Genomic DNA, 72,089 nt, shown 5'->3' with positions numbered 1-72,089 from the left:
AGAAAACAAAAAAACTCGAAGCAAACAAAAAGCAGAAAGAAAGAAAGAGAAAGATGAAAGAAAGAAAGAAAGAAAGAAAGAGAAAAAGAGAAAACAAAACAACCAAATACAAACTACTTAGTAAGAAATAGCATCTGAAAAAATTAAAATGACAAAGCAGAGATGGCAGTAGCCACATGGTTGTTGGAAGAGAAGCTGGAGTTCAGCCCCAGCCACATGGGTGGCTTTGCTAAGTACCTAAGACTTTCAGGACCACAAAGTCTATGCTCTAATAATAAGGCTAAACCCTGGGAATAAGAACAAAAGTAAAATATCTAGCCCAAACAAAGCCTGAAAGCCTTAATAGCACCAAAGTCATACACTGGTTTGACTTTGAAAAGTCAATCTGTTTTCCACAAGAAAATTTAGCCCACCCAGAGGAAGATGACATCATTTAGAATTTCTGTGATTTTTCATCCAATCCAAACATATGAAGCATACAAAAAGAAAGGAAAAAAATGTGACCAAAACTCAAGAGATAAAATAAATAATATAGAGAAATCTACGAGTTAATTTAATATTTTAAGTACCAGTTAGTTATCAGTCAGGTTGGCAAAAACTAAAGATAAAGAGAAAATTGTAAGAACAGCCAAAGAAAATGATAGTTTGTGTCCAAATAGACAATGTTTCCATAGACAGGGGACTGTTGGGGGCAAGATGGTTTTGGGATGAAATTTCCACCTCAGATCATCAGGCATTAGATTCTCACAAGGAGCCACATGAGCAGTTGGGTGTCTCGCATGAGTAGTTCACAACAGGGTTCATGCTCCTATGAGAACTAATGCCACTGCTTATCTCATAAAAGCAGAGCTCAGGAGGTAATGCTCGCTGGCCCACTGCTCACCTCCCGCTGTGCAGCCCTTTTTCTAACAGGCCACAGACGAGTACTGGTCTCATACTTTATACTTATTCTAAAAAGCTTATTGTCATAGAGAGTCGATGCACCTTAGATTACGTTGTCTATATATCTAATGAAAAAGATGCTGTCTGTGGGATAGGAAATAATTAAATAAGAAAACGGAGTCTAAAGTGATATTTCAAGATTTCAAACCCTGACTCCAATATTTATTTTCTGGGTGGATTTGAGGAAGTTACTTAACTCCTCTTACCATCTATAAAATGAACATGATAGGAACAATACTCTTTGCATTGAGTTGTAGTGTGGGTTGTGTGAATTTGTGTACGAACTGCCTAGGACAGTGTCTGGCACACATTAAGAACAATATGAAAACAGCTATAATTAGTATTACTTATAATCACATTTGATACACTTCAGAGTATTTCACACAGACACAGTTGTCTGTCAGCCTTTTAGTATCTTAGTGACAATGTATATGTTAGTTAAGATGATTTTTACTTTTTAGAAAATAACTTCTGATGAAACAAGCAAATGTTTCTAAATTGATACATTAAGCTATCTGATTAAGTATTTCTTATCAATGAGGTGCACACCATTATATTTAGACTGCTTATACTCTAATCACTGATTTTTGATAGTTTTTGAAGTTTGTGAAGATGTATTAAAATCATTGAGGTATCAGGACTCTAACATTTGGTTTTAGGTCTTATTCTTGGTTTTCTCTCAAGAACATATAAAAATATGATTGGAAGTCTAAATACATTACTTTTATTAGTCACAGCTCCATGTAATTTTGGCAAAAACAGGGCATCTTCAACTTTTTTGATTCTGCAAACCAAGGGAATGAAAGATAGATTAGATGAACACTAAAAGATTTTTTTCACACACTTTCAATCTGTGAAAAATGTAAATTTATACACTTATTGAAACTCACACACAACATATACAGAGATTGTCCAGCTATAGTTCTCAAAATATCTGAAGATTTTAGTTTTGTATTGTCAATTAAAACCATATCAAAGTTATGAGATGATTTCTAGCACATCTGTTCTGGATAATACTATCATAATTTTTCCTTCTATTAAACATTATTTCCACAGTGCCAGAGCAATAAGCCAACTAGGAACAAAAATCCTATTATTAAGCAGCTATAACAGCCTTTAATTCTCTTCTTCCTCTGATATATGATAATTGAAGTCAGTTATTTTAAGACTTCTGGTAGATGTCTTTAAGTTTAAAACAAAGCTTGTTTGTATTTAACAGCTATAAATAAACACCTCTTAGTTAAATGCAAATTCATAATTTTGCTTACTTTGATTATTGCATGTACACTTGCAATAGTTTCCATATCCATTAACTAGTGAAAAACTACCTTTACACCAGTACAGTCCATTCAATTCTACATAATAACTTTTCAGGCAATTCTTCAATTTCCAAAACTGTTAAATGTGTATGTATATATATTTTATATGCTGTTAAAATGGGGATGTTATGAGAGCTTCCAAATTGGGTGTTTATCAGATGCTTTATATGCAGAATTTACAAAACATGTATCTGTGAACAATTTACATGACACTTACGATGTAGATACAGATATAAGATCAAGTCAGAGTAAGAAAGTGTCAGAAGATTTAGTGAAGAGATGCCATTAGAGAGAGTGTGGTCATACTGTGAGTTCCCGCCACTTTGCGGTGGTAAGTGAAGAGGTAAAGCCCCAAATTCCCAGAATGTGTCAGTGTAAGGGATGTGTGGCCTTGCAGGAAATATCTAAATTCTTTCCCCCTTAGATATAAAATTATCTCAAGGGCTGGGAGAGTACTTGTAGAAAGATTCCTGATTCTGAGATGAAAAACGGGTCCTCATCTTATTCTATTTACTAGAATAAATATGTACATATTTATACACATTTATAAAAGAGACCCCAAGGAATGAAAAACTATAGAGTACACAAAAAAGAATGACCCCAATGGAGTTGGAAACAACTGCTCTAAAGTAGGATAAGAAGTAAGTTGAAAGACCAGAAGATGACCACAGTTGTAAAGTTGGGTAGCCACCAACTATTGGTGTTTGCACATGAGAGAGAAAGGAAAAGTCTTACCTTTGGATGAACATTGACTAACATTTAGGTAATTTCTAAATACCTTCTATTGTTTTAAAATTAAGTCCTTACTTACAACATAAAATAAGCATTGACTATTTCTGAAGACTGAGCAGAAAAATCATGAACTCTTCCCAAGTGTCTATCCACAGGCAGGGGAAATTACCCCACTGAACTCATTTTAAAGAAATGGTCATAGAACAAAAGTTAAGTTTCAATTATATAGCATCTTGTTCTGGTTTAACATGGTTAGGAATTTTCTTGCATCAATATATCATATGCAATTTTAATTACTGATAGCAGCCTGAATCAATATCTCCATCTCAAACCTTCCTATAGCTTCTTACATAAGTAGATGTACTGTACATGGAGTAAGTCAGTTTTACATGGAAAAGGGAAATGCCATGGATGGCCCAGCTACTTCTGTGCTGACTACTGCTCCTAAAATACTTAGCCATTCTGATATCTACAACTGGAGGCAGACACCAGTAGCATCATGTGTTCAAACTGCTTATAAACCTATTTACTAAATCTTAACTTCAATTATTACATTGTTGCAGAGAATAGCCACCTGATTACCTTTTATCGATTCTAGTTCTCTGGTGAGATTGTCCATCTTGTCATCTATTTTTTTTTTAGCTTGTTAATCACAGTTCATCTAAGTCTATGGCTAATTATTCTATTAACTGAGTCATCTATGTATCTGGTTGTGTTTCTGTCTATTTTTATTCTATTTCTTTTCTTTTTTTAAAAAAAATTTATTTATTTTTGAGATGGAGTCTCACTCTGTCACCCAGGCTGGAGTGCAGTGGCGCGATCTCAGCAAGCTCCGCCTCCCGGGTTCACGCCATTCTCCTGCCTCAGCCTTCTGAGTAGCTGGAACTACAGGTGCCCGCCACCACACCCAGCTAATTTTTTTTGGTTTCACTGTGTTAGCCAGGATGGTCTCGATCTCCTGACCATGTGATCTGCCTACGTCAGCCTCCCAAAGTGCTGTGATTACAGGTGTGAGTCACTGCGCCTGGCCCTATTTCTTTTCGTGGCTTGGCATTTATTTTTTTGTTAAGTACTGGGTATTTTGCATTAAAATGATAAAAGTTGTTGATGTTGTTACTTCCTTTCAGAAATGATTCACCATATCCTCTGGCAATGAGCAGAAAGGCAGATTGTTTCAAACCAGTCAGGGACTGTCTCCATCAGCCTCACACCACCTCTGGTTTTATCTCCACTCCTAAGATGGAGCATTTTTGGCATCTCAAATTTTCCTAGGGCCCTCATTACTGGCAAGTCTTGACTCCCATTGTCTACCACTGTGATATTGCCAAAAGTTTTTTTTTTTTTTTTTTTTTTTTTTTTTCTAGTTATTCCATGTTTGGTTTTTTAGCATCTTGTCTTTCAGAGTATAATCAGCAAATTCTCTGACCTCAAGGGGAACATTATTCAGGGCTTAGTACTACTTTGTGCCTTTCTTCTTTGCCAGACATGACCCCTTAGATTTTGGCTGCTTTTGCATCCGTAAATCTGAAATTTTCTCTTCAATGAGTAAAAAAACGCATTGTTAGTTTATGTCTCTCAACAATCATTCTCTGCCTAGCTGTCCAGCTTTGTATTCAACAGGAAAGTTGGGACTTGTCCTGTGGGAAAGAGGAATATGTGTAAAGATGGTCTTACTTCAGTAATCTTTCTTTTCCCATTAAGTCTGGTCTTTTGTATCTTAGCTGCCTTAGCAATTCTAATCTGTCTTCAAACAGATTGGTTGTGAAAAATGTAATCTGACTATTCTAATTCTTCGTAAGCATTGTTTCACTATTATAGTCAGAAGTGGAAGTTCTACAGTGAGTCTTGAAGGACAAATTGGGGTTGGCAAGTTGTAAAAAGCATGTAGTATTACAGGCAAGAAACTACTATTATAAAAGTATGAAGTGAATAGCAACTATACTGTGTCTTCTGGACATGGAATTCTAAGAGCAGATGTAGCACAAGATTGAAGAGGGATGAATTAAGAGAGATATTCTGGGTCCAGCTAAGCAAATACTTTATCTTTCCAAGTAACTTAGATTTTTATCCTACAGATACTGGGGTACCATTAATGAATTTTGGCATATAAATTATATAAGATATATATTGTAAAAAATAACTCCTATGATATTGTAAAGAATGAATTTGAAAGTGGCAAGACTAGCAAGAAGATCATTTAGGTTGGTGTTGCTATAATTCAAGCAAGAAAGCCTGAGGATTTAAAGTAAGATAAAAGCAGTGATAACAGAGAGGAGCATAACGTAGAGTCAATGTAATTTTCTGGTGGATGAAACATAATAAAGGAAAAGACTGATTCAGAAATAGCTCAAGTTTTTGGCTGAAGGAAAGTGTTACCATTCAGCTGTATATGGAATACAAACAACACAGATTTGTTAGGGAAGAGAAGAATATATTTGATTTGTTGACTTTAAGATGGCTTAACTATGTGAAGATATACAGTAGTTGGTTATACTTATATGCCTGGATATTATTGCAGAGATCTTGGCCAGAAACAGATTAGGATATCATTGTGGGTTAGGTAATAGTCATGAGAGTGGATAAGATCTCCTAGGAAAAACTTGGTCCATAGATTATAGATTAGCTAAAAGTATTCCTTACAGGAAACAAAGGGATGGGCCAAAGCAAAGGGATGGGCTCTGGCTAGTTATCTGCAGCAGGAACATGTCCTTAAGGTTCAGATTGCTCATGCTATTGTTTGTGGTTTAGGAACACCTTCATTCCAGTAAACCCACAACCTTCAGCGCAGGCATCATGGCCATCATGAACATGTCACAGTGCTGCAGAGATTTTGTTTATGACCAGTTTTGGGGCCAGTTTATGGCCAGATTTGGGGGCCTATCTCCAGCATGTCCCCCTTCTTGTTTTTGCAGGGCAATAAAAGCAAAGGCAGCTTTATCACAGTGAGCTACTTCTCACAGAAGTCGGGATCTGCATCTGCAAACTCTACAGACACAAACAACATGGATTAATGACACAATCATCATTGAAATCACAGAGCCTCCAAGTGTTTTTATCTATTTTAATGGGTTACTAGCTGCTAATCCATCTGAAGCTCCTTCAAGCACTCCAGTTCCTGGCATTAAGGTCAGGTGTGCCTGGGATGCTTTAAATATTTGTTCTTTTAATTTTTCAACATCCAAAGACAAGTTTGTAGAGTGTCCTTCTAGATGCTTATGTATTCTTTCCCAAATTTTGATCTTATTAAGAGCCATTAATAGTTTCCACAAATTCTTATGTTTAGCTCCTAGAGCAGGCCATATAATTTGAGGTCGAGGTGCCACTATACGCCATGTTTCCAGATAATAGGAACTCTTGCCATATTTCTTACTATTTCTACCATGTGACTATTTTGTTTAGACCAGCTGAACATAGTGTGGCCATGGCATGCCGATTGAGAGTTGCGATTCAAGCTAAACATCCCCTTACGGGACCAATCAATAATGATTCCATAAGAATTGTTGCATAGCACCTCTGCCTGTTCTGCAGTGTAATCTTCCCAAATCAGTACGTTCATTATTTCTGGCCAGGTCCAATTCTATTTACAAATAGATTTTTCAGGGTAGTATGTCTCAATTAAAGGAGCAGATTTATTATGGTAAATACTGAGATCAGAAAGCTTGTGTAACTGTGTCATAGAGTGATTACAACCAGGCATTATTGCCAGCCAAGATTGATAAATATGCCCAAATGAGTATAGTTGTTCTCTGTGTCAACCCTTGTTGAAAGAATACTCATGACAATGGTGATCACTGCTATCATAGGTATCACTAAATTACTCATTGTGACTCATTGTCCTGTTTTCCTCAGGTTTTCTTCTTCCATCTGTGACAGCTTCTTAATCTGTCCCCAGGTAGGTGGCTATGTTCGATGGCTGTTGCTCATGACAGTTGGGGTCCTCCTCAGCATCAGTCTCGACATGGCTGCAACCATGGGTCCTTGGGATCCTCCTGGAATCTCTTCCTCGGCATCGGGCTCATGACAAGGTTCCAGGTGTCTTGATAGTACCCAAATCAGCTGATGATTCTGGCCTGGAGAAACACAAGCATAACCTCACCCCAAGTTATTATTTTACCTATTTCCCAACTATTTGTTATCAGATCTCTCCAGCAAACCAGTTGTTCCGCTTCTGTCTTTGCAGCTGGTTTCTGTAGATGCTGTTCAGCTGCTGATAGCATCTGACCTTTAGGCAGGCTCAAAAAATTTAAAGTGGATAATGCTAGATTCAATTGCATATGGGGTGTTCTGTAGTCCCTGTTTCCCCCTTTCTGCTTTTGCAATTGTCATTTTAGAGAGAGATTCATTCATTCTACAATGGCTTGTCCTTAAGAATTATATGGAATGTCAGCAATATGTTTAATATTCCATACAGAGAAAAATGTAGCTAGAGCTTGGCTACTATAGCCTGGGGCATTGTCTGTTTTAATAGAAGCTGGAATGCCCATCACCACAAAACACTGCAAAAGGTGATGTTTAACACAGGCAGAAGACTCTCTTGATTGGCATGTAGCCCAGAAAAAGTGAGAAAAGGTGTCCACACATACATGTACATAAGTTGGTCTCCCAAATGAGGAAACATATGTGGCATCTATTTGCCAAAGAGAATTAGGTTCTAATCCTCGAGGATTAACTTGTAAAAGATGAGGAATGTACCATTTGGCAAGTTGGTCATCACTGGATAACAGCTTTAGCTTCTTTCCAGGTAATGCTGTATCTGCATTTGAGACCAGAGGCATTAACATGGGTTAAATTGTGAAAGTGTCTAGCATTAGATATTGCAGTAGCAACTAGGCTATCAGCCATTTGATTCCCTTCAGTTAAAGGTTCTGAAGAGGTATATGAGTCCTAATATGAGTGATGTAAAAAGGGTACATTCTACTCCTTACTGCTCTTTGCAATTGTGTAAATAAAGTCATCAGTTGTTCATCTGTGTGAAATCATAACTGAGCAGTTTTAACTAACTGTGTGGAAGGAACCACATACGAAGAATCAGAAATCACATTAATAGGCATATTAAAAGCAGTCAATACCTCAACTACAGCTACAAGCTCCACTTTCTGAGCTGAAATATAGGGCGTCTGAAAAACTTTACTTTTGAAGCCAGAATAAGAAGCTTTACCATTACTAGACTCATTTGTAAACACATTCTCAGCGTCTTCAACTGGTTTAAATTTAGAGATTTTAGGGAGAATTCAATTAGTTAATTTCAAAAATTGAAACAGTTCCATTTTAGGAAAATGATTATTGAGAATACCCACAAAGTCAGCTAAATGGGTCTGCAAAGTAAGACTATTTATAAAAGCTTGCTGTATTCATGCCTTCATGATAGGGTCAATACTTTTTCCAGGATCATATCCATGTAATTTAACAATCCGAGTTCTCCCATTACCTATCATAGTAGAGATTGGATCCAAATAAGGAGTCAAAGTCTGTGAATTAGTATGCGGAAGAAAAAGCCGCTCTACAAGATCTTGCTCTTGAACAATAACACCAGTAGGTGAATGCTGAGTTGGAAAAATTAGAAAATCCAAAGCTTTTTTTGGATTTATTCTACTTATTTGAGCTTTATAGACTTGTTTCTCAATTAGCTGTAGCTCTACCTTAGCCTCCTTTGTTAATTGAAGAGGGCTAGTGACACTAGGATTTCCTCTAAGGATAGAAAATAGATTACTCATGGCATAGGTAGGAATGCCTAGAGCAGGACATGTCCAATTAATGTCCTGTAGTAATTTTTGAAAGTCATTTAATGTTTTCAATTGATCCCTACATGTGGCTACTTTCTGTGGCACAATGGTAGTGTCATTTACTAAGGTTCCCAAGTAGCAGTAAGGAGTAGTAGTCTGAATTTTGTCAGGAGCTATAATTAAACCAGTGCAAGAAATCAAATTTTGCAAGTGATCATAACATTGGAGTAATATTTCTCGAGTGGGAGCAGCACAAACTATATAATCCATATAATGAATGATATAACACTGAAAATTTTTTACGAGTAGGTTCAATTGCTTGCCCTACATAAGTCTGGCAAATTGTTGGACTGTTTAACATGCCTTGTGGCAACACTTTCCAGTGAAAATGCTTAGCAGATTGTACATTGTTTACTGCAGGAATTGTAAATGCAAACCATTCAGCCTTGCTCAGCTAAGGGGATAGTAAAAAAAACAGTATTTTAAATCTATGACTATTAAAGGCCAGTTTTTTGGAATAATAGCAGGAGAAGGCAGTCCTGGCTGCAATGTCCCCATAAGTTGTATAACTGAATTAATGGCTCTTGAGTCAGTTAACATTCTCCATTTACTTGATTTTTTCTTATTTATGAAAACTAGAGAATTCCGATGGAAAAATGTTGGAACTATGTGTCCTTTTTCTAATTGTTCAGTAAGGAAGTCCTCAGAGCCTCCAGTTTCTCTTTACTCAGTGGTCATTGTTCTATCCAAATTGTCTTATCTGTTAACCATTTTAAAGATATATGTTCTGGAGGCTTAACAATGGTCGCCATCAAAAATGATATCCTAAACCTTGGTGGGAACTTTGTCTTTCCACTTGAAGTGGTTCCTTCTAACCTTGAAAATTTTTTTCTAGTCCCATACCAGGACATACCCCATTTCATGCATCCTATGTTGACTTTGAGGGTTATATAATTGCTCTGGAACTAGAACTTGTGCTCCCCATTATTGTAATAAATCTCTCCCCCATAAATTTATAGTACAGAAGTTACAATTGGTTGAATAGTCCAAGGTTGTCCATTGGGCCCTTCACAATTGAAAACATAACTCTTTGACATACTTCAGGGGCTTTACCAACTCCAACTATGTTAAATTGAGCAGGTTGAATTGGCCACGTGTTCAGCCAGTGCTGTAGAGAAATGATTGAAATGTTTGCTCCTGTATCTTGCAAATCTTTAAATTTATATCCCTGAATAGTTATTCCACAGATAAGATGTTTATCAGTAATTTGATTCACTCAATAAGCTGCTTTGCCTTGTTTATTTGTGCTTCCAAATCCTCCTGTTGGTTTAATTTCACTTTTCTCCATTTCCACATATGGCACAATCAGGAGCTGTGCTATTCACTCTCCTGGCTCTGCTTTCCAGGGAACAGAAGTAGACATAACAATTTGAATTTCCCCATTGTAATCTAAATCAGTGACTCTTATTTGTACTTGCACTCCTTTTAAATTTAAACTAGATCTACCTAGAAGTAATCCCATCATCCCTGCTGGCAACATCTGACTGGAGATAGCAACATTCTTTAACAGTTCCATTACAAAAGGAGAACCTGGTCCATATTGATTAATAGCTTGTTTCAATTCTTTGAGTAATTTAAAAGGAAAAGGCTCAAATATAGCTATAATATTTCCCTGTTGATCTGGGAGTTGTATTCTAACAGGGACCTGCCAAGCCTCTATATCACCCTCATGTCTAGCTTGCTGGATTCCTGCCTGAATAGAACTGAGAGCTGTCACTCAAACAGTCTTGAACAGTCACTGGGGCCACTACTTTTCACCCAGTGTCCTCCAGAAAAGAAAGATCTGGAGGGTCAGGCCACTCTTTTTCTTCAAAATAAGGAGGGGGTGCAGAAGGGTAGGGATGAACCTCTTCCTCCTTTGCCGCTTTAGCTTTAGCTGGCAAACAAACTGGCCCTGTTACCTCTTCTGTTACTTCATTATGCTTTCCTTTTTCCTTATAATCTGTGTGAAAAGGTTCCAAGGTGGAATGAACCAGAGCCCACACTTGTCGCATTGTTACCCTGATGCTTCTGAGCTCCCCTTCTTACTCACCATGGGGATTGCTTAAGAGTACTCAGGTGTCCTCTAGCTTAGTTCCACATCCTCCAACTGTCGCTCCGGCGACCTTTCAACCTGGGTTCGATCCCCACATATGGGCACCACTTGCTGAGATCTGTTCAGTCCGGGAGACCCTAACCCAGCTGCACTATAGGAATTAAATACACACACAGAGAAATATAGCATATGAAGTTGGAAATCAGGGGACTCACAGCCTTCAGAGCTGAGCGCCCCAAACAGAGATTTACCCACATATTTATTGAGAGCAAGCCAATGATAAACATTGTTTCTACAGATTATAGATTAGCTAAAAGTATTCCTTATGGGAAACAAAGGGATGGGCTGAAACAAAGGGTTGGGCTCTGGCTAGTTATCTGCAGCAGGAACATGTCCTCAGGGTACAGATCTGTCGTGCTATTGCTTGTGGTTCAGGAATGCCTTTAGTGGTTTTTTGCCCTGGGTGGGCCAGGCGTTCCTTGACCTCATTCTGGTAAACCCACAACCTTCGGCATGGGCATCATGGCCATCACAAACATGTCACAATGCTGTGGAGATTTTGTTTACAGCCAGTTTTGGGGCCAGTTTATGGCCAGATTTGGGGGCCTCTCCCCTGCAGTTCTTCATGGTCTTGATTGTATAGTTGTTTTATGAGGTCTTTGGGCTATGTATTTAAGTGGTTTTTTTCATGTGTTATCAGGTTTTATTCTTTCATTTCCATGTTTAGAACTCCCTTAAGGATCCATTGTAAGGCTGGTCTAGTGGTAACAAATTCCCTTAGCAGTTGCTTCTCTGGAAAAGATTTTATTTCTCCTTTCTTTATGAAACTTAGTTTGGCTGCATCCGAAATTCTTGGTTGGCATTTTTTTTCTTTAAACAAACAAAATAGGTCCCCAGTTTCTTCTGACTTGAGAAGTTCACCATTGGGGTTTCTTTCATGAGTGATCTGACCTTTTTCCCTAGCTACCTTTCAGATTTTTTTCTTAGTGTTGACCTTGGACAGTCTGGTGACTATATGCCTTGGTAATAATGTTCTTCATATGAACTATCCAATTTGGTCTATGCTTCCAGTGCAGAGATAATTGTGAAATTTTGCAGAAGTGTTATTATTCTGTAGATATAATATTATTACTAGAGGCTTATAGAAAATAATTAGGCAGGATTCTAGATAATATTTGCTGTGGATTCTTTTTCCTATTCATTTGGGAAGTCATTCTTGCAAAATAAAGCTTTTCATTAACAGTAGAGAACTCTATTATTTGAAGATATTTTCCAGATTATAAGAAAAAAAATCCTCCTGGCAAAAATAACTCATCTGGGACATATTAAACTGTCCTATTATAATCTTAGGTATTAGATCATATGTTTACTCATTCTGATACCATTTGCATGGAAAAAAATAAAAAATCTAAAACTGGGTAAATTTATACAAGATTAAAAGGGTACATTATCAACATTACTTGGAGAATACATTAATATATCTATAGTATCAAATATTCAAGATGGTGTTATAAGGAAATAATACTGTAAATGCCAAAAACATATTAAAGAAATCAGCTCAACTTCTAAGCTCTTAAAATAACCCTATCTAATATATTTTAGCTTTTTTTAGTTTTGCCCTTTTCATTTTTTCCATTTCAGGATTATAATATTTCAAAGCATTTGTGGTTCACAGCTTATGCCTTTAGCTTATTTTTAAGGCAACATTTTTTATTGTTTAGAGATCAAATTATCATGTTGAGCATATGTTTTCTGTTCTTCCAAGCTCCATTAGGCCTTCAGCATGCATTCCTGCTTTTCTTATCAAAATATTGGATCTAATAAGCTTGTGCTTTCTGTGAGAATCCACTAACATTTGATCAGAATTAATAATCCACATATTTGAAATCATACCCAAACTCCCAAACTTCTTGCAAATCATACTATTTTTCAAAGAAAATCTGTATACTATTATTTAATTTTTTAAGCTAATCAAATTAAAAAATGAGAGTTTCTCTTAGATTATCCTTCTTTTTATTAAAAAAATTGAAGATTTCTCTTTCTTACTATAGTGAAATAACAAGGATCAAACTTCTCTTCCCAACATACATATATATGAAGGAGGAAAAAATATATGATACAACTATTTTCAGATATTGGTCACTAGGCAACACTTGTAGTGCCTAAGAGAAAGGAGACAAGCAAAGTGATCCCCATGATCACCTATCTGTGGGTCTTGAGAATCATTCCACCTGTAGTCCAGAGAGGAAGTTCCCAAGCAGAGCATCATTGTGTGAGTTGAGCAAAGAATTAAGTTCAAGAAAGCTGAGACAATCAGAAATTGCAATGCAGAGTTTTGGAAAAGAGGAAACTATTCAGAGAAAGAAGTCCAAACATTTGCATGAGGTCACCTTAAGTTTTTGCTGAATACTAGGCCACTCAAGCATAATGTAATACTCCAAATGACTGACAAACAGCAATCAGAGAAGAATAAACAGAACCGTTTTTAGAGCTCACCCCAGACTAGAAGACAACTTAGCTCTGATCAACAAGAGTGGAGATTCCTGGCTCATCACCTGGAACAGTTAATAGAGATCTTTTTTTTTTTTTTTTTTTGAGACGGAGTCTCGCTCTGTCGCCCAGGCTGGAGTGCAGTGGTGCGATCTCGGCTCACTGCAAGCTCCGCCTCCCGGGCTTACGCCATTCTCCTGCCTCAGCCTCCCGAGTAGCTGGGACCACAGGCGCCCGCCACCTCGCCCGGCTAGTTTTTTGTATTTTTTAGTAGAGACGGGGTTTCACCGTGTTCACCAGGATGGTCTCGATCTCCTGACCTCGTGATCCACCCGTCTCGGCCTCCCAAAGTGCTGGGATTACAGGCTTGAGCCACCGCGCCCGGCCTAGAGATCTTAATATGAGAGTAAACTATCTCTAGATTGTGACAAAGTGACAGTCCTAAAAGCTGCCAAAGTAAAAAGAACCATTTCTAGAGACAAATACATACAAGAATGACTATAGATATCTCTTCAGAAATTACATAAGCCAGAAGACAATGAAATAACATCTTTAAAGTGCTAAAAGTATACAACTATCAACCTAGAACCCTAAATCCAGTGAAAATATTTCCCAAAAGTGAAAGCAAAATAAAAACCTTTGAAGAATACCTGTAATAATAAGTTTGTGTGTAAATATATTTTATCATTTAAAATTTCACATACACTTGACTGTTTCAAGAAACATAATAATAAATTATGATATTTATAATAATGCAAAAGCAAAATTATGACACAAGTAGCCCAAAGAATGAAAAGGGGTAAATGGAAGCATTTTGTTGTAAGGCTTTTATGTTATATGCAAATAGAACAATATGTTTTGCAGAATAACTGCGATTATTTAAACATGCATATGATAAGCCTTAGAGAAACTATCAGAAACATTTGAATCAGAGAGACTCCATCTTGTATGGGAGCTAGGTAAAATAATGCTGAGACCTACTGAGCTCCATTCCCAGGAGGTTAGGCTTTCTTAGTCACAGGCTGAGGTAGGAGGTCAGCACAATATACAGGTCACAAAGACCCTGCTGATAAAGCAGGATGCAGTAAAGAAGACCACCAAAACTCACCAAAACCAAGATGGCAATGAAATGACCTCTGATTGTCTTCACTGCTCATTATACATTAATTATAATGCATTAGCCTCCTAAAAGACACTCCCACCAGCACCATGACAGTTTACAAATGTAATGGCAATGTCCAGAAGTTACCGTATATGGTCTTAAATGGGGAGAAACCCTCAGTTTCAGAAAATTGTTGCCCCTTTCTCAGAAAACTCATTAATAATACATGCCTTGTTTAGCATTTAATCAAGGAATAACTCTAAGTATACTAAATTGAGTAGCCTATGCCACTGCTCTGCCTACAGAGTAGCCATTCTTTTATTCCTTTACTTTTTTAATAACCTTGCTTTCACTTAACTCTATGGACTTCCCCTGAATTCTTTCTTGCATGAGGTCCAAGAACCCTCTCATGGTGTCTGGATCCGGGCCCCTTTCAAGTAACAAAATCACTAAAAAATTAAAACAAATAGACTTGCCAATAAGCAAAAAGCAGAGATAAAACGGAATATTTAAAAAATTTCAATTAATCCAAAAAATACAGGAAAGAGTTAAAGCAGGTAAAAAGCAAATACTAAGCTGAGAGATTTAAGCCTTATCATTTCAATATTATATTTAGTGTAAATGACATAAATATTTAATTTAACAGGATAAATTATCAGACGGGAAAAAAAAAGGCCCAACTCTGCTACCTACAAGAAGACTATGTTAAATATAAAGCAATGATAAGATTAAAAGTAAGTCTTTAGCAACGAGATCCCACTGCACACCTGTTAGAATGGCTAATAGTACATTCTAGCAAGGATGCGGAAGAACCTTCAGACATTGCTGGGAGGAATGCAAAATATGGTACAACCACATTTTTTTGGAATATTGGTGATTTTTAAAGTTAGCCATACAATGTCCCTTATAAGGGAATCCTTACAAAGCTTTATTTGTGATCACCAAAATCTAAAATTAATCGAAATGCTTTTCAACTGGTAAATGAATGATGTATTATGGTACATCCACATTATGGAATACCACTCAGAAGAAGAATGCAATGTACCACTGACACACAACAGCATGGATGCATCTCTAATCGTTTGTGCTGAGTGAAAGAAGCCAGACTCAAAATATTACACTGATGTTATTTTTTACGAAATTCTGAAAGAGGTAAAACTATCTGACCAAATAGAACGTGGATTACAGGGACTGAGAATAGGGGATGACATTGAAGACAAAGGGGCACCAAAGAATTTGTGGATTGATTGTGTTGCTTGCTAGATGACTGTATGCACGTGCCAATAATCTGAGAATAACACTACAAATTATGTAATGTATACACTAAAATGCATAAAAACTGGATCTCAAAAAAAAGTAAGTGAATGGATGGAAATTATTCAGTCACTACATGTGAATCCTGGAGTGGCAATATTAATATCAAATAGTCTTCACAGCAAAATTATTACCAAATATTTTTATACAAATTACATGTTAATAATATTTTGGATATGTTAGATCAAATAAAATGTATTATTCACAAGAATTTTTTTTCCTTTTACTAATGTAGATATTAGACAATTTAAGATCACATGTGTGGCTCATATTAAATTTCTATTAGATGGTGCTGGAATAGTGTGTCTGAAGATAGATCCATATACTAGTGATCAATTGATTTATTTAACAGACAGTAATAGTAATTCAATAGGATAGCATCATCTTTTCAACAAATGGTACTTGAAAAATTGAATATCCATATGGAAAAAAATAAACCTCCACCTTTACGTCACACTATGCACAAAAGTTAGCACAAATGGATCATAGACTTAATAAAACTCTTAGAGAAAACCATATTTAAAAATTCTTGCAACTTGGTGATAGCAAAGACTTCTTAGATATGACACAAAAAGCGTAAATCCCAAAACAAAACAAAACAAAAGATAAACTGGACTTCATCAAAATTTAAACATTTTGCTCTTCAAAAAACATAATTTAAAAAAAGGTTAAGCCACTAACTGGAAGAAAATATTCAAACTTTCTATATATAGTTTAAATATATATTATTTATGTATATACTTAAAAAGACATACATATATATTTATATCTAAATATAAAAACATAACCAATCAATTTTTTAATGGGAAAAATATTTGAACAGGTATTTCACAAAGTAGATATACAAATGACACATGAAAAGATGCTCAATGGTATTATTCATCAGGTAAATGCCAAATAAAGTGCCAATAAGATAGCATTACACACCCGTTGAGTCACTAAAATCAAAAAGATCAATTAAAATTAATTTATTTAAATTCATTTAATAGATTTAAAAGACTAATTAAAATTGAAAAACAAGTTCGCCAACATGTGGAGCAAATGAAAGCTCTGTTACATTTACTGTGAGAATACAAGATGACACAACCACTTTGAAAAATAGCTCAGCAAAATCTTTTAAGGTTAATTATATATTAACCATATGACCCAGAAATTCTACTTATTTACTCTAAAAATGAAAATATTTGTATACCTAAAGACTTGTACATGAACGTTTATAACAGCTCCACTTGTGTTAATGAAAGGATGGAGCAATTTTAGTGTCTGTTAATAGGTGAAAGATAAGACAATTGATGGATAGTCATATAATAAAATACCACTCAATCATAAAAAGAAGAAAATTCCTACTAAATGTAACAGTATGAACAAATCTCAAAAACATTATGCTGAGCAAGAAAGGCAAGACAGAAGACAGTAATACTATATATTAATATAAAACTCTAGAAAAGAGAAATCTAAATGTGCAACAGTTGTTGCCTGAATCTGAGGGCATTTGGGGAATTGACCAGGAAGAAGAAACAGATAATTTGGGGGGAGCTATGAACATGTTTTATATCTTAATTATAGTGGTGGTATATACAAATGTATACATTTGCCAATATTCATGTTATGGTTTGAATTGTGTCCCCACTAAATTCATATGTTTAAGTGTCCCAGTACTTCAGAAGGTGACCTCATAGGGAAATAGGGTCATTGCTGATGTAATTAGCTAATATGAGGTCCTGCTGGAGTCAGATGGGTCCCTAATCCTACATGACCAGTATCCTTATAAAAAAAGAGACATTTGGACACAGACCCACACACATGGAGAGTGCTGGGTGAAAATTACATTAATGCCACAAGCCAAGGAATGCATAAAATTGTCAGCAAATCAACTGACGGTAGGAGGAAGGCATGGAACAGAACCTTCCCTAGTACCTTTAGAGAGAGCGTGGCCCAGCCAACACGTTCATCTTGAATTTCTAGCCTCCAGAACTGTGAAACAATACATTTCTATTGTTTAAGCCACTTAGTCTGTGGAACTTCATTGCAGCAGCCCCAGGAAACTAATACAAGTCATCAGAATGAATAATTAAAAGCATACATCTTTTGTATTTAAATTATTCCTCAATACATTTGATTTAAAATGATTGAACATGATTCATGAAAATCTGAAATAAAATCCACACAACCTCTGAGAAAATGCAATATACATATGGAATTATCATTTAGTTAGTGTTCAGCAAGTACTAGCTAATTTCAGCCATGTTCTATCATTTAATTTAATTCTGTTATCAACCCTATGAGGAAGTAATTATAATTCCCATATTACATATGAGCAAAATATGCTTAAACAAAGTTTAATGAAACTTGACTGGCATTAGCCAACTAGAAAGAAGCAAAGTTGACTTGGAAACACAACATTTTTCACTAGAAATGCATTGTTATATCACAGTTTATGCCTAATTTTACATGATTATTAACAATATCTAATGTTATATATGTGGATATCTATATGCATTTTACATTTTTATCTTTAACAAGAAATTTTCTGTTATGTTTTTCACTTCAATGCTTCTCCCAAAATTCCTACATTCTAAATACAACCACCAAGCATGTCATCATTCTTGCTTCCTGAAGTCCAATGGCTAAGTTTTAACTACTTTAATGTCTTCCAAAATATGGTTTTCTTATTCTTTGATGGTTTCTTTTCTACACTAGTCTGTTCTTGTTTTATGGGTGTACTGTATTCCCTGAGGATATTGATGGTAAGATTTTAAGAGGTACTTTTCTCTAAAACATCTGCTTCTGGTGTCAGTTGATGTGATGCTTGCTTTTCTGTGCTTTTGTCTGACAGTTCATTTTGTCTGTTTTTGTATCTGTTTGAAGAACTGGATTGACTAAAGTGGTATCTCTTGTTGTCAACCTGTCACCTGGATAAGAGAGGTCTGACTTAAAGTTGTTTATGTGTATCATGGCATGTTAATTATTTGGACTCATTTGAGGGTATGTGGGCAGGGTGAGGTTGAAGGGTAGAGTGAAATCCAGGAGTCCACCTGAATGAAAATCAGAAGGCAGATTCTTCAAGCACTTTGCATTATGGTTGTGCCTAAAGAGAAGCCTTCTCCTTAACTGCACCCTTCTCTTGGGTGGGCTCTGAGCTGAGGCTCCATGTGTTCTGAATTGTCAATATGATTTCAACTGCCATCGACTTTCAGGATATCCATGCTTCTATGAGCACAATATTTTTATTTGTCTTTATCTCCCTTTTTATGAATTAGTGAAAGGGAAGTAATTCAGTGTATTTTCTTGAAAAAGTAGTTTATTAATTCCAAATCTACAGAACACAAACCCCATCCTTTCCTGGTGTTCCCTGAATCAATGTTCTTTTTAAAATTTTTTGTAGTCTACCTTTAAAGAAAGCTAAATTTCTACTCCTCTTCTACAGATCTTTCTACATCTAACAAATGTATGGCATATTCAAAGATTACAGAATTCTGTATAAGAGTATTTCTAAAGCTGATGTAAGGAGAGCTAATGAAATTATTCCCTGTCCCCATGGAAATGTCCAGCAGGAGTGATCCAATAGCAAGAGATGGGCTTTGGATTTAGAGAGACGGAAACATGAATCATGTTTCCCAAACTCAAGGCCTTAGACAGTGTAGATTAACCTTTTAGAATCTACATTCTAAGACATAAGAATGGGAAAATAATATTGTCTCACAAGTTTGTTGTGAGAAGCAAATACATTAAACGTATAGCAGTGTTTCTAAAATATTGTTGGTTCTCAATACATGTCATCCTCTCTTCCTGCTCTCAATCAATTTCAATTCATTGCTCATAGACATATTAATCATGTAAGAATCAAACTCTAGATCCCAGGAGTATTAAAGAACTTTATTATAAGGGGCTATAAAACTCAGTTGGTTATTAATACAGAATGTATCTCATACTTTGCTCCTGTGCACAAAATCTGAATTCCTGAGTGCCTTTTGAGTATACTGGTATGTGTCACATCATAGTGTTATTCATGTTGGGCATCTGTTAGAGCACCAACAGTGCCTTTTAACCCTAAAGAAATTCTTTCAACCTTTGTCTGCTTCCCCGTTTACATGTCCAGACTCAATACAGCATGCCTTTGGCTTTTTGTTGCTGTTGTTTCTAGAGTATTCCTGTCATAAGGTATTTTGCATAGTGTTTATTTATGTAAGAAATTATTCCCCTTCCAAGTTACTTCTGCTCATCCTTAAGTTCTTCTGAACTTTGTCAGTTCCTCAGGAAAGTCATTTTTCCTCTTCCCCCAAGGTCAAGTCCCACTTTTCAATACTGCCATGGTACTATATAGACTTTCTTTGTAGTAACAAAGCACTATAATGTCCATTGTTTCCTGTATTTACTTTTGTGATTATCTAATTAATAATGTTTACCTCACTAGAATCTAATTTCCTGAGGACATTTTTGTTTATAAACATATCTACAGTGATCAGCACAAACCTATAGCAGATTGTAGGAACTCAGTTTTTGGATGAATGAAAGCAGAAAGCTTCAGAAGGGGTTATTTGTTTTTCGTTATATTGTCCCTGACCATGCTGCTCTCATATCATTTTGTAAAAAATTCTTATCTGTCTTAGCATAAGGACTCAATCAGGTTAGGCTTTTTAAAAGCATTTCCCTTTTCGATCTGCCATCTGTGGTGGAGTCGCCACCAAAATGCAGATTTTCGTGAAAACCCTTACGGGGAAGACCATCACCCTCGAGGTTGAACCCTCGGATACTATAGAAAATGTAAAGGCCAAGATCCAGGAGAAGGAAGGAATTCCTTCTGCTCCGCAAAGACTGATCTTTGCTGGCAAGCAACTGGAAGATGGACGTACTTTGTCTGACTACAATATTCAAAAGCAGTCTACTCTTCATCTTGTGTTGAGACTTCGTGGTGGTGCTAAGAAAAGGAAGAAGAAGTCTTACACCACTCCCAAGAAGAATAAGCACAAGAGAAAGAAGGTTATGCTGGCTGTCCTGAAATATTATAAGGTGGATGAGAATGGCAAAATTAGTCGCCTTCGTCGAGAGTGCCCGTCTGATGAATGTGGTGCTGGGGTGTTTATGGCAAGCCACTTTGACAGACATTATTGTGACAAATGTTGTCTGACTTATTGCTTCAACAAGCCAGAAGACAAGTAACTGTATGAGTTAAAAAAAGACACGAACTAAAAAAAAAAAAAAAAAAACCTTTTTTTTTTTTTTTTTTTTTTTTTTGAGACTAGGTCTTGCTCTGTTGCCCAGACTGGAGTGCAGTGGTGCAATCACAGCTCACTGTAGCCTCAACTTCCTGGGCTCAGGTGGTCCTCCAACCTCAGCCACCCAAGTAGCTGGGACTAGAAGTAGGCAACACCATGCCTGGCTAATTTTTGTAGAGACGGGGTTTCATCATGCACAGACTAGTCTCAAACTCCTGAGCTTAAGTGATCTACTCACCTCAGCCCCACAAAGTGCTGAACCACAAGCCTGAGCCACCACACCCAGCCTCTAATGATATTTGTAATCTGTTTGTGCCTTTTAATTATGTATCTCTAATTTCTACTTCATCTTCTGTACATGTTTCTTTTTAAAACTGAGCTTATCAGATACAGTCATGTGTAGGCCCCTTTGCTTTTCATCTTCATCAGTATAGTGGTAAACACAATTGCCAATTCACTATTATTAGTAATCATTGGAAAATTAGTTTTCATAACTCAATGGTCCAGTGCAAGGATGTTTGCTTACTAGCATTGTTTCACACTCTGGTAATTCTGTGCAAAGTGACATAAGGATTAGGGGATGAGAGGAAGTAGAGAATATCTAATTGTTAAGAGCAGTGTTCTAACGAGTGTGCCTGCCTTTTTAAAATCTCAAACTGATATAATTTCGACTTAATTACAACAAATTAATAAAAGAGGATCAGATTATTTCACTAAACTATTTCTTCAGCTGCTGAATATTGTGGTGCCAGGGTAGAAGTATCACCTCAGATAAGTTTTTTAAATCAACTCTAACAATGTAATTCTTTGTGCAATGAATTAGCTTAAAGTTCAAATCTGAAATTTGGTATGTCTGCAAAAACGATAGCTCTGTTTCTTTGCTTGGCTCACTATGCTATTTAGAAGAGTTTACATTTCTTTAAAAACATTTTAGAATGGCTAGAGAACAGTCAAGATTTTAGAGTACAGTATTGAAAAGTGGACCCTGTAATATGCAAATTATCTAATATTAGTAATTTATTTTCAAAATACTATGCTTGAAATACATAATAATCTTTAATACGTGAAGAGCATTAAAGTAACACATGGTCTGGTAAACTTTAAATGCTAAAGTAATATTAATACTATTCTATAAGCATTGATCTGTTTTAAATCCACGTCTATCAATAAATTATTTTCACTAGCTATAGTACTTTATGTTTGTGTTGACATCACATTATAATGTGGAAAAAAATCATTTTCATAAAAAATTATGAATTGTTGGAATGTTCACTCAACAATACTGATATACCATTTGTAGAGTCCACGGACGTAAAAATCATTGAGATAATTGTGCTCTTGGGTAGAGAGATGAGTATTACCATTCACAAAGAGCTTATCTTTTAAAGAATATAATCAAACACAAATAATTAAAATGGCCAAATTAAAAGGATATCATATTAGCATTTAATTCTTACAAGGAGAATCACAGGAAAATTCATGGAGGATTTCACATTTACTTAAGTGCCAAAGGATCAATAGCATATGACAGATGAATAGTTTCCCCAAACTAAATAACAAAAATTATGATAATAATAGAAAATGGCATCCACTGACCACATGTGTTTATTATTCCTTTAAGTACATTACACATAATGTGTCAATTAATTCGTAGAGCAATCTCAAGGAGATATTATTTGTTCCATTTTACAGGTAAGGTAAATTGAAGCTAAATAACTTACCCGAGGCCACGCCTTGTGTCGAAGATAGGTAAACAATATGAACAAGACTATGGAAGTTCTCAAATGTTTTTACAAGGGTGTTTAGTTTTTCTTAAGCAATGGAAACTCACGGAAGAGTTCATTTCCAGGGTTCTGGGGCTGGGAAATACGAATGCATTAAAAAGGAATGGAGAAAGACACAAAGAAGAGGCTCCAGCTGAAGACATTACAATAGTAAGGGGAATTGATGATGGAGATCTAAACTAAGAGCAAATAGAAGAAAATCTTACACTGACAGAACTGATGGGGCGTCCCTGTTGTGGGAGGGGCAGTAAGGACCAGAAAAAGAGTCTATGTAAAGTCATGCTATTTAAGAAGGTAGCAATGTATCCTTTCAAAAAAATGTTCCCATAAAAATCTGCTTTTAAGCTTTGCAATCTTTAATGCTTTAATGTATACATCATTGTTTTAATTACCAGTATTTGGAACCACTTAGCTATAAGCCAATACTTATTAAATGATCAAAAATGTTGATGTCTTTATAATTTGCACTCCAGAAGCTATTTATGTGAGCCCTTCTTCTTTTACTTTTGTATCATCCTCTCTCTTGCTTTCCTTGATCACTGCATGGTATTTATCTTTTATTCCTCCTAAGCTCCTAATCATTTACCTTCTAAAAGTATTTGAAGTATTTATTGTCCCGTCAATTCTTTTATAATCACTTTGTATCTTTCAGATTTTTTCTTACTTTATAAATTCATCTCTTTATTCAAAATCTCCCTTGCTATGTCTCTAAATATGTGTTTCTCTTTCACATGCAAATACTGAAATAATTAGGTCGATTTTGTAGACATCTGGTATTAAGTATGTTATTGATACTAACGTAAATAAGCCAAATTTAGAAGACTTACAATAATTTTGTTCATTTATCTTAAAGTGACTTCTAAATCAAAATAAGCATGCAAAAGGAACTGAAAATAAAACTTTGAAACATGATTAATTTTAATATGTTTATGGGAAATAGTAAATCCACCAGCAGAAAAAAAAATTACCAAAACTAACATTTTACAGATTTTAGTATCAAAGCACAATACATTTTTCATAGAAACAAATATATCACCATTATAGGCACCATGATATGGCAATATTTATACACAACGTCATTTATCATTTTAAAAAAAATCAGTGGCAATGGTGATGTAATACATTAGTTCATCTTTGTTCAACTTTTTGCTATTATACTTCCTGCCCTGCAGGAGTATTTGCCAGGATACAAAAGAAAATATGTGACCTTAATTTTAACAGTACATAGAAAGCTCTGGCTGCCCATGCTTAACCCTACATTTACTACATGATCACTAGGAATGTTTTCATACCACTACTCTGACTTTATTACATTTATTTTTAAGGCCACTCCCAAGGAATCAAACATTTTAACAGATTCATTTGGATATTAAAGGATTATTTTATATAAAATAAGAAGTGCAATATCAGAACTTAATATTCTATATGCCTAAATTAACAGAAGAAAAAAAACCTTAGTTATTAAGTGGAAAATTATTTGAGATTATTTGGAGTTGATAATGGCATAGCATTGAACTGGGGAAAATGTGATAGTTTCTTTCAGTTTTATAGTTGATTATTTTTAAATGTACTAGGTGATTTTCTGAGGGCCATTCACATTCAATGTTTAGATTCATTTTATTAGTGGCATATACAAAGCACCATATAATATATGAAATGTAGAACAATCATGACTATGTAATTAACTGTAGAAATAACTGCTAAGAAAATATAGCAATATTTAACACAGGATTTCTAAAACCATTATATTTTCATTACTTTTCCCAAAGCTAATGTCCCATGTTTTATTTTATAGACTTTGTTTATCAAGATGTATATGTATTTGGCACTTTTGGGGGCTGAAAATAGTTGATGTACTCTGTACAGTAATGTTACAGTTTTATACAAAATTCAGAAATACTGCATTTGGAATAGTCTTTACAATCCTCTTCCAAGTATTCCATTTCACACAACAGCAAATACTCTGAATGCCTTTCCTCCTGGAGGATTCTGTAAACTGCAAAAAAAAAAAAAAAAAAAAAAAAAGTACACAAAGTATATTGTTATCTCTATACATAATCCTTCTTATAAATCATGCTTTCTTATGACAGTCAAGAAAGCAGCTCTACGAATCCAGATGGTCAACTTTCTTAGGCTACTATAATTTATAGTTATTGGAAAGCTTGAACGAAAGAGCTTAACTCTTGGTTCCATGCTGGGCTGCAAGTACTAACAACATTTAAGATGTGTAATGGTAATAATAGTAGTCTCTACAGAACTTCATAGATTCTACATCATGTTTTCCTATATTATCTCCTTTCATTCTCATAAAGCAGAGTTTGGCAGCTGTTATTCAATTTTAATGGGGAATACTGAGACTCAGATTTACAACTGATATGCATGGTTACAAGCTAAAAATACAGCTGATACTTAGGCAATACTCTAGAGCACTAGCTTATTATCATTGCCCACTAGCTTATCATCATTGCCCAAGTCTGACAAAATTTAAATTACATTGCTATCATACCAATTAATACTCTTAACATCTATAATTTCAAGAAAAATATTAGTAAGGATATTTAATGGTCAAATCTGAAAGGACTTAAGAATATCTTCACTGAAATGAAAAAATACACACACACACACACACACACAGAGAGACACACACAGACACACACAGACACACAGACACACACAGACACACACACAGACACACACACACACATACACACACACACACAGAGCATTCAATCTCATTTTGAAAGTACTTTTAAATAGAAGTTAAAAGTAATGCAGACTCATAAATTTTACTCTTTACTAAATTGTTTATATTTATTTAGCAACATAAATCAAGGTATGTTTTGTTTAAAAGTCTAAAAGTTAAAACAGATTGGTAGTACCATTAATCATTATTTATTCAAATCAACTGTAAGCTTTTGAAGCTTTTACATAAAGTTTTATTTCCTTAATAATTACAAAAGACTTTTGGAGATCAATAAAATAAATGCTAAGAAAGAGAAAGTGAAATATCTTTTATATATTTATTCGTACAAGAAAAAAGGGAGAGAATTTTTGAGTGAGCAAAAATAAGGGTATCACAAGGGTGCACACACAACATATACACACATGTGCATGCATGCATGCCAGGTTTTTCACGCAAGTAGATGGCCAATCCAAATATTTTATTTATGAGAAACAGACTGACTGAGTGCCTCAGGAAGTGAATGTGTTTGCTGTGTTTCCTTTTTGTACACAGTTAAATACTGGAATAACACATATCTCTGAGCCTACGGACTGAATCTAAGCTTTGAGATTTACAAGTTATATGAACTTGGGCACATCATTTAACCCCTCAGAGTCTCAGTTAACATATATATACATATGTATATGTGTATAGGTATGTATGTGTGTATATATGTATATATAAAATGTATGTGCATATATATACATTCACACATACACAGAAACACACATATATACATAAATATACATATGCACCCTCACACATATATACAGTCACACACATACACATATACACACGTATATACACACACTCATACATATATACAGACACACACACACACACATACATACACACACACGCACACACACATACATACATACATACATATATATATATATCTCTCTCTCTCTCTCTCCGGGTATAGGCCTGACATTTCAAGGATGTTGAAGCTGAGCTAACATACTTAGAGTGCTCAGGAGCATCTAACATCTGGAATATTCATAGTAGGTACTCAAAAATAATTATTATACCGTTTTATTAGGATATCATCTATCATTTTATGGTTTTAAAATAAATCTAAGAATTCCAAGGCATGAATAAAACCATATCACTCAGTTTAGCTTATAAAGTTGCATATCCAATTTTATAACTCAAAGATCCATTTTATATATTATTCTGCTTAAAGAGGACATGAGCAGGTTGTAGAGATGTCACTTTCTCAACACTCACCTCTTGATATAGTCTAATATGAAAACAGATAATGCAGATTTGTATTTTTGAGAGGATGACACCCAGATGGTTATGTGGAAGGTAATCTAGATACCCCGCATGACACATCCTTTGGTGTACATATGTGTGCTCTCCATTGGCAATTTTGAAGAACCCAGGAAATACCTAAAAGTTAGGGATTTTTCTATATACAAATAAATAGGACTTTTAATATTACTTTTATAAGTAACAATGATTTTTAAAATCACCATTGCTTCATTTATTTTAATATTTAGTGATACCTGATAAAGTGAGTTACAAGAATTTTCTCACATCACCAAAATATATGACACTAGTGGGTGGGTTAAATAATATGAAAAATGACCTGAAAGAGTTCATTTATATCACACTAGGCATCCAACTTCAAATCAATTAGAGAGTTTGGTTCTAGGGAAAATCAGACATTGTTTTTGTCAAATACTTTGTCAGATAACTGGATTAGAGAAATATTCTGTGCCTTGCTCACCTAGAAAGAATTAAATATAAAAACTAATCTAGAAAATCCAAAAGAGGATGAAAGAAAGTTCCTAATTATAAGATCAATTAACAAAAGAGTAGTTCTGACTTGTAATCCGATTTTCATGTTGATTTTTATAAGCCTGCAGGAGACAGGCACCTCTGGTACTACAGCTTCTCCCATCCCTGGAAGGCTGACTGGTACACAAGTGTGCAAAGGAACACACTGACTCTGCCACTTAATTTTGAAAAAAATTAAAAATGTTAAAGTGGGTCAACTGTGCAGCAATCATGAATAGAGTGATAGATGGTATGTAAAATTATACATACGTATGTTTTGTTTTTACCTTTCTGAGAAGATTCCATTCTGAAAAGAAGCAATGTAGGTCTTTCTTTTGTCCACAGGCATTACATCAACATAACCACCATGATTTCGAACCACTCCAGCATGTACTGCTGCTCTGCAGATACTGGACAGCTGAGAAGGCAAGGAAACAAACAAACTGCCATTATTGGAAATTCCTGTAGGACTTGTCCAGACTATTCTTCCATTATTAATAGACTGAAGTCGCTGACATCCTGATGTCATGGATAGCCAGTGAGCAGCTACAGGATGAGGTTTTGTGCATAAAGGAGTGTTTGAAATGTCACAAAGTCAAAGCCAATTCAGAGCAAGCCTGAAGGCCAACCTTAAGGGTGATGCAATGGTAAGACCCCTCCCCAGTCTAATCTAGCAAACACCTGTTCTGTCCAAACAGTAGGCTTTAGAGTATCAAAGCAATAGAAAGCAAATTAGCTTCTTTTATCTCTTCTAGCGCCTGTTTGTCATTCTTCAGTTTTAGCCTTTGTTCTATACTGGGCTCACTCTGACTAAATGCTCACAGGTTAGATTATTCATCCCTCAGGTATGTTCACTTTTGCCTAATACAAACTCCACCATAGTTCTGCATATGACTATGGCCCCTGTTCCAAAATACAAGAAATGGGGTAGTTTTTTTCTTAGTAAATAATGTAATCTACACAGATAAACTTTGCCTAATAACCCTAAAAAGAAAAAAATGAAGAATCATCATAGCTTCTACCTAGATTTGTAATGCCTGTCAATTTAGTTTGAATGGTCTGACATGAAATACTAGGAAAGTCCTCTGATTACATTGTACTAGTCATATAATCTGAACTGAATGAGATTTCTATGGAGAAGAAAATTATTGTTTCAGTTCCTATACTTTCAAATTTTTAAAACTACTGAATTCTAAAAGTCAGATCATTTCTTTTGGCCCATTAAAATCTTCAATTTTAATATTTGCTTTAGTCCAAATGTTTTACCAAACTTTGTCAACAACTAAGTACAATCCAAGGAAATCCGACCAAAGAAAATATTTTAACTGTTTCAGTATAAAGCAATCCATGTCAAATGCCCATGGTCTTTTCTGATTCCATTGGTGTGTTCTTTTATCTCTATGCACATGTGAGTGATTTAATATGCTTTTTTAAGTTCGCATAAGCATGTATATCTCACATGACCTTGCTTTATTACTGTGCTGTGAACTCTAGAGCATCAGTCAGTATTTATTAGATCAGAGTCTGAATGCCAAGCTGTTTAATCCTTTCCATGCTTTTGCTGTATCACAAAATACCATGTATCTAAAACCTCCATCCTTACTCAAAGGCATTTTCGTCAACATTTAAAGTCCCACTGAATTACATTTGCATCCAATATGGTTCCTAACAGATGGAATTAAAAATAATTCTGTGCACAATTCAGTATTTGTTCTGTTAAAAGAGTATTAATCAGCATTTTTCCCAAGGCAACAAAAGTGCTTAGATACAACGTTTACTAAGTCGAAGTACTTAATATGTTTTGAGGCTATTGTATTGCCTGCAATTGTGCATTCAGCAGGCATCCCTATTTGAGTTCAAAAGTCAGAAGACATTTTCTTTTCATACTCAGACTTCATAAACTCTAATATGTGATGAAAAGAATTATTTATCTGTAAAAATAGAATTTTTAATGAATGCAGAAATATATAATAAACTATAAATAAAAGTTCAAATAAACAGAATGTACAAGGTCTAACTATAAATGGAAGGAAAGAAAGAGAAAGGAAGGAGGGAGGGAAGGAGGGAAGGAGGGAGGGAGTCTGGCTGATTGGTTTATTTGGAGAGATAATGTATTTTGTTGGGCCAGGGAAGACTGGCAATTAATGATTGGATCTCTGATTTCGTACTTGCCATTTGACAGTAATCTTTGTATTTCCAACTTACTCTTCAAACGACCTACATAATACACACATTACACACCCATTTCACTGAGGGTAGAAAGGTAAAATGATATCAAGATATGAGTTCTAACAGAACCTTAACTCCAGCAAATAGATGGCTTTAAAGGTATAGAAGTATAACGGATATTTTGAAAGACTTTCACTAGACATGACTAAAATTAAAAGTTCTCCTGCTTAAAGGGAAAATCTGAAAAGTATGATTTCTTTGGAAATCTCTGCTGAGTTCAGATACGCACATTCCTATATATTTGTTAATCTACTTGTTTCAACAAATATTTATGTGCAAGGTACTTGGTTAATATCTGACGTAACTATGTGCTCTAAGCTCTGTTCAGGCAGGACGTGCCTGTCTTGTTCACGGCTTGGCAGACATCAAATTCGTGATCAAAAAAGGATGAATGAATAACCCAGCTGCTGCCCTTGAGAAACTTACAAACTAATAAAAGAGATAGGGTAATAATCATAATATCAAATACAACAGGCTAAGTGCCAAAAGGAGAAAATGAAGTGATAGGGGTTGAAATAGGGGCAACTTCATACTTGGGTTGGAAGGTCCAGCAACACACCCTCACAGAGAAAGTGGCAATAATTTAGGTTTTGAAGAATGACCACAATTTTGACACAAAATTTTCAAAAATATTGCATTTCAACAGAGGCAAGAATATAAGCACAAATGTGAAGACTAGCACGTTCAAGATACCAGCAGGACATTTCAGTGGCACATAAGACTAGTTCAAATCTGGAGCTTGAGAGAGACTCAGAATTGGAGAATAACTGCAAAGGTAAAGCTGAACTGAAAAAAATCTAGACCTAAGTAAGCTCACCAAGAGAAATAGGTGGTAATATACATATTCAATATGTCCTCTTTACATGATCAAATTCCCTTAATATTCTATTGAGTATGTGCATAAGACATTTCCTAAATTTGCATTTGTAACTCTCTGGCTTAGAAATCTGTAATGGTTTCTAAGTGTTTGCCTCATAAAATGTAAACTCATCAGCAGGTGCTTTCAGACTTTGTCCGCACACTGATGTGAGCTGGATTCCTCTCTCTCTCAGACTAACTTGGTTGAAGCCCCTTTTCGTTCCGATTTTCAGCAGATCAGAGACAAAGCTATCTGCTAGACTGATGTACAGCTCATTTACTCTTAACTCCATTACTTTGTAAATGTCACTTATCCCGCTAGAACATGTTCCCTGATCCTCTTTACCAATGGACACTAACAACCTGGCTCAACAAGCACTTAACAGGCCTGGCACCTTGGAAGACCAAGGCAGGAGGACTGCTTGAGGCCATATCAGCCTGGGCAACACAGTGAGACCCCATCTCTATAACTACAGAAAAAGATCCAGGCATGGTGTCATGTATTTGTTCTTCTAGCTACTTGGGAGGCTGAGGCAGGAGGATCACTTGAGCCCAAGTTTGAGGTTAAACTGAGATATGATCATGCCACTGTACTCCAGCCTGGGCCATCATAGCTCATACTCCTTGTCCAACCCCACTAAAGTCATCTCTTACAACATCCCCTCAATTAGTTCTCTTTTGCACATATTTTAATGTAGCATCTCTATGACTCTATGCTACATTTTAAATGGCTGTATGGCACTGAAGATATTGTTTAGACTTTTGACAAAATCTTAATTATCCAGTTTAGACTTCAAATACGAAAGAATCAAAAGAAAAACGAAACACATTTTCCTTCCCAACAATGACTATAGACTATTTCATTATGTGTCTTATATAAAACATATGGGGAGAATGTGAAGAAAAATTTTGTCAAATAATTATACACTCATATCTTACATATGGATATTAATTTTTTGGTGATATGGATGTTTGACTCTTCTGAGAATGCCTATTAACAAAGTCTGTTTCTTTGCTCTTTATATAAATGTACATATATACATTTAAATGTGGCTATACATTTATATATATACATGAATGTTGAAAGCTGTATAAATTAGGATACTTACATCAGAATAAACTCGAGTTCCAATTACACGAGCATAGTGTGGATTTGCTTGCATACAGTTACGAGGACAGTATACTCTGAAAAAAATAATATATATATTAAGTAAGCTGGTTACTTAAGTCTTTCTCATTAGTAAAACCACAGATATGTATATACAAAGTAAGCTCAAATTCTAAACCCTACTCATTTTTTTCTCCTGAAATAGGTCAATTGTACAAGCCCAGGCAGTAGACACAATTGCTTCTGTTTATCTATTTCTATCTTTTGGCACAAGTGTAATTTTAAAAAAATTAGGAAGCTGTCTAATGTGGGGATTTCAAGCCAAAAGAAACATCAGAAAGCATCTCTATGTATCTGAGAAGTTGGTACTCATTGTATCTGTAGAATTTAGTAAACCAATAACTTGGAAAATCTGAATCATTGTCTGCCTCATATATCTCATAGTTTCTCTTCTTTATATTCACATCTTTGGAATCTCATTCAGTTTCATGGTTTTAATTATCATCTTTAAATGGCTGATTTCCAAATTTACATTTCCAGTTGGGACCTCTCTTAATTCCAAACGTGAATATCCTACTGCTTGTTCAACATCTCCACTTAGTTATAATAAACATCTCAAGCTTACCATGTATGAAACCAAATTCCTAATCTCCTTCTCTAGTTCCCAAATCTGTTCTTTCTGTAGGCTTCCCATTGCAATAAATGGCACCTCCATGATTCCAAGTGCTGAGGCCAGAAACCTTTCTATCTTCAATCCCTCTCTTAATCTCACACCTTACATTCAACCCATCTGCAATTTCTATGGGCTGTACATGAAAACATATCCAAGATCAGAGCATCCCCAAGCACCTCAATCATGGTAACTCTGGGCTCTATCATCTACTCTCTAACTTACTGCAATAGGCTCTTCTAGGCTTCTTCTATGGTCTCCCTGCTTCCAATTTGGCCCTCTTCAATCTGTTTTCCATACTTATATTAAAACATACAAGTCCAGCCAGGCGCGGTAGCTCATGCCTGTAATCCCAGCACTCTGGGAGGCCGAGGTGGGTGGATTGCCTGAGGTCAGGAGTTCGTGACCAGTCTGGCCCACATGGTGAAACCCTGTCTCTACTAAAAATACAAAAATTAGCCGGGCATGGTGCTAGGTGCCTGTAATCCCACTACTCGGGAGGCTGAGGCAGGAGAATTGCTGGAACCTGGGAGGCAGAGGTTGCAGTGAGCTGAGATCGTGCCACTGCACTTCAGCCTGAGCAACACAGCAAGACTCCGTCTCAAAACGAAACAACAACAAAAAAATGTACAATTTCAAACACATCATTCCTCTGCTCTAAATATTCCAGTGGCTTCCATCACATTCAGAGTAAATGACAAGAGCCTCAGGAAGGTCAATAAGCCCTGCATCTTCTATCCTCACTGCCTTTCCAACTTTATATCTTACTCCTTTCCCACTTTCTCACCCTGCTCCAGTCACACTGGCCTAATGGTTATTCCTCAAATGCACACAATAGCCTTCTGCCTTAGAGCCTTTGCATTTATCTTCCTCTCTGCATGGAATGCTCTTCCTCTAGAAATCCTACTGCCTTACTGATATCTGGTTGGCTTAGCTCACTTAAAAGACATTTCCCAACACTTTTCTTTTTGTTGTTAGGCTCTAATACAATATGACCAAAAGCTTTTCATTTAAACAAAGGATCCAATTATCAATATTTAATCAATCACATGATATTTTAAAAAATCTACTACCAAAGTTGAAGAAACTGTCAAATGGCACTTCACTTTTCATCAAGTGGCTCGTCTGCATTCACACACACACACACACACACACACCCCCATCACTAAAAGGAAATACAAACTAAAACTGGAAAAAAACACAATTTTAAGTAGTAAATGAGACTCTCAACATAATTACGTGATAATCATTGGTGGATGATAGCATCAACAATTCACAATTTTCCTGAAAGTATAATAAATATACTTCAGTTGAAACTACCCTTGCCAATTGAAGCAGATCTTCCTTAAGATAGCTTTTAAGAAATAGTTATAGTTCTTATTTCTAAAATTTGTATAACACTGTATACTCTAGAGTGTATATACTTCACATAACATGGAAACTAGAACCATTTAAATATAAGTAATAAATGCACCTGAGTTTCTATAACTTTGAATTAAAAGATTCATAGTTGTAAAAGGTGCTGTCTGGGGTTTCTGCAGGAGGAAGGGTGTCCCCTTTGACTGGAAGCTGATCTTACTGTATTTGAGAACTGCTAGGCATTCACTGCAATCCTTATGGTTGTAAAATCACTTGCTCTGCATGCTCTGCAAACTCTATCTTGCCCATATTCAGCTGTTGGTTTCCGGAATGCCAAAGTCAATATCCAAGTTGAGTTAGTTTCTACTCAGATGAGTTCAGGTAAAACAAAGATTGGGGGAAGTTTTTGCTTGTTTGTATTCCAATCTGTTTTTAACAGCTTGTTATGTACTACTGAGAAGGTAGAAATGTTTTTGTTTTTTTTTTTTCCACCCACAATTTGCTGGTAAACTTTGAATGAAAATGCCGACATACTTTAATATCTACTTTTACATCTTGAGCATTCAATAAATTTTAAAGATCTAATTGTTTATAGATATATATAAAACTGGATGTTTCTTATATAAGATATTAAGTAATAATTACTACAGAGTAACCAAATGGTTACTAAATAATAGTTTAAGATAGAGTTTATTTTGAATTGTTCTACCAGACATGGAAACTTTCAAGGACATGACTTGCAGGTAAATCTTGTTTCTTCAAGGTCTTCTTGAGCTAATTTAATTTAATTTATTTATTGGCATTTTTTCTCCATAATAGACTATGGCTCAGCCTACTTAAGTGATATGAAATTCTAAAAGAAATGTACCAACTACATGGTTCCCTAGAAGTTATAACCTGTCATATACATAATATCATAACCTAGTTTATGAAACTATTACAAATTTCAGACGGGAAAAACAAAAGACAATTTTGTTTCACTGAAATAAAAAAAAAGGGAGAAGCTTTTCAGACTACTTAACGTCAATATTATGTAAAAATTGTCATTTCTATGGATTTATTATATTGGTAACAGTAAAGGCTAAAATTAAATTTTAAAAATTTATATCATTTTCCCTATTTTGATGTTTTGCTTTCTGAAACAAGCCAAGAAATAGGGAGGTTGTTTATTAATGCTTTACTTGATTTATCCCTTTTGCAACAATATTGATATAGTTTGTTTTGTAGTTATAAAATTACCATTTATTGAGCATCTGCTATTGAGAGCCTTATGTTAGAATGATGGACAGAGACTATCATTATTTGGTCCTCATAAACCTAGTCACATGGCTGACATAAGGCTAGGCATACTATTGGTACTTAGTAGGTATTTAATAAATATTTATACATTTAAATTCTAAAGTTCCTGGTTTTTTTCCACATATTATGATGCTAAAATTTACCAGCTTCACCTAGCAATACATCTTTACTTTTTTCTTTAAAACTGCAATTTGTAAATGTAGGGGTCTTGAGAAATCTGAAAAAAAATATTTCTACAAAATTGTCTAAGACTACACAGCAAATAATGATTTAATCAAATATGTGGGCCTTATAAGAGCATAATTGGTCAAGTTCTAGTAACAGCAGATTGTATTTTTATCATAAAAATATTCAGCATATAATTCATTGGTGAACAAATGGCAAAAAGTATATGATGCACTTCACCCAGTAAGAGGTCCTCAAATTATCCTGCATACTTGGTAATCTGCGGATTTCAGCAAATACAAGCTGAGGACTTCTAAAATTCTCAATTAAAATGCACCAAGTTAGCTGACCAAAAACATTATAACAGCAGTCCTGCATTAGTAGAGACAAATGATTTGAAAAGAAACAGACTATGTGTATGTGAGGAAGTCTATTGTTTATATCACATCTGTAACTTGGAAACTGATAGAAAATGAAGTACTCTGTTATATGAAGATCACAGTCTTCTGTTATAAAGATTCCGTTATGTACCTTGTGAACAGCCAGTCCCATTCTTTAAGTGAAATGTTGCTTTCATTTTAAAAGGGCAAGTAATGACGTTTTTCCAAAGTAGATAAACTTTTCCATAAAAATTAAGCTCCTTAAATTTTTAGGTATGTTGTCAAATTACAATTATATCTTGAAATCTCATTACTAGTTTTTAAAAGTAGTGTGGATATTTGCATTAATGGAAATAGTGCAGATAGAACTAAGACTGGATATATGGAGACACAATTTATTTTTCCTATCTACTGATTATGGATTAAACCATAATACTTCTAACAGTTTTCATCTTAGCTTGGCCAAGATAAATAAAGCTTTTCTCATGATTTTATAGTACATAAATTCCATTATAATTCTGTAAAAGAGAATATACAAAAAAATAAAAGAAAGGCAAAGATGGGCTTTTTAACTTACCAAATGCAATCAGATTGATCTAATTTAAAAAACTGGATAATAATGTTAAAAATATGAGTTATGCCACTTTAGTTTCTGTTGTAAGAAACTTATGAACTGAATGATTTTGTCCCTTCAAAGTTCATATGTTGAAGTCTCAATCCCCAATTTGACTGAACTTGGAGACACAGGGCCTTTATGAAGGTAATTAATGTTAAACGAAGTCATAAGGGTGGGGTCCTCATCCAATAGGATTAGTGTCCTTATAAGAAGAGATGTAAGAGAGAGAGCTCTCTTTCTCCCTCCACCATGTGAGGACACAGGGAAGGTGGCCATCTGTAGACCAGGAAGAGAGCCCTCATCAGGACCCGAATCAGCCAACACCTTGATCTTGAACTTCTCAACCTCCAGAACTGTGAGAAACAAATTTCTATTGATTATACCACCCAGTCAATGCTATTTCGTTACAGCAGCCAGAGCAGACTAATAAAGGACTCTTTGTAGCACAGATGAATATACAGATTACACGCATAAACCCTGATATTATGAAATAGCAGAGAATACTTTTGCATTGGGAGAAAGTACACTCGGCCTGCCTGGAGTGCATGTAGTTTATGATGTTCCATTGCTCCCTCCAGTTTAGCAGTTCAAGATTATACATCTTTTGAATCCCAGAGACACCAGAATTTCAGGCAAAAACAGTTATCGTAGGGCTAAAGTTCCCTATGTGTACACTGGTTTACCTTGGGCAATGTGAAGCAGGCTTATGAAATGGACAGAGCTGTTCCACAGTTGTTTCACAAGTCACAGCCTGAACTGAAGAATTAAAACACAAAACAATGAGTGAATCCTTTGAAAGCAATAACATATTACATAGTACTAAGAAAATAAGATGAAGAATGTGCTAACCTGTTACTTTAGAGACTGTGAAGGAATTAGCAGACTGATATTTGCTGAAGGTAAAAATACAGAAATGTTCATTATTTTCACATGGTCATCATAAGCAGCAGCATCATTTCTGGAATCTTTCAAGCCTATGAACACTTAATTTTCTTTTTAAACACTTCTTACACTAGACAAGTAGCAATATAAGAATACATCATCAGTTTTATGCTAAATCCATATTACCATCAGTTATTAACCAAATCAATACCATTCTTAAGGTGATCTCTTTTCATTATGAATCTCAAAAACTTATAGATAATAGCATAAAGCTATATCTATTTTGATTCCTATCAAAATTAAAACCCTCAAATACTAATTTCCTGCCTCCACGAGACCAAACTATTTATTCTTTCACAACAGGAAATACAAAACAATGCTGTTAAAAGACTACAAAAAATAAGTACCGAAGGGAGGGTACATTATTCCTTTTTTGTTCCTCCTAGTATCTAGCAAAATGTCTACAGTAAAATGAGTTAACTTCTCCTCTTTACGTGCATTATTAAAATGCTGAAATATAAGATCAGGCACACAATTACACATCAAAATTTTAATTGGTTTATATATATCCAAATTTTTAGAAAAACATCTGTTGCAAAAGGTAAGGCTACTTGAACGTGGTTCACTCTCTGAATATATTAGCTCAGAACTGAAGGTGTAAAATTTCAACAACTCTTTATTTCTGTCAGCTTCAAATTCAGTATTTAATATTCCTCATCTACAATGTGTCCAAAAGAAATAACATTCTCTGAGGCATAAAATATACAACCTATTAAATATAGCCTTCAAGTTTCAAGAGAATTTCTATAATAGAGAGATAATTAAAAATTAAGAGGAAAGAAAGTAAATAACAGGACAAATGTCCTTTAATGGAACACCCACTGGTTGGCTTACTAAAGCTAATAACTACTATTTATTACTTACTGAAAGTAATTAATAAATGTTTGCCAAGTAAATAGATTAATGAATATTTCTATAGAACTTTTGGCCAAGTGTGGTGGCTCACGCCTGTAATCCCGGCACCACGGGAGGCTGAGGCTGACGGATCACTTGAAGTCAGGAGTTTGAGACCAGCCTCGCCAACCTGGTGAAACCCCATCTCTACTAAAAATAACAATTAGTTGGACATGGTGGCGAGTGCCTGTAGTCCCAGCTACTTGGGAGGCTGAGGCAGGAAAAGTTGAACTTGTGAGACTCTGTCTTAACAACAACAACAAAAAAAATTGCTAAAAAGAGTTATCATTAACAGCTAAAAACCACCCATCAGGCCTTTGAATAAGACTGTATAAGCTGGGTGCGTGGGCTCACGCCTGTAATCCCAGCACTTTGGGAGGCCGAGGCGGGTGGATCAACTGCAGTCAGGAGTTCAAGACCAGCCTGGCCAACATGGTGAAACCCTGTCTCTACTAAAAATACAAAAATTAGCTGCGTGTGGTGGTGCATGCCTGTAATCCCAGCTACTTGGGAGGCTGAGGCAGGAGAATCACTTGAGCCCGGGAGGTGGAGGTTGCAGTGACCTGAGATCACGCCACTGCACTCCAGTCTGGGTGACAGAGTGAGACCCTGTCTCAAAAAGCAAAAAAACAAAACAAACAAATGAAAAACAACAATAAAAAAAAAAAGACTACATAGGAGATTATTCCACAAATTTTTAAGAGTTCCTAATAGTTTTTTATAGTTATTAATTCTAACTTAACCCCACTGTGAAGATATCATGCAACTGTATTGTAACAAAAGAGACAATGTCAAATTTCCTAAGAAAAGGCATTCTGTATGAAGTTCAGTAATGTTTACTGTTTTACTTAGAGGAAAACGACACTAAAAAGGTATTTCAAAAGCCCCCATTTTTCTACTTTCTATACAGTACATATAAAAATGCACAGTGTTTTGGAATAAGGTATTTGGTACACCTCATAGGAGAAACATTAATAAAATTAAATGCTTTTATATTGAGATACTTTTAAACGGACAAAAGAAAGATGACATAGCATAACACATATTTAGAGAACTTTTCAAAATGCTCTTTTCTGTAAAGTAATTTATCTTATCAACGAAGTTAATGTTACATGAAATAAGCCATTTTCCCTAAATAGGACAAGAAGAACATGCAAATTAATTACCCTTCTCAGGGTATTTTCTGTCAAGCTAAAAAATATATTGCTTTACATTGAGAATTAACTATAAATTTACACATTTTTAATGCAACTCAAAAATTTGGAGTTTTAGCATGCCCATTACAAGCAAAAGGGTTCAACTTTGTCCTTAGATGCTTTATCTTCTTTTTGTCTAATAAAACTACAAGCTAAATGAGCCTTGAAAATTACCAAATTATTTCTTCTTAAATTATTCTATGCTTTGCTCTTTAAAAATGTGTTAGTTCATTGTTACAACTTAAAATTATCTGGTCCAAAAGATTATTTGTGTACTTACCCAATTGTCTGAATACCATTTCTATTAGACTTGATGAAATAATGTTTTCTTCCTTGTCTAGTGATATCTACCCAACCACCATCATTGTCTATTATACCATAATGAATTGCAGCTCTACAGATGCTGGATTGCTTGGAAAAAAGTAGGAGATAAAAGGATGTTAAAAATATAAGAGTTCTGCATAAGTTCAAACTATTTACCATTTATATGATTTTAAATTAAACATTTCTGAGCAAAATATACTTATGTAAGTTATTTTGCACAATAAAAATCAAATATTATATGGAAGGACCCTATCCTCAAATAATTACATTTATAATACTTACCATTTCATAATGTACACTGCCAATAACTTTAGCTTTACTATCCACACAGCCAGCAGGACATTCGTACCTAAATAAAAGTAATTGGGCACAAAATTTAGTTTCTCTGAATGTCAGTACAAAATACAAATAGTTATTATATTCAGTCAATTAGTTTTCAAAATAATAACAAATATTACCTATTGCAGGTTGTTCCTTTGCACTGATCTCTTAATCTTACTTCACATGAAACAATTTGGGCTATAAAGAAAAAAATACCAAAATAACTCATATAATATAAAAGCAGTTGTAATTCATTATATATAGCCTAATGACAAAATTTTTGCCATTCTATAAATGTTCAAATTAATAAAATCTTGATGGACATACCATTTAGGTACCTAAGAAATTTTGTAAGTAATATAGAGGTCTTACACATTTGCTGTGTGCTTATGACTTCATTTCTGCTGCTATCATCTGATCTTGTCCGGACATGGGTGTCATGGACTTGTGACTGCTGGCGTTCTATTTCATTTGTTTCCTCTTCTCGAGGGGTATAATACCCGTCTGACCCTTCTGTTAGAGAAAGCAGATTTAGGAAATATTAACCCTATTTTACATGTGCACAAATTACAAATAATAATATACTTTGTTACTACTGTTAACATTGAGAACTAGAAAAATCAGTACTGTTTTTTTGCACAGGATTTGGCTTCAGGTGGTGATCTTAGGTACTGCATTGGAGTAAATGAAATACACACATAAGCCTTTTAAGTCCTTGATTCATTTATGTTAATGTTTGACTATTATTCAATGAAGCCACTTCTAAACTTTGCTTATATTTCAACATATCATTGTTTGACTTTCATAATGACATCATGAAATCTACAAAGTGATCTAATAAGTTCATGGCTTAGCAAAATCAAATGTGATTTCAATTAAAATCATATTCTTAATATTTTCAGGAGGATCACATTTAGACTTCTCCCAAATGGAAATGTGGCCTAAAGAAAGACTGATATGCCCTTATTATTTATGACAATATCCATCTCCACAGCAAGTTTTTTTCCTTTAGAAGAAAAGTCAATGTGCAGAAATTTAAACTTGACCATGGAGAATAATTTCAAACTTTGAATTTAATGTTTCTTTTTTTTTTCCAGATTGGCCTTTATTAAAGGCTTGACAATGGCACATTTTGGAGAGGCGTATTATTTTGATGCATGCCCAAGAACTCAGAACCTAAAAAAAAAGTATGAAGTCACAGGAAAGTCAGCTTTAAGTAAAAGATAATGGTCACTGGGGAAGAGGCAGGCAGGTTGGAGGTTTGGACATAGAGAATATGAAAAACACCCACACAAGGAAAAAATGCTGCAAATACTTCCAGGAATGTTTAAATGGCTTCTACAACACAGGGATATATATGGGCACTTCTCTACACATTTTAGTTAATGCATCATTAAGGGAAAAAAAAGAGACATGTGTCATTATGAGCACTGAAAAGGGGCTGTAATTGTTCAAATATTTCATATTATACTCAGTCTACATCATTCCTCCTTTAGTCACCATTAAGAAAAAAAGTACAAGGCAGTAAAAAATGTTCACTTGAATGCACTAGTGCATGACTTTTCACAAAGCTTTGTCATAACAGTTTATCTTTATGTGCTATAAACAGGACCCCATATTTACTATTTAAGACATCAAATGCATTTCAGAGTACTACTCAATGTACTACTCAAGTAATATAAAACTAGTTTTACAGTTTTATGTAACTATTATACTTTTCTTATTTTAGCATGACAAATTGAATAGTGTGCAGTGAGAAGTGAAAAATCAATATAATTCATTGAGCATGGTTCAATAAGATACACAAAGGGGTATTTTGTTAAAAATGTTTAAAGTGCTAAAAATAAATTGTGTTAAATTGCTAAATCCTTTAAAAAAAGATGACAGTTATGGAAATAACTCTAGTCAACCATACATGAAGATGACTTTTAAGAATATAAATATACTTGTCATTCTGGGGTTATTTCAAAGTAGAATCAGAAAGTTACCTGAAATAATCATGGAACTTTAAAAATTTCATGTTAGTATAACAAAATTCTTATTAATATAAATATAATATAAATAATACAAATATTTGAAATAGAGTTCTAGAGACTTTTCGTGTAATCATTAAGTATACTTCTGGCTTTTTTAAACATAAGTAATGCAGGAGCTGGATTACAGTATAAATCAACATGAACACTACAACACAATAGCACTTACCTTTGTAGCACAGATTTTCTCTACAGCCCCCTCCAAAACTAGGTGGGCAAGCAGAACAGGGCCGCCCATGTTTGTAAGGGGCGTGGCCCCACCAGTTTCCCCTTTAAGAGATGATACGCTCTATTAAAAAGTAGTCTAACAGCATAATTTATAAAATATTGTGAAACATCACTATATATGAACATTCTAAGTAATTATTTTGGTGTATAGATTTAACACATTTATATAATTTATTACAGACCCCTTTTGGTTACTAGGTTTAAATATAAATTACTGCCTCATTTTGAAAATTTCTCAAGTAAATTAAAACACATATTGTTAAAAATTATGACATCAAACTTTTGCAGAAAGCCAAACTCTGCCATGGAATATTCACTATATTCCATTTGTTTTAATAAAAACCCATTATTAAACTTGAATTTGACCCTAAATATGATTGTGTCACATTGTTAATATAATCCTATAATCCCTTAAATGGTCTTTACACAGATGAAAATACATTTCTCAATTAATGTATAGTTTTTATCTCTAATAAATAACAATTATTCAATATTTATGGATAGTATAGTTTAGTGAGTAAAAGTGAATACATAAAAATATGCTTCCCATATTCACAAAGATTATACATTCATATTTCATATCCCCCTTTATGCATTTATTTTATGCATTAGGCAACTATAATTGTTGCCATATTAAATAAACAGAATTAAAATAATACACTTCATTCAGTGATACACACGGAAAACGGGAAACAATCAGGAACATAAAGGTATTTTCCTTTTGTTAAGAAAAATGTACATTTGAAATAGTGTTTTGTCTACTCACTTTGGGGAGTAATTGCACACCAGGTAGACAGCTTTGGGCCATATCTGCCCCCAGATGTTCATGTTATTACACAAATTAATGGCACAACCAATTCTGCTACTAGTTGCCCACACCACCTATATTAGAAAAATGAAAGGCTCAGAAAAAGCAGGCTGAAATCAAGTAGGACAACACTTCTGAGAGAAAAATGCATATAATTTGAAGGTGAGAAACCAATGTTTATCATTCAAAATGAACTGAGATCAAATCAAAAAGGGTTTTTTCCCTGAGTCTTTGAGTAATACCTAGTTCAATTTTAAAAAGAGAGCTGCAGAAAAATAACTGTGTCTGGTTATAATATGCAGGCATTTTCAAATGCAAACTTAGTAAATAATTCAAAAGTTACATCCTCACGAACCTAATGTCATATTAACGTGTCTACGAAGAAACTTTTCTGACAAAGGAACAGAAAATCACATCCTAAACAGCAAACACTGGAGCAAAAATTTACATGTCCAGATTTCTTATACAACATGATCTCTCCATCATGCCACAGGTTATCACGTAGTTTGATGCTGGTCAGTCTTGTCACATGCAAAAGCATACAGAACAATTAATCCGCTTTATATTCACTGATAATAAGTCTGATCAGCAGTGAGCTTTACCTAGTTCAATCTGCCTTTAGTTGTTTGATTTGGAAACTTAGAACATACCAATTGTGAACATGAAATATAAATATATATATATACATGTTGCACATGTAAATATTGAATGTCATTGGTAAATAAAACTGTATTTTTATTCCTTGAGATAAAACTTTGACACTGAAGATGGTAAATTTCTCCCCATATTACTGGGGCCATATTAAAAATGTTTGATATGCAAAATCACTGAAATAATGTCTTTTTAAGTAGATGCTTGGACTTTTTTGTGTGATAATTATTTTCATTGTTTATAGAAATTTGTAAGCCAATTCAACATAATCAATATTCATATAATTTTTTTAATAACCATATTAAATGATATAAGAAAGACAAGTTCACTAGCCTAATTTCTTTCATAGTTACATTAACTCAATTTGGGGAATTAAGTATAATACCCCCTAAACATACCTGTGTATAATGTGTACACACGGGACCAGAACACCTGAATGGACAATATGGGTTGCATTCATGTTCATATGGGTAGCTAAAATCTTTCACTTCATCATACCATGCTTGTACATGAAACGTCGGGGGCCTATATCTATTCGAGAGAAAACAGTCACAGAGGGCAAGCAAAGTTGCAGAAAATACAAAACTAAATATTGCAAAATACATTGGTATAATTTGGTAGAAAGATACTTTGGTGCAAATTATTAAACTTAAATATTTATGCCCATTACATTACTAATAAATTGATGATTTAAAGTCTAAAACATTGCTGATTGTTCTGGTATGATCTTGTTACTTGTTTTGTGATGATTTTTCTTTCAAGTCTTTGAAAAACTGCACTGATGAATTAATAAGGATTTCATTTTAAACATTAATGTTTTCAGAAACAAAAAGTTGTGCTTTAAGATACCTTCCCCAGTGTGCTCCCAAATTCTGTCCAATTGATGGAAGCAAGCTTGCAGGTCCATGTTCCCACAAGCAAGATTCAGCCCAGGATTCTGCAGATCTTTCCAGCTCTACATCCCATGTCTACAGTTTAAAACAAAAGCAAAATGTGCACATGTAGCATTTGGACACTTCTTCAGAATATAGCGTTGAGCAGTTCTTACATTTTCTCCTTTCTTTCTTTACAAAGTCAACATCATAGTTTGGATTCTCACCAGACTCAAAAGTCATCTAAATTTTTGTGCTGGCCTCCAAATCAATCTCCATGTCTCTATCTCTTAACCCTCCAAATTGCCCCACACGTGCTTAGAATTACTTAAGTGAACACGAATATGCTGAAGTGATTCCTCTGTCTAAACACATAAAACAAATCCCCATACACATAAAGTCCAAGATCCGGGGTCCCATTCTTCCCTATCATAAAGCATACAAGTCCTTGCTCTTGCTGACATTGTTTCCTCTGCCTAAGCATCCTTCTCCCAGTTATTTGTCAGACAGGTCCCCACTCTTCCTTCACAATCCAGCTTTATAAAATACTTTTTCTGTGACATCATATCAATTTTCTTAGATGTAAGCTACCCCTTTGGGACTCTTAAGGCTTTGTTACATTTCTTTGTTTAGCACTTATTACATTGTAATATTAGTATTTGCTTACATATCTATCTCTTTCATGAGACTGTAAATTGAACGGGGCAGTGCTGCTGGTATCCTTGGTCTATTTTCTAGTGTCTATCATCTGGACAAGGTGATTAATAAATGCTTCTTAAATACATGAATAACAAATCTAATTCTCATAAAAATATATACATAAAATTAAATAACATTCATTTTTAAAAATAATTTAAAAAGAAATAATTCAAATCACTAAGTTATTTTAGTGAAATTATTACTGAAATAATTTTGCAAGTTCTGGGTTTAGTATTCAAGTTATTAATTTGAAAAATATGCAGTATAGTATGTGTGGTGGTAAAAACACCGAGTTAGGTAGACCTGGGTTCAATCTTAGCACTACAATTACAGGACTCTGGGCATGTTATGAAGACGAGAAAACAAATCTGGGAATGGAAACTGAGGACATAACTTAAGTGACAGTGATGAAGCTGCAAAAGAGTAGACAGTGAAATGATGTTTAGGAATTTAAATTCCTACAACTTGATAAATGGCTGGAGTAGGCGGTAAGGGAAAGAAAAGGTGAACACTGACGATACTACCAAATTGGAAGAAAGGAAATAGGGAGAGAGAAATAGATGGTTGTAATAGAAGTGTGTGTCTAGGTATTTCCATGCATATTTCAAGGGTGACGTAAGAGGGCACATATGCCAAGTAGAGAGTAGAACTATATGACTGGGGATCCAGAGGAAAAAAATGTGCTCTGAAGATATGAATCATAAAGTTATTCAACCAGAGATAAATTTATTTGGGAATATGATATAGAATGAGAAGAGGAATAAAAAGAAAATTCTGAGGTTGTCAAAATCTAAAGGGAGAAAACTCCAACAAGACAACAAAAGAAGCCAGGCGAGACAGAATAAAAGAGGTTAAAGAAAAACTAATTAATATGAAATTATAGAAGTAATGAGAGAGAAAAGATACTTTGGGAGTAGAGAATGGGTAACAAGTTTGAATAACACAGAAAATCAAGATTTCCTAAGTACTAATTCATGACTAAAAGCAACTTCAGATTAATGATGGGTGAAGAAATCAGAACACAGAGCATTAATAAGTGAAGAGAAAGTACGGAAAACAAATGTGAGCTACTTTCTCAATACTTTAGATAGGAAGAGAGATGTGGCAGAAGCTATAGATGAGATGCCAGAGTCTAGGGAGAACTTGTTCACTTGCTTTGATTTTTAAAGGATACAGGAAATCTAGTCACATCAATACGCCAAAAGGAAAACACCCTAGGGACAAAGATGCACGGAAAAAGAAATATATGTTTGAGGAGAAGAAGATTCCTAATTCATTCATATAATTTTTCATAGGTGAACATTCTTCCCCATTCCATTGTGGTACTGAAATACAGATCAAATCACAAAGGAAAATTTATACAAAATTAGAATAAGTTTATCATTAGCGTGTCTTAATTTTCTAGCAAAATACAAAAATAGTGTATTTATATGCAACTAAAAATATAAGAGCAGCAAGAGTCGTTGCTTTTCATAAAAGTTTTAATTTTACTTTCAATTAGTGTCAAATATTCAAGATGACTGGTTTTAAGATATGGACATCAGAAACAAATGCTGTAAACAAATATTATCAGGTAAGCACTTTATTTGCCAATTATGGGCATATTATTAAACTTTACCACTTAACTTTGACCTAATTTTATAATTATACATAAAGTTTATTATACAAAAGTATGATTCAAGTTGTGGTCACTATTTGTCCAAAGAAGAATTAGGTAAGAAACAATGAATTTGGCTAAAGTCCCAGAAAATGAGCAAAATGTTGATTTCCTTTTGTATCTAGAAAGTTGGAGAAGTAATTGTCTCTCAAAAGCAAGCAGGTTTCCAGGTGGAGTTCCCTAAAGACATAGGTTGTCTTTAAGGGACAAATTATTATCTGCAATCCAGGAAATCAGATTCTTGCAGAGTTCTCTAGTTATACACACGATATAACTACACTTACCTGTAGGGTTTTGTTTTGTTTTTTTTTTTTTTAATATATCAATCTCATATTCAAAGAGTAGCCAGAAAATAGGAAAAACAGAAACAGTTCCTAGAAGGCTAAAAATAATTGCTTTGAAACAATTGTGATGGTTTTAAAATGCCCTTTCCACTAAAGGTGGAGTTGAATTCCCCACTCTCCCCTTGAATTTGAGCTAAATAGTGACTCAATTCTAATAAACAGAAAGAGGCTGGGAGACTTTGGGTAGCTAGGTTAGGAAAGAAGGCTTCTGTTTTTGTTTGTTTGTTTTTCCTGTTAAGACACATCATGATAGACCTAAGCCAATGAATTAGGAGTCCAGTTACCATGACTAGATAGCTGGAAAGAAAATATGGAGAGACCACAGAGAGAGATGCAGACGATACTCCAGAGATGTGAGTTTTTCTATACAAGGCATGTGACCTGTGAGTTTGCGAGCCCTCAGATGATGGCAACGCAAGTCAGGGCAATTGTGAGACACCTCAAGTGAGGACCATTCAGCTGAGCTCTTAAAAGAATCCTTATGGCCTCTACTCAAGTTCAATTTACTCTTGTTTCACATACGATTCTACAATCTTAGGTGTCAGTTTTCCCTATGAAATTGAAAATGAATCATTTTTAGAAAAGATATACAACTAGTTCCACACTAGTTTAATACACTACAGTGTATCTAAGTGTTTCAAGTTTGCTTATATTTCTGTTGTATAGAAATCAGAATAAAATGTAAAACATATCATTCAAATACTTTGAGCTAATTGTTCTTATTTGTAAATTTGTTAGCTGAAATAGAAGGCAACTCAGATCACTTTGAGGACTAAAATTCAATGTTGAATATATACAATGCATAAGCTGTATTTAAGGTATGACTTATGATTTTATTTAATCCATTAAAAATAGTGGGAAAAGCATACTGAATAAACTATAATATTGCTAAAATAAGGGCATACATTTTAACATAAGTGCTGAAGCAGAGGGGCATGCAACCAAAATTTAGTTCTTTATCAATATTAATATTAATTAGTGACGAAAAGTAATTATCTATTCATAGAATCGAATAAAGCATAGCTGTTTAGGTCAAGTTCAATAATACAAATCAAGTCTTAAAAACTTATTGAAAGAAATTCTACCATGACTTAACAATAAGCATGGTATATATTTTTTAAAGCTACAACATATTTCATGTTTTAAAACTGCCAATAAGTTATACCCACCCCATTAAATGTAGGTTAGTCTCTACACATTTCTATTTAAAATCAGGTTTGCAAATTAAATCAAGATAGCCTAAAGAGTTTCTTTTTTTCTTCCTCTGAACTATTCACCCAGCACTAATTTAAAGTCAAACCACACTACAATTACCATTTCTCTATAAAATGAGTAGTTGGGTACCCATTTCTATACACGTGAGGTGTGCCAAAATGAAAACAACTCTATTTCCCAACTACATCTGAAAGTTGTTCCTTCTTGGAGCATTGCAAAGGCAGTTATGCTGGAAGTCCAGATCTAGGCTGGAGGCTCTCAAGTCTTACCTTTCCACTAGTGAAAGCTGAAAATAATGATAGAATTATTTTTAAAACTGTCTCTTAGCATTTGCAATAAGTTTTGAACAATAAATTCCCCAAACATCCTTCTTTTGAGAGACATAAGTGTACATGCTTAACTCAGAAAAGCACTCCAATATCTCCAACCCTATCTATCCCAGTTCTGTGCAGTCAGGGGCTGACAGAAGTAATGACAGAATTACGCTTTAGTTTCCAATGGTGCTGAAAATACCCCTTCTTCAGTGCTGTGTGTTCTGGACCTATGTAAGTCAAGGGCATTCGTGATCAATTTTCTTCTTCTTTTATTATACAGACAGAGACAAAAGTTTGCATTGTTCAAATGACTCAAACGATAAAATACATGGAACCCCCTGGAAGAGTTCTCTTTCCCATTTAAACTGTTTATTTCCAAACTTATATCTTTGATTACATCAAGTTTGGTTTCTATTTCCTTATCTCTAACATTACGGAGCTGAAATAAGTCTTTCCAAATTCTTTTGTACTTAAATGGAAAAGACTCAGCTTTCCAATTCCATTGTCTGTACATCATGGTCTCTTAGATGACATCCTGTATTGCTGGTAGTATCCCATAAGAATCAGCTGTAAAATACTATTTCTGGTGACAAAGGCATCTGATGACAATTAAGATGACAACGAAGAGCATCTCTATTACCTAAGAAGCAAAAGCTGTTTTCAAACAGCCGTTTGAGAAGCGGTTTTGTGATAACCAAGGAGATTTCAGATTTTCTGATTACGAGCCCATGACAGCAGAGCTCAATTGTTTCGAAGTATTTGTTTTAATATTGTTCATAATATATAAATGCAACAGAGAACCTTCAATACAACTTTCCATTTAGTTGAATAAGAAGATAATCTTAATAAAAATTTAAAACCAGGCCTTTCTTCAGTTTAGTACTGAAAATATGATGGTAAAATATTTGAAATAAAGCAGAGACTTCTAAATATAATTTTTTGCATAGCTATCAGGAATACCAGAATTTTTCAAGCAGCTCATGAATGCAGAAGTGATTTGAGAAAATCAAAGGCATACAGAATTATCTTTTTAGAAATACTGCTTTAAAATATAATTCTTGCTATGCTACCACTTCTGAAATAAAACAGGTTTGTAAATCATCCATCTTAATTCAATCCCTCCCCAAATCTTTTGTTTTCCTTTTTAAATCAGAAACTACAATCCAAGAATCTGATAGAGTAAGTTGTCAATGTGATCCTAACTACAGCGATAACCTAACTTCCAAGATATCCCAATAGTTCGTTATTCTATGAAAATAACACATTGGACAGTTCAGAATACATCAGATTCAAATTCCAAATATAATGACTCATTATAACATCTGTAAAGCTATGTAATTTTCTCCCAGACATCAATGAAATAAATAAGTAAATAAATCTGTGCGGAAAGAGTGTGAGATGCTTTTGTGACTAAATCATCTGGTATTAAATGCACTATGGCAAGCAGCTGTATTGCATTCCTTACAATTCAATTACTTCAGGTATTTTAAGTGTTGTGCTTCACCCATTCTGAATAGACTTTGTAGTTATAGGGAAAATGCACGAGGCTCAGATTTCAAAGGAAACACTTATGTTACAGGGCACAGTGACTTTGCCAACTACTGAGAAAGAAGCATTACCTTAAGGCAATGCACAAATTAGGGTCTCCTGCAAATTGAGAGATGTGAGGCATGAGTGGCAATGTTTCACTTAAAATCTAAAACAAAGGCTTAAAACCTTAAAAAAATAGCACCCTAACAATTTAGAAAACTCCTCTATATTTTATTAAAATTAAAATACCTTTTGTAATGGAAACTTAATATGCAGATACACTCACAAGATTATTTCAATTAAACCTGCTGTATCAATATATACAGATATCATATTGAATATTACATCAGATGCATGACATAGGGCTTACAGTCTTTGTGGGACAGAAAAGCCATTAATTTTCTACAGAATTACAGTCCTTACATTTTCCATAGAATTTCTACTGATTAAGCTCATCTCATCTCAGTGTCAAGGTCCCCCTCCCCAAGTTTGACCATACCTTACCTACCTCGCTTATCAAGAAAATCCTTTAGTAATTGCAAATGTCTCATATAATTGATGGTACTTTAAGTCCTGATCTATACATATTCTTTACTTCTTGATCTTTAAGTCTTCATCTATAGACATTATGCCATTTTATAAGAATAAACATGTGTTCAGTTTATTCATAACCCAGTAAATTTTATATAGATGCAGGATTGATCTAAAAGTCAAGTCTATAAAAATGCATGATAGGAAAACTCATTAAAAAATCCCTCTGCAGTATCTACTTATGAATTAGTTTATGTTTCATATTCAAATATCAAAATAACCATAACTTAGGTTTTGAAAGTAAATAAAAAATAATTGCTTTTGTGTATTTATGTGGGAACATCAAATTTTCAAAATGAAATAAAAAAAAGATCTAACAAGTGAAAAACTTCTTGGACAAAAGAAGACAGTTTATGGAGACATAGAAACTGAAATCTACAATTTGACATCCAAACTTCAATTTAAACCAAAGATGACTACTATAAGAAATACTCAAATGTATATTTACATACTTTTAATGAAACGACTATGTTACATTGCTTGGTGTCTCTCTATTGCTATATTAAGAATTCTGCGATAAGTTTCCACTAATAATTCCTGCCTCAAGAATGATAAATTGCTGTGCCTGCAAACAGGCAGTGAGAGCTACAAACAACATAGTTTCCCGTTTTCCTTGAATGCCACGAAGCTCAAAGCTGGTTTAGGAACCATAGCATCCTCAATCAGATTTTTAGACATTCCTCAGGAATATGACTATAGCATTATTTTCCTCAATATTAAAACAATGACTAAAAGGATGATTTTTTAAAGAATGGTTTTCAAAAGTCCTTATTTAAAACTCTGAGAAAGAAGATAGTGCTAAATATTCATTTACCCCACACAGTCAGCTCAGCCCCTTACTGCCAAGTTCAGTGTCTTCACAATATAGCTCCACATACTGAGTTACCTCAGGCTCTCCTGCCCCCGGCTTCTGGTTAGATTTGGCCAACAAAACACACAAACAGGAATTCCAAGGGTGGGAGGTGAATTTCAGAATGCGTTGCCCCTCTGAGTCCTCTAGGCCTCACCGCAATGGTGACCGGGTCCTCTCACATGACCCTGCTTCCAGGCACCTGTCTTCACCAGCCTGTGTCAGGACCACAAAAGCCTGGGCACCCTGCCACACCCCATGGCTCGCCTTAATCCTGCCCACAACTCTGCGTATAGGCCCTTCATTATTATTATTATTATTTTTTTTTTTTTTACTGTTGAACCCTAGTTATTGTGGCATTTGTTTCCTGTTGAGAAACAAATATTTGAAAATAAAAACCTTTCACAGAATTTTGATTAGCAAACTGCCTAACAACCTGTTACCTGACACATACTAGATCTTAATGAATGCTCTCTTCTTCCCCTGTTCCTATGAGAATCTGTTTGATTTGCTGTAATTAACATAGCCCGTCTCTTCCAGTAATTTGGAACATTACCAGTAATTTAGAACACTACTGGTATTTATATGAGTAAGAGAGAAATTAAAATTCAAAATTTTGAATGATTGAAAAATAAGATAATCACAGCTATCTAAAGTTCCAACGAGAGAGTGAACAATCTTATAATTCATGTTTAAGACAACATGAATTACAAAACAAAGGTTGGAGTAAGTTACTCCTAGCTTTGTTGCAAATTCTTAACAATTAACTAATTTAAGACCTTAGTTAAAAAGAAATCTTTCTGAGATTCATTTCCAACTGAAGTCTCCAAGTATCCCTGAAGTTCAGGTGACACTAACATATACATACATTATATATAAAAAACATTTTTTAGGTCAAGAAAGCTCAAGAAACTCAAAGTTTGGAAATAATTTGTAATAAAGTTTCACTTTAAAAGGTCAGACTAATACTGTCATATTACCTCAAATAAAATGTTTCATCACAAGAAGCAGATAAGACAATGGAACAGGGCTGTGCTGCTCAAGTCTGCCATGATTCACACTTGACAGAACAAGGTTGTTTCCACCATTTGGGAAAATCTGACCAAGCCTAAATATCTCCATAATTGAGGCTTAGATCAATTCACACAGATTGTGACAGCCATTTCCTCCCCATTGAATCAGCTGGACACATATTTTCACCACAATCCCTTACTGATGAGGGTCTCACCATATTCCCTTCCACACAATGATGGTAACCTCTACCAAATACTATTTCAAAACATACCTCTTCTAAGAGGCTTTACTCGTCACTGCTTTATTCTGAAATTCTTCATGATTTATATGCAGTGTAAAATATATTAATTTGTACTTCTTACCATACTGTGACTTACATCTTGAAAACAGTTCATCAAGAGTTTTGGCATTCTGATCACTGTATCTCCTGGAAGATCCTATCCTGAACTTCAGAGGGCTTCTGACCATCCCCAGATCGTGAGACAGAGATGTCAGAAACCCAGTGCAACTCAGAAAGTCACTGAAATCCAGTGATAATTTGGCCACCTGTCATGTTTACTAAATGAGTTTGCACTAACCCAAAATGAATGAGTTTGCCCTAAGCCAAAAACTATTCTACTTAAAAACATAAAATTTTGTTTTATATAAAATTGTTTTATGTAAAATGATTGTTTGCATAAATTCATGTTTAAAATATATAAAATGGTTTTACCTAACTTTATCTTTTATTACATTTTACATAATTTTATATTTTTCCATAGAGTACATCAGGATATGTAAAACAATATTTACATATCATGTCAAGCTTGCAATGATATGTAATTATGTAAAACATTTTAGTGAAAAGCTTTCACTAAAAAGAATGTTTTTGCAATTTTCTAATAAAACTATTTTGTCAAGACAGAATTAAATCCTTTTCATTCTGTCCACTTTAAATTGTTGTTGAAAATCTCGTCATCTTTTCATTTTTTTCATTCATCCCATTTTGTTTTCCTTCCGGCTAACACAAACTGAGCTTAGGGCATGTGTCAGCCACACAACTGGGGAATGCAAAGATTACCATGGCACAGACCCTTCCTACAAAGGAATGTGAGGCTAGAGAAAGAGACAAGGATGTAAACACTGCAAGCAGCGGCATGTAAAGGAGGCTATGGAAGCCAGGGAACTGGGTCTGGGAGGCACCTAATTCTGTATGGAGGGTTTAGACAAAAGCAGGTTAGGCTCTAAGTGAATCTTAAAGGAAGTAGAAATTCATTACAAAGAAAACAAGGAGGGCGACAGGCATTCTCACTATCTGCAAAGGGGAGCAGGCTTGGCGAGATCTGTTTAGCATCAAAAATCTCAAGGCACATGTAATAACATGGTAGATGTTCACGTGAAATAGCACTGCTTTGTATTTGTTCAGGTTGTACTCACTTATTCACAGTACCCTTGATTTAGCAGACCTCTTGGCCTTTTCTTTCCACACAGGAGTTCCCATGTTCTTATTCCATCTTCATTCAAGAGCTGCCCCTCCCTCAACACTTTTTTTCATTTTGATTTTCCTTCTCTGGACAACATCTGATCTCATTCATTATTTCAGATACGGATTTAATATGTCTTGAGCAAGTATAAGATACAGTTTTATGTTTTATTACCAGCAGCCCCTTTACCAGACTGTCCAGCATTTTGGTGGTTACTTTGTATTGTTGGACTTGCAACAACATACAGGGGACATTCTAGAAACACTAAGTCCCGTGTACACTCTCAGTCTTGCCTAATAGCTCATTATCCTTTTATCTAGTTGCTGCCTCCAACCCCTCATACTTACCCAACTGAAATTCTACTTCCTCCCTTCTTACTCATATGGCCTTTAAGGTTTATTCTGTCAGTGGCTGTATTTCACTTTTCAGTATCCAGCAGAATTGTGCCATTAACTAACTTTGAGATTCATTTCCCATTTCTCCTCCAATTAGACTGACTTCAACATTAGGCCTTAGAGGAGAGAATCTTATTGTTCAAACTTCTCCAACATTATGCATTATAAGTACTTTGTAAAAAAAAAAAAAATGAAAAAGCAATTCCATTTTCCTGCCTTAACAGTTACAGTCAGTACCTTATATAAAAAAAAAAGGGGGGGAGGAGAATGTGATAGTTGAGGAGGGAGAAAATAAAGAACCTGTATTTTACAATTATTCATGTCCCAATTTAAACCTCACTTCCTCCAGGAAGGATAAAGCCTTCTACTTAAAATGAGGTTGCTAGAACAGCGGCCACCACATCACCTGGGGGTTTGTTAGAAATGCAGAATATTGGGGTTCCCAGACCTATTGATCGAAATATATATTTTAACAAGATTCCCAGGGGATTCATATGCACATTAAAGTTTGAGTACTATTAGACAAAAGCACCCCTTATTTCTACCCCCCAAAATCATACCTACTTGCTTTGCCATGACAAAAATATGCTTTCTATCTTTAATATTCTGCTATTTTCAAAACATGTTTTGGCTTAAAACTTAAAATATAAAGCATGGCTTACTAAATAGACTGTGTCCTTTTTCAAATGTTTGCCTTTGAGGTTTATGAGCTGCCAATAAAGAAAATCTGTTGTCTTTTTCCCAATTAGCATGTATGTGTAAGTAGTTGACTTAATCACACCTTACTGATTCTGTTAACAAGTCAAAAGAACAAAAAAGTAATCTTCGCCAGATCAGTTTCAGCTTCTTATTTTTAGCCAGTTTAATAACCCGGTAATCCAAGTAATATATTTGGGTCAACAGTTCCATAATTTTCATAATTTAGATTCCTGTACAACCATATGTATTTAGCATTCAATTGCAATATGAACCCCACACAAGCTATCTGGTATGTATCTGTACTAGATCCATATTATCTAATATCTGAGTACTTAAAAAATTAATCCATTACTAACACGTCTTTGATTATCTCTTTCTAATCTCCAGATGTTGCCTAGTCAAATGTCTCCAAAGGGAAAGCAGGTGACACCACATACAGTGGTGTGATAGAGTGGTGTGACCAATGGCAAATCAGAGAAGAAATTATTACTTTAAATCTCTGATTCTTGTCAATACCTTGAAATAATATACTAAACTTCTTCGCTGCTATTAAATCTCTGAACTTTACTGTTTTTTGTTTTTGTTTTTTTTTTTTTTTTGAGATGGAGTCTCTCTGTCACCCAGGCTGGAGTGCAGTGGCACGATCTCGGCTCACTAAAATCTCCATCTCTCAGGTTCAAGCGATTCTCCTGCCTCAGCTTTCCAAGTAGCTGAGACTACAGGCATGCATCATCACACCTGGCTAATTTTTCTATTTTTAATAGAGATGGCATTTCACCGTGTTGATCTGACTGGTCTCGAACTCCTGACCTCAGATGATCCACCCACCTCAGCAACCAAAGTGCTGGGATTACAGGCATGAGCCACCACACTGGCTCCATCTCAAAAAAAAATTCAAAATAAAACAGAAATTTTTATTCACCTAAAAGGCCAAAAAGGATTCTGGGACCAGGCACAGTGGCTCTCGCCTATAATCCCTGCACTTCTGGAGGCCGAGGCAGGAAGATGACTTGAGCCCAGGAGTTCAAGACCAGCCTGGGAAACACGGCAAGACCAATCTCTACAAAAAATTTAAAAATTAGCTGGGTGTGGTGGTATGTGCTCGTAGTCTCAGCTACTCAGGAGGCTGAGGTGGAGGACTGCTTGGGCCCAGGAGTTTGATGCTGCAGTGAGTCATGACTGTGCCACTGCACTACAGCCTGGGTGACAGAGCAAGACGCTGTCTTAAAAAAAAAAAAAAAAAAAAAGGATTCTGGCCCATGTTTTTATGTCTACCTTATTTTCTAACATTTACCCTGTTATGGAATAACATTCAGTCCCACAGTCCTTCTTTGTTAAATTCCAACCTTATTCCTGACTTGAAGACTTTGTGCCTAGTATTTCTCCTGCCTAGAATGATGGGTCTCTGTATCTTTCCTTAGCTGACTCCTTGTAATTCACCAATTCAGAAAAGCCTTCTCCAACTACCCAATAGGATTAGCTCCACCTCCCTCATTCTCTATCACCTCACTCTGCTTATTTTCATTAACTTGTCAAACGCTTTATAAACTAATGCATTCCTCAGCATTAAGAACAGTGTCTGTCACATAAGTGCTCAATCAATCTTTGTTGATTTAAATGCCTTTTTAAACGTAAATTTATCAATAATAACAAATCACTTTAATCAATTATAAAAGCCTTACAAGTAGCTTTTTAAAATTATGAAGGCAACAAATATTTAGGAAAATAAGAACATGGTTAGACATACTGTAATATCTTCACCAGATAATTCATTACCACTTGAATTTTCACATTTTTCTTCCTGTAAACTAAATATCATACATATAAATGTATTATATGTGTATACATGTATAAACATCCTCCATGATGTATGTGCGTGTATAAATATAACATATGTATATTTATGCATATATAAATAAAGCAATGACCCATAGCCATTTTTATAAAGACTTGGCTTTGATTTAGTAAAAATCACTACAAATATAAGAATTTAAATTTTAAAGCCATGTGCAATGATTTGGTGTATAAATTCCCGTAAGGAATATGTGAGAGAGCACAGCCTGAACAATAGCAAAGAGAGAATTTTCCTGAACTAAATGTAACTCTTAAGTGTGACTATATGATTATTATATTTTCATATTTAAATAAAGGCATTCAGTAAAGTACAAAAATTATGCAAATAAATTACATTTTCCTATTTATTGTCATAAAATTTGAGATACATTCCCAGATTGAATTATCTATTCTAAAACTAAGTTGAAAACTTTAGGCTGGAAGAGAGTTAAGACTGTGTATTAGCTGGGCCTGGTGACACATTGCTGTAGTCTCAGCTACTCAGGAGGCTGAAGTGGAAGGATGGCTTGAGCCCTGGAGGTCAAGGCTGCAGTGTGCTGTGATTGTGCCACTGCACTCCAGCCTAGGGGACAGAGACCCTGACTCAAAACAAAAGACTGTGGGTACCACCTGACCCATAGGAGATATTACATGTTCGATAAATAAGTAATGAATAATATTTCTGATTCCATTCTTGAACTAGTCTTAGACCACTATGACTTCATCCAAACTGTATTATCAGATTTCAGTAGCCTCTATATTGTCAAATATGTTGTAAAATTGTCATATCTGCATTTTACTTGAGCTTTATAAGCAGCATTTGACAGAGCTGATCACTCTTTCTGCTTTTCTTCATTTGAATTCCAGGCCATCATGTTCTTCTGGTTTTCTTCCTAATTCTCAATTTTCTTTGTGTTTTTCCTTCTCATCTTCCCTACCTCTACACTTTAAAGTGTGTCAAGAACTCATGTCTTGACCATCTGTATCTATACTCATTCCCTTGACGACCTCATCTCTCCTCATGAGTTTAAATACCATCTAAATGATGGTGAGTCCTAATTTCATGTTCAAGATTTGCCTCCATATATTAACTGCTTTGTATCTAATGGCATACTTGACACATTCATTTCGATATCTAAGCTAAATCTCAATTTGAATATGTCTCAAACTGAGCCCCAACTTTCTCTACCTAAAACTGGTCTATCCATATTCTTCCCCATCTTAGAAAAAATAACAACTACAACGCTTCCAAGATCTAATGGCGCAAACTGTACAGCTATACCCCATATGCCAAATAAGTCTGCCAAAATGAAATAAAATCCCAAAGACATTCCCATGATAGTGCAATTAATAGTGATTGCTGGGCAGAAACTGGACAATTTCCTGTTCTACTTCTCATGCAAAAGTTCTCATCTTCTGTTTTTACGGAGGGAGGAAGGAGACTGAGTTTTGAGAGGGAAGGCAGACTAGGTGAGGAAACAGCAGGCAAATCTATCCCAGAAAGGGAGGAGACAGAAGTTGCATTCCTCCTCCTCTAATCTCTTGAAATTGTGTGTGTAAAATGGGTAACCAGTGATTTCTGGAATCTCTGCAACCATTCCAGAAGTCCTTGCAAGTTGAAGGATCCAGAATCTTCTCCACTGATATTCAAACCAGAGGGGAAACTGCCATCAGTTTTCAAAACACGGCAGCCAAGGCTTGGATGGATTTAGATCTTGCATCAAATGCAGGAAATCCCAGCCTACTGGCTGGCTGGCCAGCCAAGTCAATTTCATTCATCTTGCAACAAGGCCTCCTTTAATTTTCCAAGATGAATTTTATGATCACATAGGGATTTATATTCATACTCTTTCCATTTCTTACTACCTTCATGGCTGTCACCCCACTCCTAGCCACCATCAACTATTGTACGATTACTGCAATTGCCTTGTCTTCCTGTTCACAGCTGTGCTCCTCTTCGCACCGCCTAAAGTATGTTCTCAACACAGCCAGAATGATTCTGAATAAATGTAGGGAAGGTCATGCTATTCATATGTCGAAATGCCTCAAATGGCTTCTTATCATAAACTCAGCTAAAAGAAAGAGTTTTTACAATGATCTGCATCTCTTCCCCAATTAAACCTGTAACCTCATCTCCTACCACACTTCTCATACTCCGTCTGTCTGCCACATGGGCACCCTGGCTGTCTGGAGACTCGCATCTATTCCATGCAAGGAAGAATGTTTGTTCTGTTTCTACTAGGAGCCTAGATAGTGCCTGGGATTTAGTAAACTCCCAATACTTGCTGAATAAAGGAATGAATAAAAGCACAATTCCAAAATTTTGTGGCATATCTCAGGCTCTGGATGTTCCATTCTCCTATTGAAACTACTTTTCTTCTCTTGTCTTTCTAAACCCATAGATATGTTGCTAATATTTAAGGGAGAATAGAACTGGGTTGTAATGTCACTTTTCTTTCTATAGGTATTGCCATCTATGGTGCAATCTTCAAAAAGAAAAATACACTCACTTTAAAGGTCGAAGTCTTAAAAATATTCAAAATAAAGTTTTGTAAACTTTAAAATTCTGTAGAAAATGATACTTAAAACAACTTTATTGTATCTCAATACTACTATTAAAGCAAAAACACTTTAGGAAAATTAAATAAGCTATTTTAAATTCAGAATAAGGGAACTTTAGTAATTTTAAGTAATAATGATATTCTTTAAATAAACAGAAATTTCATATACCTTTAGGTGTATGTAGATACCGTATGTCAAAGATATAAAAATATTTCATTTTTGAAAATGACCAGTCAAGCAACAGTATACAGAGAGAAAACTATTATTTTAGGAGTTAAGAATTGCAGTAACCTTAATTGCCATTAAACCTTAATTGCAATAAAATATTTATTGCAATGAATTCTTGGCACTTGTACCAAGATCAGGACACAAGCTATGGGTAAGGAAGTCATAAGGCCATCATTTCTTTATCTACATTTATTCTGGACATATATCACTGATAGCAAATAATGTTAGAAAATGTGAATTTATGAGAGTAAATGAAGCAATTCACAAGCTAAAGATCACTTTTGCATATTCTAGATTAGCATTACCCTGTTCAACAAACTAGATTGTCCCATGTCCAGTTTCTGGAGTTATCTTCTGTACTGAAGCACAGAAGGAAAAAAACAAAACATAATTTCTAATTTTAAGCATGGCCTTAGAAAGAACACAAGTAACCAATTGAAACCAAGACATTGTTTGCATCAACATACACCCAGGACTGAAAGTACCACCAGTTATTTGGCCCTTGGGTTCTGGTTCCCTAGCGAAACCAGATGTGTTTCATTTTACAGTTAGAAAAGTGTCATTCATGTGAAGGTTCTGCCCATAGCCTCTCCAATACATGAGGGGAGAGGAGGCATGCATAGCAATCAACTCCCCAGCAGAGTGTCTGCCAACACTTCTCAAAAAAAACAGCGAAACAGTAATAACAGCAAGAAACAGTTTACACAGTTGACCCACGTGTCCTTTTTAGGTTACCTGCCCTCCCTGGTTGCTAAAGTACATTCTACACTTAGGTACACTTTGTATAGTAACAAACTATTTTGAACTTTATCTATAATATTTTACAGACTATGTTAAAAATATGCAATAAGGGGTAAAGACTCATTAATCTGTTTTATTATTTAAATTCCACAACATTTCAATACATTTACTAACAGTTTAGTAGCTCTATGTTATACGACATTTTTTAGCAGCTCATGAAAATTTGAAAAACTAGGGAAAAAATCCTGAATTATTTGAAGCATTTATACTTTTTTCTCAAGTGTTTCCAATTTCCCACATCGATATCCCTGGTTTTGGTGATATTCTACCTTCCAGAACTTTTATTATTTTAATTTCTCTGTCTTACCTGTCCTCCATATTTGTTTCATATAATCTTACCTATTCATCCATCCATCCCCTTATTCAACAAGTATTTATTGAGCAACAATATTCTATCAACAAATGTTTACTGAGTAGCCCTTCTATTCACCAAGCTTAGTTATAAAGATAAATAATGTATGATACTTATCCTTCTAGTAATTCAGTCTTAGAAAGGAAAACAAGTATGATATTTCACTGCAAAAAAATAGGCTTTAATACTATAAATAGGCTTAAATAAATAGGAATGCAGCAGTGGAATGGCGAGAGCAGAGGGAGCCTTATAGGAAAGACAAAGTTTAAGCTGTTTTGAGGGAAAAGTAAGAGTTTGTGGCCGTGCCCGGTGGCTCACACCTGTCCAGCAGTTTGGGAGGTTGAGGCGGGTGGATCACCTGAGGTCACGAGTTCGAGACCAGCCTAGCCAACATAGTGAAACCCCATCTTTACTAAAAACACAAAAATTAGCCAGGCGAAGTGACACACGCCCGCAATCCCAGCTACTCGGGAGGCTGAGGCAGGAGAATCTCTTGAGCCTGGGAGGCGGACATGCAATAAGCCAAGACAATGCCACTGCACTCCAGCCCAGCACGAGGGCATGAGGAGGTATGCCCATCTTCAAGAACACTGAGTAATTTAATGGGAACACAGGTTCAAATAAACACAAGGGAGTTGACCACTCTGGGGCAGATTGGACAACATGCTTCCATTTATAAGCTAATCATGGTGGGCTTTAAATTGTGAGCAGCCAGAAGTCAACAGAACTGTTGTGCAACTAAGCAACCAGCACAGACTGGTTTGAGGGAAAAGTCACTTTCACTAATGGTGAGGAGAGTGAGGTAAATTAGAAATAAAGTAGGTACAAAGACTGGCATGGTGGCTCATGCCTGTAATGCCAGCACTGTTGGAGGCCAAGGTGGGCAGATCACTTTAGACTAGGAGTTTGAGACCAGCCTGCCCAACATGGTGAAACTCCATCTCTATTAAAAATATAAAAATTAGCTGGGAATGGTGACGTGCGCCTGTAATCTTAGCTACCTGGGAGGCTGAAGCAGGAGAATCACTTACACTTTGGAGGCGGAGGTTGCACTGAGCTGAGATTGTGCCACTGCCCTTCAGTCTGGCAGACAGAGCGAGATTTAGTCTCAAGAAAGAAAAAAAGAAGGAAAAAAAAAGAAAGGAGGAACAGAACAGACTGGTATAGTCTGCTAGGTGGGAAGCTGTGGTACCAGTGTAGGTATGAAAAGAGCAAAGATTAGAATGCAATAGAAGAGAGGGATTCAAAAGACATTTGAGACAGAATCTACACAATTTGGCAAGTAATGGTGTATTGATGTTCGTGTGTGTATGATATATGGAAATGTGTGGTAAAAAGTTAAGGATGTGACCAATTTTCTGGGGTTTTTTTGTATGTTTCTTAGAAAGTACTGAGAAGATGTTAGTGATATTCATCATCAACAAAGAGGCTGGCAGGTGAGGGTAGAGGAAAAGGATAAGGCAGTTTTTTTTGGTGTTTTTTTTTTGACACTTGCAGTGTGCAGTATTATGTCTGTGGAGTAATATTACATGGAGATGGTCCAATAGGCAGTAGGAAATACAAAAATGAAGCTCAAATGAAGCTCAAAGACAGTGCTGTCAGCTGGAGATACAGAATATGGAGCCACAAATACAGGATATTTAAAGTCAAAAGAGTACAGAAGTCCCTGTAGAAAGGGAAAAGGACAGAAGTGAAAACTTGGGAAACAAACTTTTCCCAAGTTTCCCATGTGTGGGAAACAAGAGCATAGGGACATGGAAGAACCAAGCAATGCAGTCTTAAAACACATAATGTAAACGCTTGAAGAAAGCAAAGCTGTTCCACAGTAGCAAATGGCTTATCTCATTACAACCTGTCAGGTTTGTATTCTTTTTTTTTTTTTTAATAGACTTAAGGAGTGTAAGTGCAGTTTTGTTACATTGATATATTGTGTAGTGATGAAGTCTGCACTTTAGGTGTAACTACCACCCAAATAGTGTACAATATACAGATTACATGATTACATATATTACATAATGTAATATACACATTACATAATTTCTCATCTCTTGCCACCCTTGCCACCTCTCCAAGTCTCCAGCGTTTATTAATTCACTTCCTATATCCATGTGCACATAGTATTTAAACTCCCACATGTAAGTGAGAACATACGGGATTTGACTTTCTGTTTCTGAGTTATTTCACTTAAGATAATGATCTCCAGTCCCATTCACATTGCTGCAAAAGACATGATTTCATTCTTTTTTATGGCTGAGTGATATTGCATGATTTATGAATTAAATATTTACATGCAAGACCTGAAACTATAAAAACTATACAAGAAAACCCAGGGAAAACTCTTCTAGACATTGGCCTAGGCAAAGAATTTATGAAAAACACCTCAAAAGCAAATGCAACTAACACAAAAATAGACCAATGGTGCTAAAACGAAAAAGCTTCTGCACAGCAAGAAATAACCACAGAGTAAACAGACAACCTACAGAATGGAAGAGAATATTTGTAAACTATGTATCTGACAAAGGACTGCTATATGGAATCTACAAGGAACTCAATGAGAAAGAAACAACCCCACTAAAAAGTGTGCAAAGGACATGAACAGACATTTTTCAAAAACAAAAAAAAAAAACAACCATAAAAATGGCCAATAAACATATAAGGTTTATATTCTTTCATTTATTTTGCCAATGAGAAGAACAACGCCTAGAATGTTTGCTGACTATCAGGGTTCACGTGCCAATAAGCAGCAGAAGCAAAATGTGAACCTGCTGAAATCTAGGTCCAAAGCCAATACTTTTTCCCCCAAAACCCACTGCCACTTCAGCATCAGTATCACTGAATGACCTAAAAGTTCCAGTTTCTCCATTTACCCCAAATTAAATGTAGGTAATCTCCTTCCTTAGGATTACTGGTTTCTATCACCAATAACTTATTTCTCCTCATCCTGACTCTGCCACAAGGTCTGTGCTTTCATCAACTAATCTGCTTCCATGAACTTAATCTGCTTCCAGTTCCCTACAACCAGCCTGCCAATTCCTGCTACCCTGCATTTTTCTCTTCCTCTTCCTCTAATTGACATATACCCCCAACTCTTTCCTACGATTCACATTTCTGACCACCTTCAGAAACAATATATACTTCATCTCATCCACTGATTAGCACTCAAAATTAGAAATGTTCCATTTGTTCTGTGCTCCTCTGGCATTACTCACAGACGTGAACAAAGAATTCTGTGTCCTTGCTTACAAGCAAATTTTCAAATGAGTCTATTTCTTTATTCTCAATCAACACCTAAAGCTCTTTAAAAGAAAATAAGCTTTCCAGACTCAAGTTTTTTGTTTGTTTGTTTGTTTGCTTGCTTGCTTGCTTGTTTTAAGGCAGTGTCTCACTCTGTCACCCAGGCTGGAGTGCAGTGGCGTGATCTCAGCTCACTACAATGTTCCCCTCCCGGGTTCAAGAGTTTCCGGTGCCTCAACCTCTCCAGTGGCTGGAATTACCGGTGCATGCCACCATGCTTGGCTAATTTTTTGTATTTTTAGTAGAGATGGGGTTTCACCATGTTGGCCAGGCTGGTCTAGAACTCCTGAACTCAGGTGATCCTCCCACCTCTGCCCCCAAGTGTTGGAATTACAGGCATGAACCACAGCACCCAGCCCAGACTCAATTTTTAACCCTAAAAGTTAAATGAGTAAAAGAGTAGGGGTAGAAATGTAACATTAATAATGTCCGGATATGGCCTGGCTCCCATAGGTTTAAGGACAAAGAGTTACCTAAAATATGCACCAAGTATAAATAAGGTAAGTGGTTATTCAAACATTTAACATGAAATGACAGACACATAGGGTAGAAGGGGCCAAAACCAGTAGTACTTATCATAGGACATTGCAGATTTTACCGGAAATAGCCCTTTAGCCAGTTTAAAGGTTTGTTTTCTCAGAATAAATACATTTTAAATAACGATTTGAATAAACTGGATTTTCACAAGAATGATCTACATCTCATTTACATTGTTATAAAATGCCTAAATCAACAGTATTTCAAATAAAATAGTATTTTAGACTTCACCTTAAATGTGTACTCTAGAAAATGTGTATTACAGTTGGGCAATGCACTTCTCTGCAGACCAGTTAATGGCCAAGACACAGTTCCAGTGCTAATAGTATCTAAGGGCAACACAATATAAACCCTGGCTGGTTTCTGAATCTACATTTCAAGGACAGACTGAAACCAGTGAAACTAAAAAGAAACTCATATAAACATCCCAGACCAGATATCATACACTAGGCAGTTATTATTATTATTTTTTTTTTTTTGGAAGCCAGACGTGAGAACGAATCACAGAACTGTTCTTCCATGATTTCCATATCACTTAAAACACACACAAATATTCTCAGATTGCATTTTGTGGGTTTGAACTCCCAAGTTCTTCCTTAAGTAAAAAGCAGCTGAATACCTATTCACATGGAATAAGCATTCAGTAGCCTAGTTGGAAAGGCTCCAGAACTGGCCACTCTGTTTGAAGTCTCACGGATGAAGAAGTCATAGAATTTTTCACTTTAGACAAACACTATACAAGAAGCAGAAATATGAGACATGACAGATGTCATGTCCCGCACAGTATTTTGAGAAGAGCTGGCAATTTCCTTAGATATTATATTTAAACCATATAAGGAAAATTAGTTATACATGTCTCGGTAACATTTACTGAGATCTTGAAGTATGTTTGATAATGAGCTAAACTGTGTCCAGGTTATCTCCTTTTATCTTCACAATAATCCTTTGAGGTGAGTATATAATGCTAGGCACCAGGAAACTGAAGTAGAGAGAAATTAGCAAATGCCCAGTGTCACATAGCTAGAGGGTGTCAGTGCCAGAAGTTTAATCCAGACAGCCTCATTCCTGAGTCTCAATTCTTAATCCCTGATTAGTTCTCTTGAGTGCCACCTACTTTCTTTAGGGTAAAATAATTTTTTTCTGGTAAAAGTTAAAATAGTGTTATGCCATACTTTATAATGGGTGATAGGAACTCAGAACTTCCATGCTTCATGAAAATTATCCAAATAAAGAATATCCACCAAAACTAAGGTAAATGCAGAAAACAACTAACGTATGAAAATTAACTGCAATGAAAATGCCATTTCCAACATTTGTTAAGTAAGTTTTGCCATCACCAACAACTATTTATTATCAGGCTTTGCTAGTGCATTCCTCATTCATAGAAGGAATATAACAACTGATTTTTGAAGTTTTCTGAATGTTTAGGGTATGAAATGGCAGTATACTCATAAGTTACATGCTAGTAGTCTTAAAGAAGTAATTCTGTCCCTTAAAGTTACAAATTTACTCAGAGTAAACATAAGGTTGTTAAGGATAAGTTGCATATTTTAAATTAATCCTTTGCCCAGGCTTATTTTCATGCTTCAAGTTCACAAATAATAAATCCAAGGGGAGAAAAAAAGCCATTGCCAAAGCACTGTTTAACATAAAGCAACCATAAAAATGTATCTTTTACAATGTCATTTACATGTTTATAAGAAACAAAGACCCATTAGAAACTATATATACCAGCAATGCAGAAAGTTTCTTCCAATTATTAGTCCATTTTCAGATCCACCATTCATAAAAAGGTTCTATCAGGAATTAGGAAGTAAATTTTCAGTTAAGTCAATTAACAGCAAATATACCAGCTGTTTTCCATTTTCACTATATTAACCTTCCTGGTAAGAGTAGAATTTACAGCACTTAGTAGGAACATTGCATCTAAAGGCATTTAGTCCTACTCTGAAATGTCAAGAGCTCTTAGAAACAAGAGGAACATTATTAATAAATGAATACGTAGAGGAAAATACCCTGAAAGAAAATCTTTTCTTAAAACATATAAAATATTCATATAAAACAAATGATTAAAGAGTAAAGAACAGCATGAGGACTGCTGACTGAAAGCATGAATAAACATTTCTTTTGTACATACCACTTGAAAAACGTCCTTACCATATACTCCATATTAGAGGCTGTTGGATACACCTGACTTCGTAATTTATTATGAAGGTCCAAAATACTCTGCATGTCATTGTCTGTGATGGCCCTTTTCCCTCGTTGTTTGGCTGTCCACCACTCACCATCCTCATCCATGTACTTTTCCAAAAGTTTCTCCAATAAAGTGGCATTAGGAACCACCATGGCTGGAATTGCTCTAGCCATGAACAGCACTGTGGTTACTCTGAGCCACTCCCGCGCGGTACACTTCATAATGAATGACCTCAGGATTTCCCCAGGAAAATCTCCAAGACAGGCTCTTCCACTCCTTTTGGCTATAACGACATGTCATGTGATTAAGATGAAAATACCGGCAGATACGAATTTTCTAATAACACGAGCAAAACAAGTTACAAAGGAAGTGTGTCAGTTTGATCTATCTATTTAACAACAGAAAATGGACACCCACATTTTGAAATAACTTATCTCCAACCCATTTTTTTTTCTTCCAGAGGACTTCTCACAATGCAGTTTCCACAAAATAGAAAACTGTATTGTCCAAGATAATACCCCTGAGGCCAAACGTAAATGGCAAAAGTAGCCTAGAAGAGTCAAAGCTTGAAAATACTATGTGAATTGCAAGACTTTAAGTGGCTACACATTACACATATTCTGCAAAAGATGTTATATACACCTAGAATGTTTGATTTCAATCTAGAGGTTCATGTTTCTCTATGAAGAGTTTTAAGGTGTTAATATTTTATTTGGTATTATTCCAGTGGCACATCTCTGTTGCACAGACACTCAAAATGTCCACAGCATTCTAAAATTGAGAGTGAATGTTTCAAAGAAATACAAAAGGCTATTCATATATGCATCCAAGGGTACATCTAGGGGGCCCCGTGAACTACTGCAAATGAACGGTTTGGGTCCCTGGGGTAAGCCTCTTCTTATTCAGGCTCAGGTCAAGAACTCAGTATTTCCTGGAAAGTTTGTGACTAATCTGTGGCCTGCACCCGAAGAAGTCAGCAGCTCCCCGGCAACTTGAGAGCTTTTCCTCTCGAGTGTGAAGGCACACACAGTTCTCTGAATTCAAATGGAAAGCGCGCGACAGAGAAAGGAGGTGAAACCAACAAAGTCACTTACAAGAACTGGAGCTCCCGCTAATCTCTATGGTCGCTGCTTTCCGAGTAGCCCACCCACCCCTCGAGCCTAACCACTCTGTACCAGTAGGCTTTTTTTTTTTTTTTTAAGTACAGTTTAAGAAGGAAAAGGGAGATAGGAAAGGGTGGCAGCTTGACGACCCAGCGATGCGTTTTAGAATCGCCCTTACCTCTCCAGTGTGAAGTTTCCTGGCAGAGCTGAGCCAAACCGGACGGCCGGCCTCTGCAGCCGCCCAGAGCCTTCACACTGGACCGCAGACCGAGAGCCCCGCTCGGGAAGGGCCCGAGCACCGCGCGTCAGGGGGGCAACGTGGGCTCTGACTGCAGGAATACGCGAGCCTCCGCCTCTCTGGCTCCCTCAACCTTGAAGAAGTGGCAGGCAAAGCGTCCAAAATTAGACCTGCAGTTGGGGTGAGAAGGGAGCTGCTTCGTTAGTTTGCCAGGGTGGGCGCCCCAGAGTCCCTGAGCATTATCTGCAGGAGCGACGGGCGGGGACACCAGCAAGGCTCGGCTGCGGAGCCTGGAGGCGACCTCTTGCTCTTGCTGGGTGCAGCCGGTGCGCGCAGAACCAGGCGCCGAGCGCTTTCGTCGCTCCCTCGCGCTCCAGAGCATTTATTTCGGCCCCAGCGCGGGCACGTGACTTCAGCGCCCCTCCTCGCCCACCCCCACCTCCAGCCTGCCTTGGCCAGAGGCCCGCCAGAGCCGCCAGAAGCAGCCCGCCCTGCTTCTCTGGGACGCTGCGAAGCCAGGGCGCTCGGCCTTTGTAGGCGTGCTTTGGGCTCCCAATACCCGAGCCCGGAAGGTCTGGTCCCCCCGTGGGAGATATGTGCAAGGAGGGCCCCAACCCCCGTCAACCCCGCCAGCTCCCCTGCATGCAAAGATCCTCCTCCCACTCAGTTCCTTTCTGCTGATACGTTGAAATGCCTTTCAGGGTCCTTACAGAGGAAGGGGCTGCCCCAGAGAGCATGGAGTGGGTGGGGGATGGGGTTAACACCTTCAATCTTGGAGGCACAAAAGGGGGAAATAGGGGACGAAATGGAGAAAGAAAGTCTTTTCCTTTTATTTTTCCCAGGGGTCCGCATCCTTGATGAGATCCAAATGGGGAAGATGTTCAATAGAATTTGGGGTCAATATGTGACTCAGAATGGCCTGACAGTTGAGACATCCTCTTTATTCATAAAATATGAGGCACTGTCTTCTCAAGGTGGCCATAGCACTTTTTTTTCTTATGATGTATACATTTAAGGAGTTGATATAAAGGATGCCATTAGTTAATTTATCAGGGATTGTTGACAAGAATTGAAACGCCAGAATAGGTAGTGAAAAGAGAGGCCGTTCCTTTGTTCATGTTGTAATCTGGAGTAAGAAAATTGCTAATTTTAAATTCACAACAGCTTACCCTACCGAGTGTGGAGCTGTTTTTTTATTTTTATTTTTAATTATTTTAATCCATCTATGTTTGCTTCCCTAATGTCGTGAATCATAATCTCAATTTTCCTTCTTTCTAAATGCTAGAGTATCTAGCATATGATCAAATCAAGTACAACATTGTGGTCATAACTCAAATCATCCCAAGCTGTTGCCTGTCTCTTTCCACCATTCAACTACACCGTGTCTATCAAACCTAAAAACTCAAATGTAAGCCTCAGCTGAAGGTGAGACCTTGCTTCCTGTCACAAAGACAAGGGAAGCATCGCTTATTAGAAAGATGCAGAAGGTGAAAAGTTTTGATGCACATAAGACTTTTATAAAAGTGTGATTTTGCAATTTTATAGCAGTTTTAAGTACAAAAAGTTCTTAACTTTGTATTTTTCTAGTAGCTATTCATAATTTCCATGCACAGGGTTGAGAAAACTGGCTTTCCCTCCTAGAAACTGATAGAAAACCGCCAAAGTTTAGACTAAAGTAACTATCATTTGTTACAGCAGATGAAAACTATGTTTTTATACTACAATCTTCATGTGGCATTGAAAAGTATACTGAATGTTGAATAAAGAGCCATTGAAAGTAATAATATTACTTGAAACATTTGCAAAGAGAATTCAAATTAGGAAGAAGGGAATTAAAATGATAGGGAAGTGAAGTTAAATGAATTTGTAACCCTTGAATATTTGTTATAAACATTCTTACACGATGTATGATAAATCCAACACCCTAAAGGCTTACATTAAAGAAAATAAAAATTGTTTTAAGGCTTTAATTCCAAATCTTTCTCTAAACAAGGAGAAAAAATTATCCTTTGACTCAGCATTTCTTTTGGCTTCCAGTTTGGGTACTGCAGGTGATTTAAACATTCATCATGTTAACTTTAGCCTTTCAATAATACATCTTGTCATTCCTGATTGAGTATATATGTCGGAAATGCCATTTTGAACAGTAAAATCAAACACAATATTCTTGAATACTCAAAGATGATACTGTTCAGATTTTTTATTTGTTGTTGAGAAATCTGTGTGTAGACATAAGAAAATGTCTTCTTCACACAGAATTCATGTAAAAGTGGCACTTTGGTTTGTGGCTAAGGCTGTTACTTGTAAAGCCCTGGTTGTTTTTAGCATTACTACTTTCTTGTGGCAAACACTGGTGGTTGCCTAACCAACAACCAGCCTTCCACCCCTTTCTTCCTTCCAAGCCCATAGCCTCCAATTTACTGGGGGTATCCACCCTTTCACATGCTGTCAAACTGGCATCTTCAGGAGGCGAATGTTGATTAGTCAAAGCCAGGCATCACAATCTATCCCTGCCACCAGTGACTGATTTAGCATGGGCGTGTCATGCAACCCTAGCTGTTGAAAGGGAGACTTGGGGGTAAGGAGGAGGGTTGGCAAAGGTTTTCTTCTGTGATAAAAAGAGATGCAAAAAGAGAAAATGTCTCTTTAGGTACCAATGTGTAAGTCTGTGAAACTGAAAGATGCAGCTCTTACTTTGCAAAGAAGACAGACAAGCCTGAGGGCAGAAACCCATTACCCTGGCCAAACAGAAAGACAACTGTGCCTGACTCCCCTGCCATTGACCAATCACCGCAACACCTATCTTCCATTTTTCTTGCTAAAATAAATAACGAATGTTTAAATCACAGTGACTTGGGTATTGGGTTGTGTGCACCACAAAGCGTTCTAACAGATACATTTCTACAAAGAGATACATTTTTCTGTCAATATCGTATTTTCTCCATGTGGCTATTATTTTCTGCTTATGTGCATAGTTATCTTTAAATGTATTCTTATGTGTTTTCCTATCCCTGAACTTGAAAAAGTGGGTATATAGAGACATTTTGTTCACTGTATAATTTCATGACTCCATGTCTGTTCTATCACCACTTTTTTCGTTAAGTACATCCTCTATTGGGGAGGTGTAAGAATAGAATTCCTGTTGCGTTAGGAGATAGAATCAGTGTAGGACAATGTTTTAAAACATGGAATTTAAATTAAGCTGCCTAAATTAGATTCATGAAGTGCTATTAGTCATTGGACTTTGTACGGCCCTGGATCCTTTCTCTTTAAAGGGAAATAATAGTAGCTATCTCATCTGTTACTTTTGTATTAAGGTGAGTTAATGCACGAAAGCACTTAAAACATAACAGTAAGTAGAAAGTACTTGAATAGGGTAAATGTTATTTAAGTCCAGAAACTGGCCTTAGAAGACCCAAATACGGAATCAAGGTTGTGGAGTGTCCCATCTCAGGAAGGAATGCTGAAAAATTGATTTGCATCCTTGTTGCCTCTGGCCAGACCTCCAGATGGCCCCATTATTCAAGATAACCATCACAACCACAGATGCTGACCTGCATCCGGTACCCCTCACAAGGTTTGCCCAACCTAGCCTGCATAACTTCTTACACATGATGTCAATTCCCTTGATCTGCCTAATTTAAAAAATCCATACCAGCTTTTTCAGGGAGTCAACTGGAGGATTCTTTTGATTCTGCTGTCTCCCTTACACTCAAGCATTAGCCCCAAATAAAAGCCTTGTCTGGGAAATCTGTTTGGCCCGTATTAACTTTCATTACATTGGAAGCCAAAGAGTCTGTGGTCTATAATAATCCCATTGTCTGGCTTCTTTTTTGTCTGTTTTCTTTTATTTCAATATGTTTGTGAGATTTATTCCTGTTGTTGTATGTAGCTGTATATGCAATAACTACATGGCCAATTTAAAAAAAAGAAACTTTGGCAAGGTACAGTGGTTCATGACTGTAATCTCAGCACTTCGGGAGATTGAGGTGGGTGGAT

General features: G+C 35.7%; 1 protein-coding gene and 1 pseudogene across 5 annotated transcripts; one reads left to right on the top strand and one right to left on the bottom strand.

The window, feature by feature from the left end:
* Nucleotides 1–20,371: 20,371 nt before the first annotated feature.
* On the top strand, nt 20,372–20,907 carry LOC112630513 (annotated as a pseudogene). Its single transcript, XR_003120886.1, has one exon. The product of XR_003120886.1 is annotated as a ubiquitin-40S ribosomal protein S27a pseudogene (transcript).
* Nucleotides 20,908–22,367: 1,460 nt separating this feature from the next.
* On the bottom strand, nt 22,368–68,478 carry CRISPLD1 (cysteine rich secretory protein LCCL domain containing 1). 4 transcript variants are annotated; one of them, XM_025394862.1, is made up of 16 exons: nt 68,150–68,445; nt 68,031–68,100; nt 66,713–67,032; nt 44,155–44,273; nt 43,704–43,836; nt 42,613–42,728; nt 41,788–41,888; nt 39,958–40,098; nt 39,723–39,783; nt 39,547–39,613; nt 39,221–39,351; nt 36,758–36,801; nt 36,592–36,664; nt 31,421–31,496; nt 27,512–27,642; nt 23,618–24,713 (listed from the first exon to the last, which is right to left on the bottom strand). In XM_025394862.1, exons 3-16 carry the CDS (start codon nt 66,968–66,970, stop codon nt 24,662–24,664), a joined length of 1,503 nt encoding a protein of 500 aa, XP_025250647.1. In that variant the 5' UTR covers nt 66,971–67,032; nt 68,031–68,100; nt 68,150–68,445; the 3' UTR covers nt 23,618–24,661. The 4 variants fall into 4 exon arrangements, with proteins under 4 accessions (XP_025250646.1, XP_025250650.1, XP_025250648.1 ...); XM_025394861.1 differs by having other exon boundaries at nt 22,368–24,713; nt 68,031–68,478; XM_025394865.1 differs by lacking the exons at nt 66,713–67,032; nt 68,031–68,100; nt 68,150–68,445 and adding an exon at nt 53,808–54,059 and having other exon boundaries at nt 22,368–24,713.
* Between the last annotated feature and the right edge of the window lie 3,611 nt (nt 68,479–72,089).

Source organism: Theropithecus gelada, chromosome 8, assembly GCF_003255815.1.
Source record: "Theropithecus gelada isolate Dixy chromosome 8, Tgel_1.0, whole genome shotgun sequence".
Classification (NCBI taxonomy): domain Eukaryota; kingdom Metazoa; phylum Chordata; class Mammalia; order Primates; family Cercopithecidae; genus Theropithecus; species Theropithecus gelada.
This window is presented reverse-complemented; position numbering and strand designations above follow the sequence as displayed.

What these genes read in the sequence shown, in the direction of transcription:
- CRISPLD1 (XM_025394861.1), bottom strand. Translation starts at nt 66,970, where the DNA reads ATGAAGTGTACCGCGCGGGAGTGGCTCAGAGTAACCACAGTGCTGTTC. An exon ending in TGTGTACACATTATACACAG is followed by an intron (nt 42,729 to 43,703) that starts GTATGTTTAGGG and finishes TTTCTAATATAG; the next exon opens with GTGGTGTGGGCAACTAGTAG. An exon ending in AGAAAATCTGTGCTACAAAG is followed by an intron (nt 40,099 to 41,787) that starts GTAAGTGCTATT and finishes TTTCTCTAACAG; the next exon opens with AAGGGTCAGACGGGTATTAT.